The 72,089-nt window shown below is 37.3% G+C and overlaps 2 pseudogenes; one reads left to right on the top strand and one right to left on the bottom strand.

Moving 5' to 3' along the window:
• Nucleotides 1–12,229: 12,229 nt before the first annotated feature.
• On the bottom strand, nt 12,230–12,956 carry LOC149242660 (3-dehydrosphinganine reductase TSC10A-like; annotated as a pseudogene).
• A 5,137-nt stretch (nt 12,957–18,093) lies between these two features.
• On the top strand, nt 18,094–18,659 carry LOC149242661 (uncharacterized; annotated as a pseudogene).
• Nucleotides 18,660–72,089: the final 53,430 nt, after the last annotated feature.

A 72,089-nucleotide genomic window follows, 5' to 3' on the forward strand; every position in this document is an offset into this window, starting at 1 on the left:
AGTCCAATAGGAAGCCAGCTGAAAAATAGGTAATAGACACTCCGACCACAGAGACAAGTTCAGGAGCCCAAGGCACTAGTTTGGAGCAGGAATGGGATCAATTCAATCAAAAATTACAAGTCACCCCCAAAGCTCCAGATACTCAAGAAACAGAGGAATTCAAGACTCCTATGAAAATTCATCAAGATACAGAGCCCAAGTCTGTCAGTGAACGGTCTACATCTATGGATCATGAAGCAACAAAATCCCAGCATGCCGAAATCATCCTTGCTCTTCCCACATCAGAAATTGTTCTCAAAGTGATGGAGATACCTCCACTTGATGTATTCTATAGCCCTCTCCATAAGACTGTAGTTCGAAGGAAAACAAAAAGAAGAAGGGTACATGCACTCGAATTCTCACCTGGAGATGATCCAATGGACATTGTTTGGAAGGACATGCCTTTTAATCCGAACGAGAACTTGACTAGACCGTCACCATTCACATGAGCATATGCGTCAACCACTATGGATAAGGCCACTGAGGTGTCTACTCTGCTAAAGGAAAGGGAGGAAAGAATTGCGCAACTCGAACAAGAGCTCGAAACAGAAAAAGTAAGTGCAAACAAGCATACAGCCGAGAAACTTGCACAATTGCAGTAGGACATGGAAGTCTTGAAAATAAGCCATGAAGCCAACTTATCGGCCAAAAACGTGCAGCTCCAGGAATTACAGCAATCCATGGATAGGTACAAGGATGTTCCCACTGCTGAGGAATTCATCAAAGAGGCTATAGAACTAAATTCTCTTCTAGTCAAGCAACAAGAGTATTTATGCTAGAAGCTGTCACACATCACTCCCTACCTGATTACCAGCGAGTAGCTCACAGACAGAGCCATTGAGTAGAGAATAGAGTTTAATGATTTAAACGCCAAGATCTCCAAATTCATTGAATGGAAGGAATAAGAAGAAGGAAAGAAGGCCAATCTACCCAAGATTGAGGAAACTCACAAAGACATCCTCTTTACTGATTGGGATGCCAGGATAAAACAGCCTGAGTTGGTAGTCGTGAGGGTAGCTGGAGTATCAAAGAACATCATTAAGGCAGTAAATCATACCCTGTTCATTACCAATCTCATGAAGGAGGGTAACTTGAAATAAATGCTTGACTTAACCACCCTGAGTAAAGACTAGCAAGAAAAAGCTTGGAAAAAGAGAGATGCAATTACGAAACTAACTACGACCGACTGGGAGTCGTATTGGCAGTATTTGGTCAAGCCGCGTAGCTAGATCATGAACCTCAATTGTTCCCTCCATGTGACTCAAAGGATGCTGCCACCTCTTGCTGACACGATCTTTACAGGACAACTCAAATCTCATTTCGGGCCACCTCCTCAAATTCAACCGATGATTGATATTTGTGATTTAAAGGACAAGCTAGTAGACAACAAGTCATCCTCTTAGTTTTGTTTAGTTGATCTCTGTTTATTTTTGGAGTTAGATACCTATGAATGAGGAAGGTTGTTTGAAACCTCCTCAAATTTTGTATAATCTATTTTTGCATACTTAGTTAGAATAGTATTTATACCCTTCTCATGCATTTAGAGAAGGGTCCATAATTTTATCAAAAACATTTGCAAAGAATGCACTATTGTAAGTTTGTGAATGCTTTGGTGAAATGATGGAATATGATCTTTTTTTTTTAAATATCAGATCACTTTCCTTTGTTGATGCATTTATGTATTCTTGAGAGATAATTTGATTTGAAGGAAGAATTTGGTCTATGTCATTCGTCAAATGAGCAAGACTTCATACATCTAGTACTATTATCATGCATGCATAATTATGTTAACATTTAATTAGTGACAAAATTTTCTTTTCATGAATTATATGTGAGATTTATTGTTTTTGTGAAGCATTAATTGTACTTATGTATTGATGTCATAACTGAGGTTTTAATTTTCATATATAAATCATTAGACATGCGATATATTTTATAAATTCCTTTCACTAACTATTTAGGAAAATGGATTATCTTTTACGTTATCATCTCCATTTAATTGTGTTCAATCTTTGTTATCACATATTAAAAGGATATATTTGTAGATTGCATACCATGCAATAAAAACCGAGTTTATATTAGAATAAGTTAAGTTAAAGAGATTGTATCATAGAATAAGTCGCTTAGATTATAATTATTCTATTGGAAAACATTCATAAACCACCCACTCTCATCTTAAAACCCACATTGGGAAACTAGTCCCATTATCCCCAGTTGGAGCCACCACTTCAAGCATAAAAGAAGTTGTCTTAAGGTCCGGACTGGGTGGTTATCCCCCATGTTTCAGCTGCAGAATTCTGAAGCCGCAACATTTTGGCGCTATAAGGAGGGAATTCAGCTGCGAATGGCATATAAACCTAAATCTCATTCAGAAAGCATTCACAAGAGTCAAAACCCCTACACCACTTCTATACCTTCCAGATCTCGTTCAAAATCCCCTAACTAGGAATTTGAAGTTGTAGAAACATCTCCCTTGTCTCCTAAAGTAGTAAGGCAACCACCGTCTCTAGAATATATTCCCAAATCTCCCGAAGTTCATTCCTTGATACAGAAACTGGAACAAATATCCATTTCTGTTGAGAAGCTAGAGAGACCCTAATTATCTGAAGAAAGCGTTACCTCGTTATTACATCAAACTAGTGTATTGACTAGAATGCAAAGTGAGAAACTTGGGGTCACTCCTTTTGAGTTCCCTATCCCTCCACGATGTAGGAAAGTCGCTTCATCAGTATCCGAATGAGATACTAGTCAGATCACTTCACCTTTCCACCTATCTATTCCTTCATCCACTTCTACTCAATCCACTACCTCCCAAACATCCACTTCCCTTGTTAGTACTACAATTATCGGTACTAACCCAATTATAGTAAGTTCTTCGCCATCTATACCTACTTCTCGAATGAACTTCCCATTTTCTTAGTCCTTAACTCAAGTTATGGCCAATCAACCTGCTCAACCTTGGACGAATCCTGGTGCTGTCCTTGTTGCAAATCCAAATGCGCTCCCAACAAATCTAGAAAAATGGCTGCCTAAGTATAATTCGGATGATGCTCTCCCAACCGAAGAACATCTAAACAATTTTATGTTAGCCATGAACCTCAATGGGGTTACACATGAAGATGTTGTAATAATATTGTTTCCTTATACCTTCCAAGGATCTGTTGGATCTTGGTATTTTTCTCTTCCAGCGGGTTCAATTAGAGAATGGGATACGTTTCCAGAAGTACTTCTTGCAAAGTTTGGTGATGATAGAACTGTAGCATCCTTGATCAATGATCTTTCTAATTTAAAAGCTAATACAGATGAAAAGATCAAAGATTTCAACTCCAGATTTAACAAATTTCTAAACAAAATCCCAGCTGCCTCTAAACTTGTTGTAGATGTACAAATAGAATGGTATATATCATCTCTTCCTTCTAATATTGCAATCTTTGTAGATAGGGCCAATAAGGCTACCCTTGTAGAAAACATGAAAGAAGCCCTGTCTGTGGAAAGAAGAATCTTAGCTTTAGAAAAAAGATCACAAACAGATGAAAGGAAGACCAAGAAAGTAACTTTTAAAGATGAATCTAAAAATAAAACTTCAAAGGAACCTTTTGATCTGGAAGGCCTTCAGAAAGTGTTAAAAAAAAATTCAAATGAAATGGTATAAATTAAAAAATAGGTAGCAGAATCCTCTGCTCCTAAAATACCTTTCTGATCATTCGAAAAGAACTCCTCTTCTAAATCACAACCTCCAAACATCATTTCAAATGTTGAATCTGACCAAGAATCAGCAGAAGATTCACCAAATGATGAAGAAGTTGAAACAAAAGAAGAAATTGAACTGAATGGGATGTGGTATTTTGTTCTCCCAGCAGAAGAAGAGGCACAAGCAATGCCAGTAACTACTAGAAGAAAAAAATCTCCTAACACGTCTACCACTAATTATAAGTAAAAGGCTGCTACTGCTGTAAAGGAGAAAACAATAAATAAGAAATCTAAAACCAGCCAAACTGACCCTATTCCTCCAGACTCCTCGAATGCCTGAAAAACATTGTAATCTTGGATACAGTCAAATACAATATAGTGGAAGACATGAAAAAGACTAGAGCTAACATTATGTTGCTTGAGCTCACTAAACTCAAACAGAAATAGAAGATCCTGTTAAGAGAATTGAAAGCAGTTCCAGTATCTCCCCTGCCATTTGCTATAGTTACTCAAGCCGCCTACAATATGGGAAAACCTTCTTCATCCTCACAAAAAGTAGATCCTTCAGATCTAGTTTTGATTGGAAATTGATCTATCTCTCATGCCCTCCCTTTCTACTTATGAAATTTTCAATAGGAATGTTCATAACTACCTTGTTGACTCAGGAGCCTCCTCAAACATAATTCCAAGCACTGCGTGTGCTAAATTAAACATTACACCTCAAAAATCTGCAGTACACATAGTTCAGTTAGATAGGACGGAAGTAGAGGTACTTTTAGAAATAGCATCAGTTTCAATTAGAATTTCCTCTAATCCAAACTTCTAACAAATGATTGATATATTGGTGGCTGATATTCCTGAATTTTATGGTTTGATTCTTAACAGGGATTGGTCTAAAAAGTTGCATGGTTATTTTGCAATTGACTTGTCTCACATGTGGTTGCCACATAACAATAAACCAAACCAAATCAGGATAGACCGAGAAAAATTCATGAAGTATACAGTCACAGACCTTGAGGTAAGCAATGAACCTTTTGCCTTCACTAATAACATCATTGGAAATTATTCAGCGGAGTCTTCATTAGGATCTTTTAATGCTCAAAATTCTCCCTTTTTAGATAATGTTGTAGTTTCTCAAATTGAGAATTTCTTGCAAACAAATGCTTCCAAGTGCTTAAATTTAATTGATGAAGTTTATAATGACTCTCCATTCTGGACTCCTTATTTTGATGGTTCTAAATCAAAAGACGATGCAGGTGCATGATGCATTTTGATCAATCTGCAAGGAGAGAAAATTATGTTGGGCTCTAGACTTGAATTTAAGTGTACAAATAATATCTCCAAATATGAAGCACTGATCCAAGGACTGTATAAAGCCATCGGTCTTAATGCCAAATATCTTTGAGTCTATGGTGACTCTGAAATAATTGTGAAACAGGTGAGAAATACAAGTCACTACGTTTCCAGGCATCTTAAACACTATCAATCTTTAGCTTAGAAATTGACTTCTCATTTTTATGCTTTCAACATTTCTTCAATCCCTAGACTCCAGAATGCAAGTGTTGACTTACTTGCCAATGTGGCATCTAGACTTATACCATCAAAATAATTTAGTCCAGACAGGTTTTCAATAGAATTAATATTTAGACCATCTATTCCTGACAACATAACAAATTGGAGAGTGTTCAAGAATGATGCAGATATTGTAAATTTCCTTACATCAGAAGGATCATATGAAGAGCAGATCATAGACGAGCATGAGCATGATATAGAAATAAAAAATAACCTTGATATAAACCCAATTCCTAAGTCTGTGGTCAAGATGGAAGATCTTTATGATTTGAAAGATATGTTCAATAAAATTACTAACTCCAAAACTCAAAGTTCTACTCTGATATTTGAAGTATTAAACCTGGGATCAAATGAGAAACCTCAAAATATCAACCTAGGTCTTGACTTAACATATCAAGAAAAATAATCATTCATCAGGTTATTGAAAAAATATAAAGGTGTCTTCGCTTGGGATTATGCAAATCTCAAAACATATGATACCTCTATAATTCAACATACCATATCCATGACTTCAAATGAAAAACCAGTTCAGTAGAAGCTTCGAAAAATTCACTAGGCCCTTGAAATTCAAATTAAATCTAAATTGAACAAGCTTTTGAAGGCGAAGATAATATTCCCTGTCAGGCATTCTAAATGGGTATCGAATATGGTACTTGTGAGGAAAAAGAACGGTGATATTATGATCTGCATTGATTTTAGAAACCTAAACAAATCTTTCTAAAAGGATAATTTTCCTCTGACTACTATGGAACAGGTACTGCAACCAGTTGCATGTTCCGAATTAATGTCGTTTCTAGATGGATTCTCAGGATATAATCAAATCCTTGTGCATCCAGATGACAGATTAAAGACAACATTCAGGACCAAGTGGTGAACATATGCCTATCAAAAAATGCCTTTTGGACTCATAAATGCTGGTGCCACATTTCAAGGTGCTATGGACATTTCCTTTAGAGGTCTAATAAATAAATCAATTGTTCTTTACTTGGATGATATCACAGTCTATTCCAAGGATAGGAATGATCATTTAAGTGACCTCAAACACATCTTGAAAGATGCATGAAATATGGCATTTCTTTAAACCCCAAAAAATCTTATTTTGCTTTACCAGAAGGAAAATTCCTTGGGTTTATAGTATCTAAGAAATGAATTTACATCGATCCTGATAGAGTCCAAGAAATAGAAAGAATTCGCCTCCTACATAATAAGAAAACCATGCAATCATTCCTAGGCCAAATAAATTTTGTTAAACGATTCATCCTAGATTTTTCACAAATAGTCTTACCCCTTCAAGCCATGATAAGAAAAAATGTAGTTTTTTGATGGAGCAAAGATGAAAGAGAATCATTTTAGTTGATAAAGAAAACCATTATTAATTCCCCTTCGTTAACAACTCCTGACTTTCTCAAACCCTTTGTATTATATACTTTTGCATCTAATACTTCGTATGTTGTAGTTTTGACACATTTGAACGATGAAAGCATCGAAGCACCCATCTCCTTTTTCAGTTCTAACTTACAAGGCACTGAATTAAATTATTCAGCTATAGAAAAGCAAGCATTTTAGGCCTTTTCTTCTTAAAACACATACAAAGATAGTTGTACGCTACCTTGCAGTAAGGAAACTACTGATTCAAAGAGAAGCAGGGGAGAAAAGAGCTAAATGGGTAACTGCACTCCAAGAATATGATTTAGAAATTCGGCCAGCTAAAATTGTCAGGGGCCAAGGTTTTTGCAGGATGTTAACAGGAGTTTCGTAATTGTCAACAGAAGAAGATCAAGGTAATGAATTGCAAATATCATAGGCAAGCCTCAATGATACGCAATCACAATATGCTGATTTGAAATTTTATCTTAAAAATGGATATGCTCTTATGCACCTTAATTATAAAACAAAGAGAGCTTTAAGATTAAAGTCAAATTAGTATGAGCTAGTCAATGATGTATTTTTTAGAAGGAATTATGATTCAATATTGTTAAGATGCTTAGAGAAACTTGAAGTTGAGAGGATCATGCACGAATTACATGATGGACCAGCTGGTACTGGACATTTTGGAGGAAACCGTATTGCTCATAAAATCCTGCATGCAGGATATTACTCACCAACGATATTTAAATATGCACATGAATATGCAAGGAAGTGAAAAACTTGTCAAACTATGGCTGAAAGAGAAAGAAAGCCAACATTCCCTTTACAACTAGTTAACATCCAACAACCATTCGAACAATGGGGATTAGATATAATTGGTGAGATTATTCCTAACTCTTCCAAGCAGCATAGGTACATCCTCACAGATATTGATTACTTTACTAAGTGGGTAGAAGTTGGCCCATTAAAGATATCTAATATGGAAAACATCACAGATTTCATTGATCAATACTTAATTACTCAGTTTGTCTTACCCTCAGCTTTAATGTTTAACAATGCATCTTACATTTATGGGAATTCAATGGTAGAATTCGCTCTTAAGCGAGGTTTCAAGTTAAAATATTCAGCTAATTATTATCCTCAAGGTAATGGATTAGCAGAACAACAAACAAAAACCTCAACATAATTATCAAAAGAACTATTGATCAAAATCATAGGAATTGGCATAAAGCATTGACATTTGCTCTATTGGCGGACAAGTTTAGTCATAAATCCTTTATTGGTTCTTCTCCTTTTGCTTTAGTTTATGGAAAATAAATTGTTCTTCCCACAAATGTAGCAATACCATCTGTTGCCGTAGTACAATTTATCAATGAAAACCCTTCATCTTCTCTCCAGGCTAGACAATTTCAAATCCTCAAACTCAAAGAAGAAATAGAAAAGGCTAAAGCAACCCACTTCCATCACCAACAAATAGTCAAACTTCTTTTGATACAACTTCTGCCAATAAAAAATCCTTTGAAGTAGGTGAATTAGTCTTGAAATGGGACAAGGCACATGAGGAAAAGGGTAGACATACCAAATTCCAAAGGCTATGTCTATGCCCTTTTCAAATTATTGGAAATATTGGACCATCAACGTTTCTTTTACAAGACTTGTCTGGTAGGAAAGATTCTTTGCCCGTAAATGGGAAAATGTTGAAAAATTACTTCTCTTAGGAGATAACCTCTTCCAGTTTTGTAATATATTTTCCTTTTAGGAAAATAATGGTTAAAGTAGTATTTACTCCTGGCTTTTCAAAATAAGTCTTTGATAACATTTCTAATTTTTCACTTTTATAAGAAAGTTTGATTTTAATCGAACAATTAGGACATTTGAGTACTAATTTTCTCTTATGCTCAAGTGAATGAATTTCATCCCGAACCTCCACTAAGAGTTGATGCATTAGCAAAAGTGTTCGGAGAGAAGATAAAGCCACTGTTATCCAATTCAGTTCTATTTTTTGTTGGGAAATCCGCATTCACTCCCATATTTTAACCACCTTCTTAATGGCCCAAAGATTTTCCAGCATACACATCATGGGAGAAGGGGAATATGATATAGGCTTTGCCCAAGTGTTCTGCACCAGTTTTCCAAAATCGGGGTCCTCCAACCACAATCGATTGAATTTAAATGGCATCCCAAACCTAATATCCCCCCGGTGTTAGCTGAGAATAATGAGTTGGTGGTCGGATATGTAATTATCCACAATGTTCGATTGGACCAATCCAAGTCTCTCAACAACATGTTCCTGAAGTAGAAAACGATCTAATCTTTTAGCAACATAATCATTACCTGATCTCCCATTGTCCCAGGTCAGCGCAATCTTGCATGATCAGATGTCAATGAAGTTATAGTCAATGATGATGTCTTTTATCTGGGCACTAATAGGATCTATTATTCATTCCAGCCCCACACCTCATCCAAACCAGTAGTACAGTTCATATCCCCTGCCATGATCAGTGCGGAAATCTCCAACCTTTGTGTTCCCACTAACTTCCACCAAAAAGAGTCTCTATCCCTATATGAGGCATATATGTTCAGTATATGGATACACCCCAGCAAACCTCTAATATATCCAGCTAATAGAATATCGGCAAAACATGAGAATGCCATCATCCTTACCCATCGAGGATCCCATAAAGAAACTAAGCCCCTGAAAGGCCATCAGCATCAGTAGCCGCCATATACCAGTCAGGGAGCATCTTCCTAAAATATTTGATCACCTGGTGTGTTAGATGCATAGTCTCTTGCAGTAGAATGATGAAAGGGTGAGTCGTGAAGAATAAGCTCCTTTAGGGCCAAAAATTTGTGGGACGGCCCCAGTCCTTGAATGTTCATGGACATAATGTAATTCATGAAGGTCCGGGTATAGGATTTTCTGCTCTAAGGGCCTAGGGAGAGGAGGACGAAGCAATGGGGACATTTGTCAAGGAGTGAGGATCGAAAGACTCAAAAGGGATATTCCGGGGGCACCCCCTAAAATGTCGACTATCCCATTTCTTTTTCCAACGGAAAGTAATATTTCCAGCCAATAAAGGGTTAATGATAGGGGACATGGAGCTAGGTGGCTTATGGATAATAAGCGTATGTAATTCCAATGTCTTTCTTTGTATGAGAAATTCCAGGTCGTTGTCTACTGAGTTAGTAGGAGAGACAGCATGTGAAATGGGTGAAATAGGTCAATCTATGGATGGCAGAACTGGGAGAGTGGTGGCGGTGTGTAATAGGAGAAGGGATATATGAAAAATGAGATGTGGAAGGGATGTCAAGAGGTGACATATGAGTTGGCATAGAAATAATAGGGGTCGGTTTGGGGCATGTTAGAAGAGGGATCGTGGCTGACAGAGGCAGGGAAGTCTCCCCAACATCTAAGGTGCCAGAATCCTCGGATGTCCATGAGGAGGATTGAACAAAAATAGGTATGGAATCAACACAGATCAATGGATATGGATCAACAATAGGAGAAGTAGGGTTGAAATGATGATTACATGTAGGACTCATAACCATATTCGAATGATGTGTCCTGCCACGTCCAGTCGTCCAGATATCAAGTGGACCGCTAGTTTTCCCTTTTACATCACATATATGTCAATTGTGAGCCATGCGACGTCCTCCCCTCCTTCGTGGACATTGCGCCATAAGGTGACCAGTATGATGGCAGATAAGGCAGCAAAGTGGAACACGCCAAAAATCCAGACATTGCTGCAATTGTGTGTCCTCCAATTTAAGGCATTAATTCAAGTCTAAGGGCCTTAGCAAGCCCTTTCATGCATATTTAGTTGTAGAATAAATAGAAGCCCCACACTGTGCATATTTCAAAACACATAAAAGAGTGAATCCATTGAAATATATTTATATTGGAATGTGACAATATAATTTCAAGATTGTGAATTTTTGTTTATAAAAATATTTTTTTAATATATAAATAGATTTAACAGAAATAACAATAAACAAACTTTAACCTGAAACTCTGATCACAAAAAATAAAAACCATCTGCAACCCAAAAACCAATTCATGAATCATACCAGACCAACCAAAGAACTGACGAGAACAATAGACATGGGCGGTCGGGCATGGCCTTGGTCTGTGCGATGCTTCATCAAGCGAAGAGCAACATGCAGAGTGTTTACCATCCTTGATAAATTTGTGTTAATCGTCTCATGCAAATCTTTTATGGGAATTTCATCTATAAATCCAATTCTCACCCACCCAACATTGAAAACAACCACATCATTAGGTCTCCATTGAAAATATTGTTGTATTGCATTTGAAAGAGTTTCATATTCACTCACATTGGTTTTCTGCAAAAAGCTAAAACTTAATTGGATTGCCATTAACATAATGTAATTCATGAAGGTCCAGTTATAGGATTTTTTGCTCTAAGGGCCTGGGGAGAGGAGGACGAAGTAATGGGGACATTTTTCAAGGAGTGAGGATCGAAAGACTCAAAAGGGATATTCCGGGGGCACCCCCTAAAATGTCGACTATTCCGTTTATTTTTCCAACGGATAGTAATATTTCCAACCGATAAAGGGCTAATGATAGGGGACATGGAGCCAAGTGGCTTGTGGATAATAAGTGTATCTAATTCCAATGTCTTTATTTGTAAGAGAAATTCCAGGTCATTGTCTACTGAGTTAGTAGGAGAGACAGCGTGTGAAATGGGTGAAATAGGTCGATCTATGGATGGCAGAACTGGGAGAGTGGTGGCAGTGTGTAATAGGAGAAGGGATATATGAAAAATGAGATGTGGAAGGGACGTTAAAAGGTGACATATGAGTTGGAATAGAAATAGTAGGGGTCGGTTTGGGGCATGTTAGAAGAGGGATCATGTTTGACAGAGGCAGGGAAGTCTCCCCAACATCTAAGGTGCTAGAATCCTCGGATGTCCATGAGGAGGATTGAACCAAAATAGGTACGAACTCAACACATATCAATGGATATGAATCAACAACAGGAGAAGTAGGGTTGAAATGAGGATTACATGTAGGACTCATAGCCATATCCGCATGATGTGTCCTGCCACATCCAGTCGTCCAGATATTAGGTGGACCGCTAGTTTTCCCTTTTACATCACATATATGTCACTTGTGAGCCATGAGACGTCCTCCCCTCCTTCGCAGACATTGCACCATAAGGTGACCAGTGTGATGGTAGATAAGGTAGCGAAGTGTAACGCCCCAAAAATCCAGACATTTTTGCAATTGTGTGTCCTCCCATTTAAGGCATTAATTCAAGTCTAAGGGCCTCAACAAGCTATTTCATGCCATATTTAGTTGCAGAATAAATAGAAACCCCATACTGCGCATATTTAAAGACACATAAAAGAGTGAATCCATTGAAATAGATTTTTATTGGAACGTGACAATATAATTTCAAGACTGTGAATTTTTTTTATAAAAATATATTTTTAATATATAAATAGATTTAACAAAATTAACAATAAACAAAATTTAACCTGAAAATCTGATCAGAAAATATAAAAACCGTCTGCAACCCAAAAACTAATTTCATGAATCATACTAGACCAACCAAAGAACTGACGAGAACAACAAACATGGGCGGTTGGGCATGGCCTTGGTCTGTGCGATGCTTCATCAAGCGAAGAGCAACATGCAGAGTGCTTACCACCCCTGATAAATTTGTGTTAATCGTCTCATGCAAATCTTTAATGGGCATTTCATCTATAAATCCAATTCTCACCCACCCAGCATTGCAAACAACCACATCATTAGGTCTCCATTGAAAATATTATTGTATTGCATCTGAAAGAGTTTCATATTCACTCACATCGGTTTTCTGCAAAAAGCTAAAACTTAACTAGATTTTAGATTCTAAAAATATTTGGCTAAGGTACTTCAATAATAATAATAAAAAACAATGAGAAAAACATATCCATGTACCTTTGTGAATATTCTATTAGCACTGATTGTTTTATTATCGACAAAAAGACAATGAGAAAAACATATCCATGTACCTTTGTGAATATTCTATTAGCATTGATAGTTTTATTATCGACGAACTTGTCTATGGCCTTCTCCAGTTTGGCAGAGCTTCTGGCTATTAGAGTAACGAAAGCTCCTTGAGAGAGAGCCTATTTGGGAATAGCAAGGCCAATACCATTGGATCCTCCTGTTATTAGAACATGCTTCCCATGCACAGTTTTTAGACATGGCAAAGGCTTCCAGAGCAATGTTACCCCCAACAAAAATACTAAAAAGAAAACGAGTAATGATGAGTATAGTTGTAGCCAATTCCATCACGAGGAGAGGATCAGGGTTTTGGCAATGCCAATATTTCTTTAAACAAATGCAAGCACCTATGTATTTAGGTTCGAGAAGAGCTGGTCCTAGTTCTATTGAGAATTATATAGAACATTTATTACAGAATTGTTAGAGAATAATAATGTTATATGGTTGGGTTAGTGGGCTTTGTTAAAGAATAATAATGTTGTATGGTTGGGTTAGTGGGCTTTGTTAAAGAATAATAATGTTGTATGATTGGTTCAATGGGCTTTTAGTAAGGCAGATGTGATATCAATGTTGACAGTTGGCCACCAGGTACATTTAGACAAAGTTTCCATCTTGAGGTGTTACTATTCTGGGTAGAGGACATGGGCGGCCATTTCCATCCAACTGGCGTGGCAGCACTACAATGTGAGGTTAGCTGCCATTGGCTCCTCTTATCAATTTAATGCTTATTTTTTAGAGTGTAAAATACAATGTGTCATTTTTCATTGTTTAAATTGTATTTTTTTTAATATAGGACCAAATACAAATTTTAACCATAAAAACTTAATTTGTTTTCTATATATAGATATATATGAAGTTGATATCAAGATAAATTAGTTAACATAGATCTTCAAATAATTTATTTAACTCTCTTGTTGAAATATTTTTTAAAAGTATAAGATTTAAACATCTGATTTACACATTTCTTTTACTTCTAATTACTTTATAACACATTCATTTTTTTAATTATATTTTACATTATTTTTTATTTATAACATAATTTTTAAGTTTATTTTTGGATTGATAGTTGAAGAGATCTAATACAATCCAACCAACAACAAAGGTTTGGTGGAGCAAAATTAGAGTGCCCCAGAACACCATCAATGAGAGACTTTGAATCTCCATATATATGAATGCAGTCCAGAAGCCTCTTCTTGGTGAACCAGAGCAATCCCCATAGTGCCAATATCTCAGCTCTAGTATTTGTACCACTACCACCATGCCAAATTAATTTGTAATGTGTCATATTGTAAATTATGAGCCATGCCCCACAACCATAGAAGCCACCCTGTGCAACTCCATCAACAAAACCTATAGGAAACCATATATGTGGGGGAATAATCCGAACATGTAAATCTTTGATGGTCAGAGTGCAGTCCACTTGTGTGTCCATCCATGTCCCAATGTTGTAGCAGATTATGTGTACATTAATAGGAATACCGTAAAAAATGTAAAAGTTCCTTCTTCACGAGATCTACGAGAATAACAATAAAAGAATTGACTTATGCTGACCCCCATCGAGACCCACCAACAAAGGAATTTTTCAACCGAGAGAAACTGCCTATAAGGAAGGTGATGAAGTTGTAGAACCCATAGCCATACCTGCGAGGTTGTCTTGCATTGTAGGAAGAGATGTAGTTCTATTTCAATTGACTCTCGACATAGTGGGCACCACATAGGACCTTCGAATCCCCTCCTGCAAAGGTTTTCCGAAATCGGTATTTTATTATGCCAAGCCAACCATGTGAAGAGGATTATCTTCATGAGAACCCTCCACTTCCACACTTTCTTAAACCAACATGGGTTAGTTAAAGAAAATTTAGTGCACATAATATACCTGTATATGTTCGTGACCACCATAGCTCCTAGGTAAAGTTTCCTAGCCCATGTGAGAAAGTCCCCCCTCTCGGCTCTGCAAAGACCCGCTTGTCTAAGATCTTATACAAATTAATTCCAATCGACCGCTCAATGACCTTTTAAGATGATTTTTGGTGCCTCTTTCCAGATTGGATATTGCTTGCTCCAATGCCGAATGACATGTTCCAAGAAAATGTAACCCTTGACATGAAGAACATCTATGGTATCCTCTTGTAGTTGTAAAGTTGAATTGACACCCAAAACTTGGTTAATCCTGATTAAAATGTGATTTTCCTTGCAAAATGACCATCTGAGCCTTTGTAAAAACCAACATTTCACTTTGTGAAAACTCAACCAAATGTAAGATCCAGATTTGATGCCTATATTACCCCCTTTGTACTAATCAAATATGCTCTTCCCTTTTAGGTACTTCGCCAAAATGATATCCCTCCATATACCTTCACTGTATAGATCCCTCCATAGAGATTTAATCAGTAGAGCCCACCCAAAGACTCTCATATCCAAGATGCCCCAACCTCCACATTCCTTCGGATGAATGATTGTTTCCCAATTTATCAAATTATATTTTCATGACTCTCCAGTACCCGACCATAGGAAGCGAGAGAGTATAAACTAGATTCTCAGAATAATTGATGACAAAAGTGGAAAAAGATGGGCCCAATATATAGATATTTATTGTAGAATATGTTGTATGAGTGTATATCTCCCTCCTAAGGAAATCCACCTATGAGTCCAATAATTCAATCTATATTGAACTTTTTCTAGAAGCTAAATCCAATATACCGACCTGTAATTGTTTGGATTTAATATGAAGCCTAGGTATGTGAATCAATCGAATAGTGGTTTGGAACCAACACCAAAAATACCTACAATGAAATCTATCTCATTCCTGTCACTATTTTAAGAGAGAAGTAATGACTTACTACCATTGAGCACCAACCCAGATGCCTCCCCATATCACACAAAAATATAATGAAGTTCCATCCATTGTGATCTAGGGACCATCCCAAAGGTATAGTTTGGCACTATTGTAGCACCAAAAATGTTGCAAGAGAACTACATGTCTACCACCCACAAGTAGAATAATATTTCCATCAGATTGCTTGGAACTAATTACGTTTTACCTTGGTTGTTTCTTAATTGGATGTTGGAATGTGAAAGCTAGAATGTGTACAGTTTTGATAGTTGTCACTGAAACAATGATACCATTGTTTATCCAATTATGTGTTAATTATTCTGATTTTTTTTGTAGTTTTCATTGGTTTGAATGTGTTATTCATATTCGTAGTCCAGGGGTTTGTAGATTAAAATAAATAAGAGTAGTTAATAGCCTTTTTCTTGTAGATTAAATACTCTTTTGCTGATCAAATATTTATCACAAATATTTTAAGTGGACACTCCACCCATTATCAATATTATATGATAATAGTCTACTAGGCTCAAATCAACCATGTATTATCAAATTACATCAAGTTTTTTAAGCAACAAAATTAAACCCAACTTATTGTGAAAACATTTAGGGGGTATGGTAGAGCCATAGTTTCCTTTATGTAAGAGTAACCTTTCTCATGATTCATCCATTCCTAAGATTGTACTACTACTACTCTGTTGTGAAAGGATTGGACCTAGGCATTCAACCTACTCAATATCATGATATACTACAGAGTCAAGACTCTTTGCTAACTAGTAGGCGTGTTGTAATTATATATTCCATCCTAGTCTTTGAGCTTGTGTAGGAGTTTCATAGAGAAACATGTCAAGTAAAACCTTTTCAGCTGCAACTGATTGTGAAGTGCATGCAGAAAATAGAGAGACATGGTGTGGCAAGTTAATCCTTGTTGAATCATCAGATGGATACCTATGAGATTTTTTCCACAATAGTAAATCTATCCTAAAATTGATTAACAACCAATCAAACCATTAGCAGAGTCTGAAACCATTCATTTATTTTTCATGAGTAACATTCAAAATTTTTAGCTCTTTATTTTATTGTAATTAATTATTGAATTTAGGAGACTTTTGATTATTTGTCACTCAAACTTCTAGCATTTTATTGTATTGCAATTGAAGTTGGTTGTGTTATTCATATTGGTAATCCAGGTTTGACGTCCTTAAAAATCTGAAGGGACTTTCATATGGATTTTCTCAAGTCAATATATTTATCTTTGTTTGACAATTTTTTGTTCCTGGTAGATATACCCACCTTGGTGTGGCCATTTCCAAGCATTAGAACCTACATGTTATCACTGAAAATTCTAATGCCAAAATTTCAAAACCGCTCACATTAGTTTGATGCGCATAAAGCCTTTTTGTAGTTTCACAGCGCAACATGTTTTAGGCTGCGCTACAAAATTGGGGATTTGTTCGAATCCATAGCAACTGTCATGCAAAATAGCTCTAGGGTGGATGCATTTTACATGAGGCATGCTCTCAAGCTCCTGCGTGTATGCTTGTCATCAGTTCTGAATCTGAAGGGAAATCTCCTAATACTTCTGAGCAGTTAAAAGATTCAGCGTTCAAGGTCAATATGGAGTATTAAACATCCAACTCTTGCTCCTGCTGTAAAGATATACTCTCTTCTTCATGATATACTATCTCCCAAGGCATAGTTAACATTGTGCAGCTACTTCCAGACTGCTGCTAGGAAGAGATCAAAAAGACACATGGCAGAGACAGATGAGTTTGTGACAAATAGAAATGAAGGTGTTTTGATGGATGCATTAACTGTTTCAACAGCATATTTGAAAATGAAGGCATTGTGCATGAATATTTGTAATGAACTACGCACTGATATTGAGATCCACAATCAACATATACTCCCAAGCTCTCTAGATCTTCCAAATATTTGTGCTTCCATATACAGTGTGGATCTTTGCAATCGACTACGGGCTTTTCTTGTTGCATGCCCACCATCAGGCCCTTCTCCGCCTATGGCAGATCTTGTTATTGCAACAGCGGACTTTCAGAGAGATCTAGCTAACTGGAATATCTGTCCGGTAAAGGGAGGGGTTGATGCAAAGGAGTTGTTTCACTTATACATAATCCTATGGATTTAGGGCAAACGGCTTTCATTGCTTGATTCCTGTAAGCTTGATAAGGTCCGTTGGACAGGTGTCACAACACAACATTCAACAACACCATTTGTCGAGAAGATGTATGAACGCATTAAAGAGACTTTAAATGAATATGCAATCATTGTTTGCCGCTGGCCCGAGTATACATTTTCTCTAGAGACTGCAATATCTGAAGGTAAAGAAGAAATGGCATCACATATAATCACAAAATTGAGAGAGACAGTCTAAATTCAAGGAGACCCAATGGAAAGACTTGCAGCTTACATGGTGGAGGGTCTTGCTGCACGAATAGAATCTTCAGGAAACGGAATATACAAAGCTTTGAATTGTAAAGAGCCACCAAGCACTGATACTTTATCTGCCACGCAAATGTTATTTGAAGTTTGCCCATATTTCAAATTTGGTTGCATGGTGGCCAATGGTGAAATTTGTGAAGTTCAAAGATCTCAGAGACCGATTAAAGGGTAGCAGCAGGTTCTTTCCAGGATCAAACAAAGTATTACAGATTGCATTGGGGTCGCACAGCTGCTGATGAAGTCAAGGACGGTATTCATAAAGCTAGTGAGATGTTACATGGTGAATGTGGTCTATTCTTTACCAATCTACCAAAAGAAGAGGTTATGAGAATTTTTGAAACTTTTGAAGAGCGTGATTTTGCAAAGAATGGATCACTTGCAACAGAGCAGCCGTTGAGAAAACGGTTGAGTTGAATGAAGGTCCTTTGGAACAATTCACGCATGAGATGGAACCATTTCTGCGGAAGCAGGGGATGCCAGTTCGATTAAATAAAGGTGTGATAGAATTAGTGGCAGATCATGTAGTTTGCTGAGAAGAAGAGCCAATATCACCCGAAGCATCTCGCATACTACATTTAATGGGTGTTCAATGGCTACATTCCACCTCAACCTTGTATGCCGGTGGAGTCCTGATGAGTTTGAGATTTACAGAGATCATGGTGTGGCAAATCCTTCAGATGGTTCGTAGTGTATGCATTAAGCATCAAATTCTTTTACAAGTTTTTGGTTCACGGTATTATTTTAATGTAATACCTCAAGTTCCTTTTGGCATAAATATTGGCTTATGAATGGGAGAACTTCTGAGAATAGTTTTCTCATTCTAGTGTTACTAGAGTTATTGGTTTGTAATATAGGTAACAAGCTCATGTTGGTGTAGCTCTTTTAAATACAATCGCACCTGCCCAATCATCCCAAAACTCTACGTTGGCACAATCGTAAAATTCTGGGCAGGTAAACCCATGAATAAGGAGCAGAATATCACTATCCGGTCGTCTGGAGGACTGACAGAAGACAAGATACAGAAAATGGTGAGAGAGGCTGAGATGCATGCGCAAAAAGATCAGGAAAAGAAGGCATTAATCGATGCTAGAAATGCTGCGGACAACACGATATACTCAGTAGAAAAGCCCTGCAGAAACTTAGAAATAATTCCTCGTGAGGTTTGTAAGGATCAGTGTGATTCTGTTGATGAAAGCCAAGAAAACTCAAGAAAATGCCATAAACTTTAAATGCTTGAATGGGTTTCAGTCCAAAGGGGAGCTGTCAGTTAAGGCAAACTAAAGACCGGTACACAGGTGGCAGTTTCCTATGTTTCAGGGGATTGGAAAACATGGAACCTTGAAGACCCATCACAGCCACCGCCAGAAGGAGAGCAGATGTCAAAGAACGAGAACCATTGTAATTAAAGCCATCATGCATAACACGGTGTTAGAGTCCTACTTGATTTAGATCTCTTAAAACTCCAGTCAACAGTCAGTTGTATTTATTAGTTAGTTTCAAATGTTAGTAGGTGTCATCATAGGCAGAATCGAATTCCCCTCATGCTGGAGGAGGAATATCGATCAGTTAGAATAAGAGTTCTATATATAGCTGTAACAGAAATGTAATAGGGGTTGGAAATTTTATAACAGAGTACTGTTTTGGCTTATGTAAAGACAGAGTTCAGTAATATAATTTGACTGCTTTTCTTCTCAGGATTCATGAAGGATTTCTATGTTCAGAATGTATGATTTTATCTTTTCCTTAATGTCTTTTACAGTTGCATAGGTGTACAATCACTCAGAATTCACTGATTGTGCTCTGATTTCCTGTGTGCATTTATGAGCTGTGGTTCCATATGTGTTGTGTTTTGAATATTCAAATGCTAAGTGCCCTGACTTCTATGTAAATGCAGTACCATTGTTTACTGAAGTGTGATTGACTCCATAGGCCCAATGGAAACTCATGAAATGTTTGTCCAGCCTTTATATTTGTCATTGTTATGTCACAAGAGTTTGCCATCTTATTCTTAACCAAAATCAATAACCTTTGAGAGAGCCCTCTCAGGCTAAGGAGGCTAAGCCTTAGTCAAAAGATTGGTTTGAAACAGTTACTTGAAGTCTTCCTGGCTTGCAGCCTTCCAGGGTCTGATTTTGAGATAACACTACATATAATAAAATTTCAAAGAAACTTCATGGGGTTGACTCCCTTGCCTTAGCTTATAAGATGGATACCCACACATCATGGTGCAAGCTCATAAATTTTTCCAAAGAATGTGGATTGAACAATGTGAAGTAGAAATTGAAATTTATTTGCTTGAAGCAAAGCATGTACAAAAATTCACACGTACAGTTTTGTTTTTTTTTTTTTTTTTTTTTTTTTCATGTATCAAAAATTATGTTCGGGTAAATTAACGATAATTATGAAATCTATGTATGACACCAATCCTTCTCCTCCATTGGACATTGACATACAATAATACAGAAATCAACACATTCAAAATTAAATTATGTGCATGTAGAATGTAAAATACTGCAAGCTTTTGAACAAGTGAGACTGTTCAATATTGAAAAATGATCAAAAACGACTAGGAGAGGAGAAAGAAATATGCACCAAAACAGTGTGGAAGGAAACAATTTTAGCATCAAGTGTACACTTTGTAGCCTTTTTCCACTTTTTGGGAATAAATTCTAATTTCTAAGGCATAAAAATCCTTTTTCGTTTATTTATATTCTCTTTCCTCATCAAATACATAACCATGTCTCACATAATATCATGTTGAATAAAGGAAAGCTCGTGGCTTCTACAATAAGAGTTCACCATGGTACCTCTGAATAATGAATTAAAGTTGTTATGTTAGCTAGAAGAATTATTTAATCAATGCTCAACAAAATATTCACTTCTCTTCTATCAAACAATGTAAAGTTGCCATGTGAGTGATTGGCATTATTGATATATCTATTTCGTAGATCCGCTTTAAACTAGTTCATCTAATGGTAAGTTTTGAATTTGTCATTTTGGAAAAATCTTTGAATAAACCTCCTATGCCACAAATGAGTCCAAATGCCGAAAATAATTTAAGCAAGGACAAGCAAAGCCAAATCCAATCACCCTAAGAGAAAGTGGTAAAAGACTATAAGCTTTTGATCAAGTGAGACAGTTCAATATTGAAAAAAATGCATCTTTTTGATCAAATATTTTCTACTAGAACTTGAAAGAGCATCTTTGAAGATTGCGAGGCAATTTATGTTGGAAAGGGTATAGAGTCTGCAAATTTAGCATAATTTAAGCGATTCATCTTTATCTTCTAGCTTTGAATGGAATTTTGTTCACTAATTTTTATATTCATTAATCAAATATGTCACGATTCTTCTCAATTTTATGCCTTATTACGCTTCCTTTACAACTATTGTTTTTAAAAGCTATGTTTGCATAGGCATTGAAATCAAGGCCTTGCTCTTTAATTGCTCAAAGCAAGACTTTACCAATCAATAAAACTTAAATTTATGGAATTTTAAACCTTAACACTAATTTGAATTCAACATTTTTATTGTAATTTAGCCATATTTAAACTATGGGGTGGGACTAGATTAGTTTAGCTTCACTGGGGTATGGATAAGAAGTAACGAGTTCAGTTTCTTTACCATTTTAGGGAGCTAAGCAAGTAGACCAATTAAGTGGAATGATAAGTAATTTACCAAGTGAGAATGTGAAATCAGAGTTCTAATGTAGGATTATGGTGTTTAGGGTTACCATAAGCAATAAGTTTTCAATTAAGTGCTTCTATCCAAGGGTTTAGCATTTTTATCCACATTCCATTTTTTATGGAGGATGATTTGGTTGAATTTTTGAATGGCTCATTGGAAGACCAACATATTTAGTTCAATCTAATGGATATACATAGTTTCCTTAACCCACTCCCATACTCATGTCCAATGGTAGGGACCAAATCAATGGAGGTAGAAAAAAATGAACTTTTATATGAGTTAGAAATGGTTTAGATCAGATGTCATGATACCAATATTTCCTCCTTAAGAGAAGAAACGAAAACTATAGTTGCATCACATTGGCTAGAGTATCAAGCTCCCAACTGGAAGGTTTTTAGATCGTGTACCTTAGGTAATCTGTTAAGTCAAGGAATCATTGCATACAAATCTATTAAGGGACATAACTTTATCACAATAAGTTACTCCCCACGCATTTGGTTCAACTGGATGAACACCTTTGTATTTGATATTTGGTGAATTTGGCTCTAGGTATGCTGGAGAATGTTTTGATGAATGCCATAATCAGGCTCAAGGTTTTGTTGGTAATGGATTAACAAGTAGCCTTGTAAAGGCATTTATTCCATTGATCCCATTGCCTCAACTCAAAAAGGAATGGGATAGGGAGGACTAGGGAATCCCCAAAACCACATAAAGTGTATCAAACATAAGGCAAATGTCAAGAGACACAAGTTTTACCATGAAAAATCCAATCTAATTAGGATGTTACCATCAACACATTTACACTCTTACCATCAATCTTACCTCTTTCTTAGTTATAAATTTTGATGCCATGAATAGTTAAAATGAGAACTCCCATTTTTTCCAAGTATGTTGATAGAAACTTAACACAATTAGACCATTGACATCTACCTAGCCCCTTTGTTAACTAGAAATTTTGATGCCATAGAAAGTGAAAATGAGAACATCCATTTCCTTTGCATATTATGAAGCTTTGTCAATGCATTTTTACATATACCTTGGAATAGAAAGGAGTAATACATTAACTACTTTCTTGTAAGAAAAAGTATAGATCTATAGTGAAATATAATGGATAGCTCTACTATTCTCATTTTTTTTCCATTGGAAAAAAGTAGTAATTTTCATTAATGAGGAAATCACATTTTGCAGATGCCCATGGCATATACTGTACTTTGGGCTAGAAAGCCTATCCTATTTGAGAAATCAAAATTTGAGGTGTACTCCACGCAGGGAGACACTACTCTGTTACTGGGATTTTCAATATAAACTATTTACTTACTCTACGCAGAGAATATAAAAAATAATTGTCATGTATAAGTCTGCTTGATGATGCATATATATAAGATTATATAAAGACAGATAAACAAAAAATATGTTCAAGCTCCTTTAGAGCTAGCTATTTTGATAAGTCTATAAAAGGTCAATGATAATACTGATGGAAGGTTCCATCCTTTTGCTCCAATATGCTCCATGTTCCTATAGGCTTGTGCGCTACTTCCTTGGATAGTAGATTGGCAACTGTGTTCCACTCCTTATGTATATGTTGACAATTAAATGTGTCAAATACGTTTATGAGTCTATGGATTTATTCCATGATGTGTCTCAGAGAAAAAGCATTACAATTTGAATTTTTGTTTATCCAATTGCTTACTATTTTTGAATCTCCCAAAAGTTGTAAGTTTCTGCATTGTTTTTCCAATATAATATGTATGGTGTATTTTTCCGTTGAAATCTCAGCAAAATCGTTCGTCCCTCTGCCCAGTCCCATTTGAATTTTGAAATAATGAGTATATTTAAGATGTAGGACAGCGCCCTCCCCACATCCTATGCCTTGAGCTGAGCTGTCAAAATATGCCCAGGGGTGAGATTGGCTAATGGTCTCAGGTATGATATGCCTAGGGTTGGGATTTGGTTCCTCATCTGGGATTAGTTGATAGTCAGCTAATACTTGAGCAATGATGTCTGACCAGTGGGGGAGGGGGATCTGAAAAATAAATCTATTCCGGGAAATCCATATGGCCCAACAAGTAAGTAAGGGGAGGTTCTTAGCTTTTGCTGAGGGTACAGTAGACCACCATTCCTCCCAGGATTCTCGAACAGTAGCACCCTGCCAATGTGGGAGAGAGGGTATATGTAAGTGTATAGCAGTCCATAACTCTTTTATGGATGGGCATGTAAGGAAGAGATGATCTGCTGATTCATTGTGTGTTGTGGGGAAAAATGCCTATGCAGGACGATCCTATCCACCTAAGGTGTGATAGTGCCTTAGCAACAAATAGAGACAACTATTCTGGTTTCTTCCTTTATGAAATGTGAAAGAAGAGAGATCAATAGACTTACCGGTGTCTTCCGTTTGTCCCTCGATCCGGTCTCTCTTCTCTTTGGGAGTTCACAGCTACTTGTCTTCTTGCTCGCCCAGCTTCAACGGGTTCCTGCAAGATCACAAGAGAACAGCTACTTGCGACAAGAGAAGAACACTACACAAAGACATATATTCACATTCATAACTAGTTTAGGATTAGAAATAAACTAAACATACTAATTCATTCATACATCAAAAATACATCAGCATATAGGAGAAACCAAGATAGATTTATTGATGAATAACAAGGTTCAGGAAGAGATACAACCCAAAGGGATCCAATCCAGCATCTCCTTCCCAGCAAATGGAATTCCTATCTTCACCCCTTTCAAAGCATTAAGCACCCAATGATTCCAATCTCAAACCAACAACAATTCTTTGCAATAACAAAATTCCAACCTCTAGATCTCATGGAGGAGAGATCCATATATAGATGTTTGGAGAGAGGATGAGTCAGCTTGAGATCTGATTAGTGTCCTCTCCCTCTATCAGTTCTTGAGTCCACTTGGAGGTTCTTGCTTCCACTTGGAGATTTGGAACCTCTTACTCATCACCAGTCGAATTCCCTGAGGCAAGTGTCATTTTGGAAGCTTCCTGGGTTTTGACACCTTGAGAAATGAGCCTGCCACATGTCCACTCTCGTTCAGCGCAGGTAGCCAGTGTTCCATTTGACATTCAACGCAGGTAGCCAGTGTTGGCTTTGACATTCAGCGCAAACAGCTAGTGTAGCCACTGAGATGATCCTGAATTGACTTGTTTTTGAGCAGTTTCTGGTGGAGAACTTCTGTGAATTGCTGTGGTTTGTTAGCCTTGTTCCTCTAGGGGTAGGAACAACATGTTTAGGGAGTTTGGATCCCTTAGATTATGGACATTTCATGCTCAATGCTGTAAGGCACAAAAATGTCTATAACAGTTGCCCCCTAAAGTATGAGGCTGTTTATCGGGCGAAATGCTTTATCAGGGGGATCCGAAGTTCATCCAATGCTGGGAGGAGACCTGTAATAAGATACAATACAATAAATTATTTTTCATACTGCTTTCATGATCTAGCTAAGGTGGGCATTCCCATGCTCAACTTTATAAATTCATTTTTCTGTAGATAGAACAGACAATCGTCTGATGGTAGACTGATAATTTTGATGAAATTATCATCCTTTGAGTAGGATGATTATCTGCTGCAATGATGTACATGTCAATGTCTTTATCTTTCCTGAATATATATCGCAGCCCGGATGGATGAAACTAGATCCAGGGTCTTCAAACTCGTTCGATCTTCACTCTAAGTACAAGTCGATCCATGTGAGAAATGTTCTGAAGTTGAACATGGAAAGACATCGCTTGATTACCGGTCAATGATGTAAATCGTTAACAAGCGCGAGAGGAATCACTGATAATGATAATGACCCTCAAGGTACTGCAGTACAATTCACGTGGTGTGAATAAAGGACTTGGCGTCGAACACCACGCAAAATCTTTCGGTCGAAGGTCATTGATGTATACCTGTCGCTGGAAGTGAGAAACTTTCCATTGAGGCATGCAAGCTTCAAAGTACTGAAGGGGTTGTTCCTAGATCAACTTCTTGGATAATGAGCTGATGTCAACAAGAAGCGATCTGTCAAAGGAGGGCCTTGATGCATCCCACATCAGTGACACGGAACGGAGCTAATGATTTTAATGGAGGTGAAAACGATCAGTGACATATGATTCAGTGTGGCGGTCATGAAAGGATGAAGGATAATGTACGGCAGTGGATGGGACACGGTTGACTTTTCTGAACGACTTTTCTTGAACATATGGCGACACTGATGCAATGGATCGGTAGCATTACCCCAAATATGGATGGTATGGCGAGACCATGGATGTGATCGGTGAATGAAACAACCCACCCGATTGTGGTACGGAGGAAAAGTGTCATGTTCAAGAGTGACTTGCTACCATCAAAGTTTTCTTTAGTTTCTCCCAATTTTTCCCCAGTCATTGTTGACCAGTACCTATTTATTTTTGTCAAGCTTGAGGAGGATAACATATGCTTGTTCTATAACCTGCCCTTCGGGCAAGCCCATCACTATGTTTTAACAAGCCTAGCGATAGTGAAACTTGTTCTTGTCTAAAGACAAGTTTGTCGCTATTTAATGATTTTAACGAGTCTAACGACAAGGATAACTCGGTCCTTTTCATTTTTAGAGAGTCTGAAAAGGTACATAAAGTTAACTCCAAAATTCCTTTTTCGTTATCTAATCCCTTAAGTCCGAAAAAGTATAAAATAATACAGAAGGGATGAGTTTTCGATATTTTTAACGAGCCGAATAAAACAAGCGCTCAATCTTTTCGTGCAATAATCCTTCAGGTCCAAAAAGATTAAAATCTAGAGGAGGGATAGCTCTTCCTGTCCCTTTAACGAGCTGGAAGGCCAAGAACTCGGCAATCTTTTCATATTTTATGAGTCAGTTGAAAAGAGCTTAAAGAAGACTCGTCTTTTGAGGAACGAGTGATAAACATGTTTAGCAGCTGATTCCAGGTACAGGTTGGAATTTTCCAATCACGGCAGTGTCACAAGGATGGATAGGTGTAATCACTCTTCGCAGCTATTCCTCAAAAATGGGTAAACAATCATATGGAGGTGAACGATCAGCCAATGGAAAAGTGGAGGTGACGGTGCAAACACAACCAAGGCTTTAATGGCTGATGATATTACATTCACAGTGGTTATTTACCGGGATAGTTCATTTTTTAACGAGCTTAAACGCAGGTGGAAACATTTGCTCGATTTTACGTTTATTTTTTAACGAGCATGAATTACGTGCTAAAACTGCTCGGATCTTGCGTTTATTTTTTAACGAGCATGAAATTTGTGCTAAAACTTCTCGAAATACCAGTCATATGATAAGTGTGTCTCATTGAGATTCTATTTTTTTTATGGAGCTTCATCTCACAAAGCTATGCCCCACACCTTTCTTTATGCAAGTTAGGAAACGGCTAACCCAAAAAACAGATAAATAACCGCTCTTTAATTGCACTCCAAAAGGTTTGCATGCCCCTAGGTATAAAGTACGATTTCAAGGTTACCTCTACTTCTTTTCCTTCAAAACAATTGTTTTAAAGAGAGAGGCTTACCTCTTTCAGGTTACCCAAAGATTGTCTCGTTAATCTTTCAAACAAAACACTTCCTCGGCAATGTCTACCGAAATAGAAAAAGGTGAGTGACAATGAGTGCCAAACACATAACTTTGACAAAAGAATTTTATTCTAGAACAACCCCTCTTCCTCTACGGATGGGGTAAGGACTAGTCATATTCTCCCGCGGAAACCTACCCTATACCCAGAGTTTCCCTGCCGAAGCAGGCCAGGATGCATGCCCCCTGGGTTCCAGTCATATCCTCCCGGATTACTCGCGCTCATCAGGAGGACGGACCGTGGGTTGAGACACTTCTTGCGTGAATAGACCATTTAGGGATGGTGCATGACTATTTGCGATGCGTGATCCGGGAAATGAAAGTTGGTCCACAAGCTTGACCACTCTTCCTTCATGCGGAAAACACATTACTCTAAAGAGTGAGGAGACTATAGCTCCCATGCAATATATATAGTCTCGTCCAAGGAGTAAGTTATAATCCAAGGGTCCTTGAACGACCATCACGTTCATTTGAACGGTCTTCCCTTTCAATGTTATAGGCACATTGGGGAGGATCCCTAAAGGTCGACTAGTTCCTTTATCAAAGCCTGATAGATTTCTCATTTCAGGCAAAAGCGCTGGCGAACCAAGCGCTTTCCAAGCAATAGAGGAAAGGATACTCACAGATGCCCCCTCATCAATGATAGTGCCAGCCATTACCATTCTGTATATTTGAACGATAATTCTGAATGGTATGCTTGCTGGCAACCGGGGTCTGCCTAGTTGGTTCCAATCAAAGGACACAACCAGGTTGCTTGGTGGTGGGACCGAATAGACGGCCGGATATCTCTCGGACGAACTTCCTTCCTGCGATAAAGGAATGGGGGCATTGCCCCATTGTTCATCAGAGTCAGTGTTGATGAAGAGAATTTGGACGGTGTCGTCTTTATTCTCCTCTGTGATGGTATCATTCGAAGATAGAGCCTCTGAAGGCAAAACCGGGTCAACTGCCGTCTCAACCTTTTGACTTTCGTCAGGCATGGATCCAGACGGTTCATCTTCAATGATAGGTGCTTCGGTTGACCACCTGGGCGGGCCGGCCAGGTTTTCGACTAGTGAAGGACTTGGCAGGAGTTTTTGATATCCAGGAGGAATTTGTGCTCGTAAAATCGGGCGATCTTCCAGAACTCTTTTAGCCTCGTCTAAGAAGGGACAACGGTGGATGGCGTGATCACCTTCACACAGTTTGCAGGGAAATCTAGTTTTCCCTCTCCGTCCTGGGACTTCACTTTCACTAGTCGACGGTGAGCTGTCAACATGGCTATCAGAGGTCGACGCTACCGAATTGTGCAAACGGGGAGACCAGTCCCTTAGTATCCGAGGGATGCAGGGACAATCTCTGTGGAAGTGGTCTCCCTTGCATATGACACATGGCGATTTAGGCCTGGTCAGTGCTGTGTGTGGATTTTTGTCAGACGACACTTGTTTGCCCCCAATCGCCTTTGGCTCCTTCTTCTTCTTCTCTCTCTTCTTCTTTTCCTTCTTCTCCTTAGGAACTTGGTTTTTGTTTTACTAGTTTCGTCAAGCGAAGATGAAGGAGGAGAGGAAGAGTTAGATGAGGTAGAAGGCTGGTTGGAAATTCTGGTCTGGTCTAACTGTTGACTCGACTGTTCAGGAATGGTGGTGTTCTAAATGACATTGGTTGAAAAGAGCCAAACTGGCAGGCCAATTGTCAGTCCTGGAAGCGACAATGTGGCCATGTAGGGCACACCAACATCTCCCCAAGAGGAGAAGGGACTAGGATTTCCACCAAGGGGAATTCCTTGGTTGGTGTGCTCCATTTTTTCAACCTAAAGATCAACACAGGAATAAATGGTGATTGTTCCGTTTAAAATAAATTTTAACGACGCTTAGACACAACTTGCTTTTTCAGTTTTAAAGAGTCGAGAAAAAGCTAAAGATGACTCTAGTCTCCTTCGATGTTTTAACGAGCCCGAAGTGACAAATGCTCGGATGGACTTTTTCCGTTATAGAGTCTGAAAAAGGCCAAAAGGAACTGCTCTGGAGTTCTAGGCAGAGGGTGTGCCAAAATTTTCGCAAAACCGCAGAATACTTTTTAGGGTACGGGCGGTCGATCTTCCTGAATGCTGTGTTCAGTGCATTGCGATCAGTAGGGCGGCCGACACGGTTTCCTAAGGATAAAGGTTTTATGCCTATAGGGGTCTCCCAATATATACGCGACGGTACGTGGGAGCACAATCCGTACTGGCGCTATCGTCCCTCAGGAGGAATCACCCACCATCCACGACATCGATAGTCACCAGGCTTAACGACGCCGGAACACGTCTCTAGCGTAGACCTCTATGTTGTGTGTTATGTTGCAAAGCATTGTTAAGTTCATTCAATTTATTTTAGGTTGATCTTTTTAGAATTTTGCCTTTCAAGGTTCACCACGAGATGTATGATACAATTCCTAAATGCAGTCTAAAGATGATAAGCAAGCTTTATATCTTTTCAACTTTGAAAATCCTAACTACTAAGGGAAAAGAAAGACACCATCTTTTCTCAAAGAGAAATCAGCACACTCTAATGCACTTTTCCTAAATCAGTCATGCAAACTATCAAATGAAAATGCACAATGCAGGTGTTTGTTTTTCGCTTTCTTAGTATTGATGCCTACAAAGAAAGCTTTTTGTACAACTTTGAATTTGCTTTTAAATGACAAATACAAAGAAGTTTACTTTTTCGAAATCAGAGAAGATAGAAGAGATTACAACACTTAACGATTTTCGAAATAAAGACTTGTTTCGACACTTAAAAGAGACAAACTCAAACCAATAAGTAAGAGTAAATGTATAATCAACTGCAAACAACCAATGAACTCTCTTCTAAGATCACAATCAACATATCTGAATCAAGGGCTACAAGATGACTATTTTACTCATGCAAAGGAAAACTGTAAATGACGCCACAAACACATAAAAGAAATCACAGTCTTTTTGTACAAAAGGAGGTGGAATCTAAGCAGAGAAAAGGAGTTATCAGACTGGTACCTATGCTGGTTACAGGCTACAAAAATCAGAGATCAAAACAAGGCAAAACAGAGCAGAGAACCCCAGCTGCACAAGGAAAAACGGGTTCAGCGCAACCTCAACACAAGGGTTTTGACATTCAGCGCAGGTAACCTTCATGGGACCTGCGTTGAAATGCAGAATCCCTTCACTGGGTCTACGCTGAAGGAGAAACTCTTGTTTCCCTCAGTTTCTGGGTCACATATTGCTATTTAATTCACTGTTTTAGGCCAAATAAAAGCAACAAGCAAGGTATAATCAAAGGGATGCTTTGAGGGGGTACTAAGATCTATCACAAAGGATCATCAAATCATTTGTGAGTCCATTGTTTAGATCATAGACAAGTCCAGTGATTGGATCAAAGCAGCAACTGTCTACTTTGCATCCGGGAAAAGCAGATGCAGTTCGATTGTTGCTGTCAAGTCTATGAAACAAACAATGATAGAAACACAAATAAAATGACTAAACAGATCTCCCCAGTGGAGTCGCCAATTTGTTGTGGGGAAAAATGCCTATGCAGGACGATCCTATCCACCTAAGGTGTGATAGTGCCTTAGCAACAAACAGAGACAGCTATTTTGGTTTCTTCCTTTATGAAATGTGAAAGAAGAGAGATCAATAGACTTACCGGTGTCTTCCGTTTGTCCCTCGATCCGGTCTCTCTTCTCTTTGGGAGTTCACAACTACTTGTCTTCTCGCTCGCCCAGCTTCAACGGGTTCCTGCAAGATCACAAGAGAACAGCTACTTGCGACAAGAGAAGAACACTACACAAAGACAGATATTCACATTCATAACTAGTTTAGGATTAGAAATAAACTAAACATACTAATGCATTCATACATCAAAAATACATCAGCATATAGGAGAAACCAAGATAGCTTTATTGATGAATAACAAGGTTCAGGAAGAGATACAACCCAGAGGGCTCCAATCCAGCATCTCCTTCCCAACAAATGGAATTCCTATCTTCACCCCTTTCAAAGCATTAAGCACCCAATGATTCCAATCTCAAACCAACAACAATTCTTTGCAATAACAAAATTCCAGCCTCTAGATCTCATGGAGGAGAGATCCATATATAGATGTTTGGAGAGAGGATGAGTCAGCTTGAGATCTGATTAGTGTCCTCTCCCTCTATCAGTTCAACTTGGATGTTCTTGCTTCCACTTGGAGATTTGGAACCTCTTACTCATCACCAGTCGAATTCCCTGAGGCAAGTGTCATTTTGGAAGCTTCCTGGGTTTTGACACCTTGAGAAATGAACCTACCACATGTACACTCTCGTTCAACGCAGGTAGCCAGTGTTGGCTTTGACATTCAGCGCAAACAGCTAGTGTAGCCACTGAAACGATCCTGAATTGACTTGTTTTTGAGCAGTTTCTGGTGGAGAACTTCTGTGAATTGCTGTGGTTTGTTAGCCTTATTCCTCTAGGGGTAGGAACAACATGTTTAGGGACTTTGGATCCCTTAGATTATGGACATTTCATGCTCAATGCTGTAAGGCACAAAAATGTCTATAACATTGTGGGATTTGCAAAGGCTGCACCAAAAGGGTCCATGAAAAGATCTTTTGATAAGATTTTCTCCTGTTGGGATTTTATATCTCAGAATGGTCCACATGAGGAGCCTCGTTCTGGGAGGTGCTTTTAGTTTCCATAAGCTTCGCCACCAAGGTTCCCACAATGGAGGTTTCATAAGAGTTATATAACCCACTTTTGGTGTATATTTCCCATGCTTCGCATGTGCCCAGATTAACTCATCCTCCCCTTCCTGTATCCTGATATGAGATTCCGTGAGGGCCTCTGTGTATTATTTCTAGTGTTGTTGCCATGGTTGAGGGATCTGCAATGCCCTCCCAGATTTCTAGGCTTGTTGCAAAAAGGTAGAGTGTTAATTATCCGCTATATGAATAAGATGTGATATCCCTCTGGTAGTGAGGTGAGTTCTAAGCTCCTGTGGGAGTTTGTGAGTGTTCCCACATCCAATCTAGGGATCAATCCCTATTCTGACCACATCTCATGACTTTATTATGTAAGTGAGACCTTCCCTGATAAGGGGCATTGCTTGTAGGACTACTTTCCATATGTTTGATCTTCCGGCTTGTATCCATTGGGGTTGTCGAAGCCAATCCATGAGGTTTAAATGAGCTATGTATTTAGTGATGGCCACCTTAGTCCACAGGCTGTGTGATGCGACTAGCTACCACCCTAGTTTTGCCGCTAGGGCTGTGGAGATAGTGCCAAGGCTTTTGATTCCCCATCCTCCCCATTTCTTTGGGAGTGCCAAGGATTCCCAATTCGTCCAAGCAAATATCCTTCCCGACTATTTCCCCTTCCACAAGAATTTGCAGTATAGGTTTTTTATTCTGGCCATTATTCCCCTTGGTATCCAATCTAAAGACATCTAGTATACTAGGGTTGCTTCCAGAACTGCTTTTATGAGGATTAGCCTTCCTTCTCTTGATAAGTATTTGTCGAACCATATGTTTATCCTTTTTTCCATTTTGGTTATAAGCCAGATCCAATCAAGGTTCTTATATCCAAGGGGCTTCAATCTATAGCCCAAGTATTTGAGTCCCTCATGCAGGTGCTGGAGGGTATATGGGAATCTTCGCAGGGCATACTGAATCTCGTATGATGAGCATCCTATAGCTGTTATAGTGGACTTTGTATCATTAACCAACATGCCAGTAGCTACTAGAAAGATAATGAAAGAGTTGAGTAGAGCAGTCACGTCACCAATACTCCCATTTAGGAAGAGCAACACATCATCAACAAAGAGAACAATGTGCATCCTTCTGTGATGTGGATCCCCCTTAGCCTACCTCGTCTGTGTTCTTCCTTTAATATACGACTGATTCCTTCCATGATGAGTAAGAAAAGTAGCGGGGACAACAGACATTCTTGCCTGAGACCTCTTTTAGAATGGAAGAAAGGAGAGGGTGCAACATTTATAAGAACACTGAATGTTACATTAATAATACAAAACATAATCCATATTATGAATTCATATGGAAATCCCAAGTGTGTTAATATCATTCTAATGTATATCAAATTTACTCTGTCAAAGGCTTTCGAGAGGTCAACTTTTAGGACCATACCTTTGAGCTTTTGGGTGTGAATAGAATGTAGAATTTCTTGAGTAGTTCTGATCGCTTCATGGATTTGTCTATTCTGAAGGAAGGCAAATTGTTTGGCTGAGATTTGGTCTGATAAGATCGGCCGAAGGCGATTGGCTATGATCTTGGTGATGATATTGTAGATATAGTTAAACAAGTAAAGGGGCCAGAAGTCATTGAAGGAGGTGGGGTTGTCTGATTTGGGTATGAAGGTGATAAAGGTTGTGTTGTAGGCCTCATACATTCTTCCAGAGGATCTGCATTCTTCTATAACTTGTAGGAGATCCCCACTCAAAGTATCAAAGAAAGCCAGATAGAATCCCACATTCTAGCCATCTGGGCTTGGGCTTTCGTCTCGCTTAAACCATTTAAGGGTGGATTCCAGTTTTCCCAAGGAGACCTCCTTTGCCAATTCCAAGGCTTTCTCTTGGTCAACAAACCTTGGAAACAATTGAGCAGTTCTCATGATTTCTGCCAGGGTGGCATTTGGGGGAGCCCTATAGATGTTCCTGAAGTGGGTTGTGGCCATAGCTGCTAATCGAGGGAAGGTGTTCACCAGTTCTCCTTGTTCATCTGCTAGCTGCCAAATAGTATTTATATCTTTGCGCCCATTCGCAGATTTATGATAGAACTTGGTGTTATCATCTCCTTCCTTGAACCAGATGGCTCTGCTTCTCAATCTATAGCTCTCCTCCCTATCCTTAAGAATCTGGCTTCTCTTAGCCAGAAAAGAGGTTATCTCTTCTTTGTGTTCTAGGAAGAGAATATCCCCCCAAATTCATTCTCATAATCATGTATGGCTTCTTTAATCAATTTGAGTATATGGTCTTCATGTGTTCTCTTCTTATGTGCCCATTTTTTGGATATATTTTTTAGTTCTCTGAGGTTTTTTGCAAATCCTTCCGAGATAGTCCTTTCTACCACAGGGGGATGAGCCTTCCAGAAATCAGTTACTAGACGGATATAATTTGCATCTATCAAACATGCAGTGCTGAATTTGAAGGGACCTTTTGGTTTGTTCATACCCCCTCTAATTTCCAGATAGATCGGCCTATGGTCCGATAATCCCCCTGAGCCCACCCACTGTCTAATTCCCTACCCCAAGTTTAGCAATTGCTCCTTGATGAGGAATCTATCTAGTCTTCTGGAGAGACTGTTCACCCCTGATCTGTTATTCCTCCAAGTAGGTAGGATTTTTGAGGAGGGGATATCAATGAGATTATGATCCTCCAAAATGGTCTCAAAAAAATCTGAGAGGTTATCTCTTTGTGCATTGTGCCCCCATGATTCCGCAAAGCCAATGGAGAAATTTAGGTCCCCCCCAAAATGAGCTTGTCCTTTTGAAGGATGTGTGATTCTAACAGTCTGCTCCAAAAATCTTCCCTATTGTGACAAGAGCCATATATGTTGATAACCCTAAGCTCGGAATCGAGTTCAGAGGAGTATATGTTTGCTCCTAGGTGACCTACTCTCCCCCAAGTATTACAAATTATGATGGAACGGTTGTTTACACCCAGGGCAAGGCCCCCAGAATGCTCTGTTGCATCAAGGGTGTAAAAAGTCCAACCAGGTAGCCATGATTTAAGAAGGTGAGTAATAAAAAAACCTTGACCTAGTGTTTCTTGAAGAAAAAGGATATCAAAGGGTTCAGATAAGAGAAATCTGCTCATGGCTAGCTTTTTGTCAGGGCTAGCCAACCCTCTACTGTTGAAGGAGAGAAATTTCATGGAGGAGGGTGCTCGTGGGTATTCATTGCTCTAAGTACCCAATTGATGGAATGTTGTTTGCCCGTAGCAATCTCTTCCCCAGCTTGTATCTTAGCTTTGGATAGGGAGGAGGGTCTGCCTCTAGTCAACTTTAGTGGAGGGGGAGAGGTAATAAGGCTGATACCCAGGGTGTCAGGGGTCTGTGATCGAAGCTGAGAGTGGGTGGGGTATCTGAAGGATGCAGAGCTGGGATGAGGGAGAGGAGCATGGATGAGGGGGCTGGGAAGAGGTTCTTCAGGAAAGGATGGTGGAATGCAGGATATAATGGGTGAGGAGGGCTTGATAGGGAGATCCACAATTATGGGAGGGTTGAAGGTGTGAGAAAGGGAATGAACAGAACCTGTATTAATGCAGTGTGGAGAAACAATAGAGTAAGCAGAGGAAGAGATTGTATTCGACATACCCGTAGAGAATGCAGCCTTAGCATCTGCCCTTGCTCTGGTTAGAGGAGGAGAGGGTGCATCTATAGGTGCCTTACCCCACTACTTTCTGATCTCCTTAGTAGGTGTGGGTACTGCATCTGAATGTGCCAAATTTACACCCTCTTCCGCCACTGTAGGGCTACCCTGTGATTGTGAAATTTTCTGTGGCATTTCCTTCCCCTTAACTCCCTCCTTCGCCTTCTTATTTAGAGGATAGTCTTTGAACAAGTGTCCCACCTTGTGGCAACATCTGCAATGGAAAGGGACTCCTTCGTAATCTATAATTTGCTGATGGGATAAGGTTTTCCACTGTAAGGTGATATGCTCCTGAAGGCCGCCCCGAGTATCCATATGAACAAGTATCCTAGCATATTCCTATTGGAAATAATACTGAGAGGGGGTGGGGTGGATCAGTATTATCAAATCAAACACTTTTTCATTTCCATACTCAGATTCATATACGCTACTTCAGTGAAGGGAACCTGCGTGTACACGCAACTGTGTCTAATGAAACTAGCGTATATCTAGTAAACTTATGATTCAGTTAATCCATTAAATGTTGATCTTTAGTTAGTGCATCAAAACTTTTATTAACCATAGTAAACAGGTGCAGTAAAACATAACAAATCATCACACAGAAGAAGCACACATGAACACCATGATGTAAGGTGGAAACCCAATGTGGGTGAAAACCACCTGTTGCAAGTCATCTCTATCTTCTTTTAATAAGAAACTTCTTTTTACAATATTTCTATACTGGTGTATTCTTATACCAGTACATAGGCTTCTACCTGCAGAAGGCTACAACCTTCTCTCATCTCCAGCTTCTCCTGGAAGGGAGTTACAACCCCCTTAGCTCTTGTACTAGCCGATGTACTAGTATGTAGGTGCCATCCTACTGAATGCTCCAACCTTCACTCGTTTTCCAGCTGCTACTGGAAGGGAGCTGCCACCCCCTTAGCTCTTGTACTAGTACGTAGGTGCCAACCTAGAAAAGGCTACAACCTTCTCTTTCATCCTCCAGGTACCACTTTTCATAAATTTTCAGACTGGATACTCCTGAAGCACAACACCATAATCTGAAAGGCCATGTTTCATCCAATTTTCATACTAGACCCATCAATATCATTGAAGCACAAAATCAATCAACACTAGCATCATCAATCTCTGAATCACTCAATACTGAATCACTGAAACCCTGTCACCAAACTGTAATAACCAGAACACAAATCAAAACACAGAACTCTACAACAATATTCAGAACCAACTGTATCATCAGAAATCATGCATACGCTACTTGGAAGAGCCGAACCAATGTGTATACACAACTTCACCAAAGTGAACCAGCGTATATGTCAACAATTACTTCCTGATAACTTCGTTGCACTTCTTGACTTCACACATACCCAGATCATTACATATACAAGGATAATACATATTTTAGCAACCAGACCTAGTCCATCATATCACATAAAGATAAGTCATTATGATCCTGATCCATTATAGATCACATCCATCAAAACTGAAGCTAAACATAATCAACCAATCTGAATATGCAGAATACTAACACCAGTAAACAGTCACTAGAAATCAGACTTTTCATCAACAACCAGAACCACCTGTAACTTCAAACATCATAGTTCATATTGTATACGCTACTTAGATGTATCTAACCTGCGTATGTACGTGATTTTATCAAAGTCAACCAACATATACATCTGTAAATCTTCATTCATGTTTTGTAGCTATTTCAATCTTAAGTTATACCTAGATCAGAACATTACATGCGTTAGTATACAGATCTAGAACAAGCGTGATCAAACCATATAGAGATGATTCATTCCAAACCATTTGATCCCGATCTATCCTTAGATCTTGTTCTCCATCAACTGCTGAGATTCCTTCTTAGCTCAGATCAAGCAAAGCATCATGAACCCATAACCTGCATACTAGATCTCATACATCATCAAATATTCAAGATTTTCTCAATGCATTTTCCTAATGATCTTTCTCCTTTTATAGTTTTAGGCCTTACTCAATACCATGGTCCAAAACCATTGAGAACCAATACTAGGGACCCAATACCTGGGTTCAACAACTCGGATGCAATACCAAGGACCAAAACTATAGGTCTAAATACCATGGACCCAAAAATAAGCTTTCCCACATGTACATACTTTTCCGTGCGTGAAAGTGTGTGCATGCACATACGCGACTTTTGATCAGAAATCCCGCCTGTATACACTCATTTGTATATAGTGAACCTGCAAGTATACCCTACTTGATATATAGCAAACTTGCGTATATACGCGACTTGGTACATAGTTAACCTGCGTATAACCTACATATGTACGTGACTTGGTATATAGTGAACCTGCGTATATACTCTTCTTTCTTCATCCTTTGTAGTCTGATCATCAACTCTTTGCTACTGACTTGCTGCACTATGATCTGTCATCTGTGTGAGTTTCCATCAAGGAAAACACTTGTATCATAATGCCAACAATCTCCCCCTTTGGACTTGATGGCAAGGCTAAATTGTCGTACTAAGAACTTGTCATCTGATTCCTTTGAGCTGTCCTGCATCCCATGTATTCTGTCACATCTGATATCTCTTCTATAGACTCATCTAGTTATATATAAGTGAGTTGTTCTTCTACGAGTGGGTTGCCATCAAGTACAACACATGCATCATAATGCCAATAATCTACCCCTTTGGACTTGATGGCAACAACACCAAATCACTCTCCCCCTTTGACATCAAGGGAAAAGCGCGGACCAAGATATTCCTTTCCTTGATAAACATTCCACTGTCCATACTCCCCTTGAGTGCCTGTTGAAATCTCTAAATGAGATCCCCCTTTGTATATGCCAAGGTGTACCAATCTGACCATGCTCCCTCTAAGTACATGTTGAAGTCTCTGCTCTGCTGAAGTGTGATGTTCATGCTCCCCCTGACTGTAAGCAAGGTCTGCAAAAAGATGTTCTACAAGAAGAACATGACTCTATCATAAATGACGTTCCTATCACCAAGGACTCATACATACATCCATCTCCCAACCCAATGGGGATATACCAATATTGACTCATCCACCCAACCAAGTGGGGATATGCCAGATACCCAATGTTTATACATGACTGAACTATTACATCATCCTTCCCATGCATAGTGGGGGTACAAATTTCATTATATGACCAAAAGGGATTCATCAAATGACTACAATAGATAGAGACAAACTATTACATCATGAGTCTTGATATGACCTTTACATGACATTTATAACAAAGACCAAACATCTAAATAAGATCATGATAGTCATCAACAACTATCATACACAATGTATGATCTGCTCCATAATCATATGACAACAGCATCTCGACCGGCAACACGGTATGTCTGCATCAACTCATCCTTTTGAACATAATTCTGCATATGACATACATAATCATTCACATTATATCATATGTGAAAAACACCATAGCCATCTCATCAACATCAAGATCTGCATGATCCAAGTATCATCACATGGCAACATTTGCATCAATCAACATATGTAAGTCTCAACCTATCATCATATAGGTAAGAACTTATCATCATCATGTCTCCAACAATGCAACTTTGAGTAAACATTCATGTATCCAGCACTATGTATCTTGAGCTCAAGATCATTTGTCAAGACTTCTTGATATCATCAATAGCAACAATCCTCATCCACATGAACGCCAAGAATTATAGGAATCCTGCATCATAACTATATTATATGATCTTTATGCATATGACGACAGCAACATATGAGTGACTCATCATCAAGTAATGAGGTTGTGTATACAAGCTTTGTACTTCTGCTTATCCTTATGAAGATCACCATGTAAGCACAATATATGCATCATCAAAGAATCAACCACAAATCTAATCTGAACATCAACTATGTAACCCCAAGAATCATATGAGATTTTTTCATGGACAACACATAACCATATCATAGCAAGATATATCATTTAGCCATACAAGCATCATCACCAAGGACTACTAACCATAATGCCAACAATGCATTATTAAAAGCATATGCTCCCCTGAACCTGTGCCATCTTGCTTACTGTCAGATCTGATCATGCATATATCAGCAAGAAGTATCAAGGCATCATCATCATTAATTTAGGATCAAAACACTTTTAAACATCTTACAAGTGTCAAGACATTTCCACACATCATCAACAGATTGTAGCCATTATCAAATAGAGCAAAGAATGGACTGAATCATATCAGACCCTTTTTCCTGAGCCTGCCCCTACTGCTTTTCCTCAAACTAACATATACGCGACTGTGCAATAACTAACTCACATATATATGCAACTTCCCTTTATGAAACTTGCGTATGAGATTTAGGACACTGAATTTTTAAACTTTCAACTCCCTATGAGTCTGTTATGTCTTTATATTGTACTGTGCCACATCTTTCTAATTGTACTTCCATCTTCTTCCATATCTTCAAGTGTGATGATGTTTTCTATTTTTGGTATGGTGCCCGTACTTTGTTCCTGCATTCATTTGTTGTATGTCCAAGCTTGTTACATGCATAACATCTTATATTTTTCATATTCCTTCTGTAGCAATCAACAACTTTGTGACCAAACATATTGCAAGAAAAACAATGTACCTTAAAGTACCTGGAACGAGATGATCTTTCTGTGTGATTGCCTTGAACCATTCTACTTCTGCATCTGGATACAACATGTCCAAGATTATGACATACATAACATTCAACATTATTCATCGGAGGAGTAAAAGATTTTCTTTGAAGAATTTCTTTCCTTGGTTGTTGATGGGATTGACCTCTTATCTCCTTGTTGAGTATTTCAGATTGTGCATTTTGTGAACTAGATTCACCTTCAACAGATTCATGAAAACCAAGACCAGTTTTGATAGCAAGAGACCTTTGACTACTAAGAATATCATCCAAGATCTTAGTACTATCTTGAAATCGTAAGAGCTTATCCTTCTCTTCTAAGTTATCTTTTAGAATATTTACCTCAACCTGAAGTTTCTCTTCCTTTTCACGATACTGCTTCTTCATGTTTTCTTCAGCTTTTCTTCCTTCTTCCAACTGGTGTCTTAATTCAAGAACTTCATTTTCTTGTTTTTCAAGAGCTTGGAGTAGATCTTTATTATGCTTATTTGATTCTTTAAGATCTTCTTTTAGCGAGAGGATTGTGGCTTAAAGACTTTCATAGTAACTAGATCTTTCTCTGAGTTTCTTGATTGTTGTGCTCCTTTCATTTACTTCATTTCTTAATGATGTCACTTCATCCTGCAACTTTTGACATTTTCCCTTGAATAACTTCCTTACCTTGTTTCCTTCCTCTAGTTGAGCTTTTAGTTTGGTAACTTCTTTGGAGATACATTCCCTTTTGTGCAATAAATCTTGTTGATCTCTCAGTTTGTTTGTAAACCTTTTAAATTCTGCCTCTATTTGATATCTTTCATTTTCACCCATAAGAGAAAATTCAATTTTTCCACTATCACTTTCATCATCTTAAAATGGATGGATAAATGTGTCACTAAAGGATAACAAATTCATACCTGATAGTTCTTTTTCTTGTTCATCTTCATTCTGAAGTGATTCTGAATCTGAAGTGCTTCTTCCACATATTCCCTAATCAATTCTCCCAGTGTCATAGTTCTTCTGAGATGTCTTCTCCTTCTTGGGCGCTTTCTTCTTAAGCTTCTTTCCCATTGTTCTACGGATCTCCTTCAATCGATTAAGCTTCAACCAAAGGACCTGCTCTGATACAAATTTTTGGAAATAATATTGAGAGGGGGGGGTGAATCAGTATTATCAAACCAAATACTTTTTCATTTCCATACTCAGATTCATACACGCTACTTCAGTGAAGGGAACCTGCATGTACACGCAACTGTGTCTAATGCAATTAGCGTATATCCAGTAAACTTATGATTCAGTTAATCCATTAAATGTTGATCTTTAGTTAGCGCATCAGAAATTTTATTAACCATAGTAAATAGGTGCAGTAAAACAGAAAAAAATCATCACACGCAAGAAACACACATGAACACCATGGTGTAAGGTGGAAACACAGTGTGGGTGAAAACCACCTGCTGCAAGTCGTCTCTATCTTCTTTTAATAAGAAACTTATTTTTACAATATTTCTGTACTGGTGCAGTCTTATACCAGTACACAGGCTTCTACCTACAGAAGGCTACAACCTTCTCTCATTCTCCAGCTTCTCCTAGAAGGGAGCTGCAACCCCCTTAGCTCTTGTACTAGCCGATGTACTAGTACGTAGGTGCCAGCCTACTGAATGCTCCAACCTTCACTCGTTTTCCAGCTGCTACTGGAAGGGAGCTGCCACCCCCTTAGCTCTTGTACTAGCTGATGTACTAGTACGTAGGTGCCGACCTACAAAAAGCTACAACCTTCTCTTTCATCCTCCAAGTACCACATTTCATAAATTTTCAGACAGGATTCTCCTGAAGCACAACACCATAATCTGAAAGGCCACGTTTCATCCAACCTTCATACTAGACCCATCAATATCATTGAAGAAGAAAATCAATCAACACTAGCATCATCAATCTCTGAATCACTCAATATTGAATCACTGAAACACTGTCAACAAACTGTAATCACCAGAACACAGAGTAGAACATAGAACTCTACAACAATATTCAGAACCAATTGTATCATCAGAAATCATGCATAGGCTACTTGGAAGAGCCGAACTAGCATGTATACACAACTTCGCCAAAGTGAACCAACGTATATGTCAACAATTACTTCCTGATAACTTCGCTACACTTCCTGACTTCACACATACCCAGATCATTACATATACAAGGATAATACATATGTTAGCAACCAGATCTAGTCCATCAGATCACATAAAGATAAGTCATTATGATCCTGATCCATTATAGATCTCATCCATCAAAACTGAAGCTAAACATAATCAACCAATCTGTATATGCAGAATACTGACACCAGTAAACAGTCACTAGAAAACAAACTTTGCATCAACAACCAGAACAACCTGTAACTTCAAACATCATAGTTCATATTGTATATGCTACTTAGATGTATCTAACCTACGTATGTACGTGATTTTATCAAAGTCAACGAGTATATACATCTGTAAATATTCATTCATGTTTTGCAGCTATTTCAATCTTAAGTTATACCCAGATCAGAACATTACATGCGTTAGTATATAGATCTAGAACAAGCATGATCAAACCATATAAAGATGATTCATTCGAAACCATTTGATCCCGATCTATCCTTAAATCTTGTTCTCCATCAACTGCTGAGATTCCTTCTTAGCTCAGATCAAGCAAAGCATCATGAACCCATAACCTGCATACTAGATCTCATACATCATCAGATATTCAATATTTTCTCAATGCATTTGCCTAATGATCTTATTCTCCTTTTATAGTCTTAGGCCTTACTCAATACCATGGTCCAAAACCATTGAGAACCAATACTAGGGACCCCATACCTGGGTTCAACACTTCGGACGCAATACCAAGGACCAAAACTATAGGTCTAAATACCATGGACCCAAAAATAAGCTTTCCCACATGTACGCACTTTTCCATGCATGAAAGTGCATGCATATGTATACGCGACTTTTGATCAGAAACCCCGCCTGTATACGCTCCTTTGTATATAGTGAACTTGCGTGTATAGCCTACTTGATATATAGCGAACCTGCATATATACGCGACTTGGTACATAGTTAACATGCGGATAACCTGCATATGTACATGACATGGTATATAGTGAACCTGCGTATATACTCTTCTTTCTTCATTCTTTGTAGTCTGATCATCAACTCTTTGCTACTGACTTGGTGCATTATGATCTGTCATCTGTGTGAGTTGCCATCAAGGACAACACTTGTATCATAATTCCAACAATATCCCCCTTTGGACTTGATGGCAAGGCTAACTTGTCGTACTAAGAACTTGTCATCTGATTCCTTTGAGCTGTCCTGCATCCCATGTATTATGTCACATCTGATATCTCTTCTGTAGATTCATCTAGTTATATATAAGTGAGTTGTTCTTCTACGAATGGGTTGCCATCAAGTACAACACATGCATCATAATGCCAACAATCTCCCCCTTTGGACTTGATGGCAACAACACCAAATCGCTCTCCCCCTTTGACATCAAGGGCAAAGGGCAGACCAAGATATTCTCTTTCCTTGATAAACATTCGCTTGTCCATACTCCCCCTGAGTACCTACTGGAATCTCTGAATGAGCTCCCCCTTTGTATATGCCAATGTGTACCAATCTGACCATGCTCCCTCTGAGTACATGCTGAAGTCTCTGCTCTGCTGAAGTGTGCTGTTCATGCTCCCCCTGACTGTAAGCAAGGTATGCAAAAAGAGGTTCTAAAAGAAGAACATGACTCTATCATAAATGACATTCCTATCACCAAGGACTCATACATACATCCATCTCCCAACCCAATGGGGATAATACCAATATTGACTCATCCACCCAACCAAGTGGGGATATGCCAGATACCAAATGTTTATACATGACTGAACTATTACATCATCCTTCCCATGCATAGTGGGGGTACAAATTTCATCATATGACCAAACGGGATTCATCAAATGACTACAATAGTTAGAGACAAACTATTACATCATGAGTCTTGATATGACCTTTACATTACATTTATAACAGATACTGTTGAGCCTCGAACCTGCACCTTCCTATACACCCTCTCAGCCTTCTTTTTCGACTCATTTCATCCACCAAGTTGATTAAATCATTGTATTTTAGTTTAAAAAAGAGCTTTTGACATGGTTTTCTAACTACGCTGATGATTGTTGTTTGGTTTAGAATTTTGTTTAGACGGCTGCGGAAGCTTCTCAGTTTCCACAGCCGACACAGGTTTCCACAGCCGACCCAGGTTTTTGCAGCCAGCACAGGATTCCGCAGCCGTTTTGTCAAACACCATGCTACAGGTGTCCTCTGAAGAAACGAGCCACATGGGCAAGTTACAGGAGTCAAGGACATGGAACGTGTCCCTCCAGATCATCCAACACGCCCATAAAAGCCACAGTCAAACAAGGGGCAAAGGATAGTCAACGAAAGTGTTCAGTGGTGGCACGGCTCTGCGTAGCTCTGTTTTTGAGCACGTGAAGCTACGTGGCACAGTCCTTAGCCACGAAGACATCCTGGTAGCGTGAATCCAACAGCCATACCTCTCAGGTTTAATAAACATGATGACAGTTACCTACATCCGGGCTGAAGAGGACTTACGTGTCTCTAGCAGCATGGTTAATAGCGTAGATTTAGTTAAGTTTTTGTAGCTTTCTTTCCTTATAAATAACGCGTCCATGAACGCTGTAAAAGTTAATCTCTTGTAATGTAATTCAAAGTTGTTGTATTTCCCCACTGCACTTTTACGTTGCTGTTTAATATATGAGAAGACTGGTTTAAACTTAAGCTTGTAGCTGTTCATTGAATTGACGGAAGTGGCAGAGGGCCCCTGCTCACTAAAGCCTTGTACAGTTGTCCTTTAACTCTTGCATTACCTTTTTTTCCTGTTCATGTATATTAGCTGTACAGTTGTCATTTAAATGTTGCATTTTATTTCATCATGTATATTAGCTGTACATAACAAAGCTTTTTGATTTCTGTTGATTTACATTTTCATTGCTGCTCTTTTATGGTTACAACTGATCAGTGTTTTCTGCAGGTTTTCTTAGGCAGCCCGGGGCAATTTTTCACCTTTTCTTTTTATAACTATTGGCATACGAGATCATCTTGTCTTTGTCGCTGACTCTTGTTTTCTGAAGTTTGATTTCCAGTACTGTCATTTCCTTAAGTTGTACATTTATTTTCTGCTGTTAGATATCATGCTATTCATTTGTTAACGGTTTCTTTCTATAATCAAATAACTTTATTAGGAACCAGAATATCACTCATTATAGGTTGATTTAGTTTGCTTTAGATCTCACATTGCTTGACTTGTTCATGATTGTTTCTCACAGGGTAAATTAAGTTGAAAGGAAAAAGGTCAAGAGAGTTAAAGTAGTGTGATTAGTTTCTTTTATGCAGTTTAACTTTTTTTAGATTTCACATTGCTTAACATTTCATGATATCTTTTTACAAGGAAGATTGAGTTGAAGAGTTGAAATAGTGTGGATTAGTTGTTCTTACTTTTAATTGAATTTAGTGTAGATTTCACTTTCATTTTCATTCAGCAACAAAGATACTGGGCCGATGTCATTAGTTCATTGTTTGATGTCTTTATTTCTTTTTAAGAACTGATTTCATTGCAGTTATTTTAAAGCTTTCTTTCTTTTAAGTTTTGAAAAACCACTTAGAGATCACCATAATCATCCATATTTCACTGCTTTATGACCTTTTCATCATCTCACATTAGGGAAAGATAAATCCAAAGACAAACTTAAAAAAACTAAAAACGACAAAAGACTAAGGTACATATAGTACATTTCACTTCGTCAGTTTACGAACCCCGGGTTGACATTTTAAAGTAGCAATTTAGACCTCACTAAATTGACCAAACATTTTGGTGCCGTTGTCGGGGAAGTGAAATTAGGTAGCCAATTTCTAAAAAAAAAAACAAGAAAATTTCAAGGAAGGAAAATTGATAACCTCTCAAAGTATGCTCTCCTCTTGCACTTAGTGTGATCTGGAGGATCAGAAAAGAGAAAGTTATTGGTTTAATAGTTTCTTGAGTATGCTCTCTTCTTGCACATAGAGTGACCTAGAAGATTAGAAAAGGAATTATTACCCCGACTTGAAGAAAAAAAAAATGACATGCATAGAGCAAGAGATTCTAGGGGAAGGTTTTTAGCTAGGGCTAAGAGTTCGATTTTTACAAGTCCATCCACTTCAAGGGATAGACAAGAGACATCTTCATCATCTCCAACCCACACTCCTAGTCCTAGGGTCCTTGGAATTCAAGAAGCAGTAGTTGACTCACCCACACCATCTATCGAGTCTGAATTAGGAAGAGACCCTTTCCTTCCTTCCACAGGAGGACAAATTGTAATTGAAGAATTAGAATCACCTGAGGAAGAAGAGGGAGGAATTCCTCCTCGTTCACCATTAATAGAAGAGCCAGAGGACTTTGAAGTCTCTAGGGAAACTATCATGACAGAGGAACGAGTAAACGGATTTGGTAGAGGTAGAGGAGGTGGAGGAGGAAATAATGGAGAAGGTAGAGGTAACATTGGGGGAAATACAGATGGAGATAACTCATTTGGGTTTCCTATAGTTGATGAAGGCTCTCGAGCAACCATGAAAAACATCTCACCATCTGTCCTCCAAAACTTTCATGGGATAAGGAATGAGGACCCTGAAACATTTCTATTTGAGTTTGAAGTCGTGTGTCGAACTTATGATTATCTGGAAGACTCTCAAAAACTCAAACTGTTTCCTTCAACATTGAAAGGAGCAGCCTTCAAATGGTTCATGGGGTTACTCCCTCAATCCATTAGGTCTTGGAATGACATGAAACAAACATTTTTGGATAGGTACCTGGACTATTGTATGCCCACCAATCACAAGAATGAGGTATTCAAAATGGTGCAAAGAGAAGATGAAAACTTGGAGGATTTACTTGAAAGATTTCAATACAACCTGAAAAGAGAAAAAATGAGTAACTTAGATGAGGAGACCTTGAAAGCCATTCTATTAAAAGCCATTAGAGATGAATGGATAGATATTTTGAACATGATGGGAAAAGGAGACATATCTCAACTTCCACTTCATGATATAGCAGAGCTATGTGTCCATCTCTCAAGGGGGAAATCTAAAACTCAAAAAGGGCCTATAGATCCTTCTCTCATCAGAGCAAACAAATCTGCAACTGGATCAGTAAGTAGGGCTGAGATTGGCAACATGCTTGATGAATTCAAAACTGACATCTTAGGGAGTCTTAGTGAGCAACTAGACACCCTTAAGATTCACAATAAGCAGAAAGCAGAAGCTGAGGCTTTGGCCATCTTTTGCCCAAAGTGTAGGAAAAAACATGCTCTAAGGGAATGTCCCTTGGATGAAAAAGTTGTAGAAACATGTGTAATTTGTTCAGAGAATCATGAGACCAAGGATTGTCCTTCAATTCCTGGGCTCAAAGCTGTCTTTCAAGAAGATCCAAATACAATCGAATCTCTCTATTTTGTTGCAAGGAGTCCTTGGCAGGGGCAACAAAATCAAGGGTTTAACAACTCTATGAACTTTCAAAACCCACCAAATTGGAATCCTTGGCAATCTTGGTCCCAATCTCAAGATCCTTTTCAATCATGGGTACAAGGTATGCAAAATCCTTATGGGAGATTTGCTCAATTTTATCAATATCCCCCATCTTTTCCAAATCAACAAGCTTTACAATTTCCAAATCAAAATCCACAATTATCGTTACCATTTCAACAACAACAACCTTCTCAACAGAATCCAAATTCTCAACTCTTGCTTCCATTCCAACAGAAGTCAAATCAACTTCCTTCCCAGCCATTGCCAAACCCCAATAATAAAAACCCTCAAAATGCTTATATGGTAGAAGGACAACAATTTCCTACCTATATGATTGTTCCTCTCAATGATGTACAACTCAGATCTGGTAGAATTTTAGATAAGCCTTCTATAGATGCCCAAAAACAAGACATTTTTGAGGAAGAGTCTCTTGAAGCCAATAAAGGTTCTGAAGCATCTCTTCAAAACCCAAACTCTCAAAAAGAAAAATAAAAAGAGTTAACCCCCACAACTCCCATAGTTGAGCAACCTGCATCTTTATCCACACCTCCTTTTCCTGAAAGATTACAAATTGACAAAGGAGTGGAAAAAAAAATTTGGTTGCCAAACTATAATTTTCTAGATGAATTGAAGAATGTCTATATCAAGATTCCCTTGTTACAAGCCATTAAAGAGATTCCTATTCTAGCAAAAACAATAAAGGAGTTGAGCCTTAAAAGACCAGGAAAGAAACCAAGAGACACAAGAAGAATCCACCTGGTAGGAAAAATTGCAGATATCATGATGGGTAAAATTACCATGCAGAAGTATATAGATCTCGGTAGTCCAATTGTCAAAACACATATAAATGGAATTGAAATTCCAAATACTCTGATTGATTTAGGGGCTGCTATCAACATTATGAGTAGACAGACTATGGAACAACTAAAACTTCCTAATCTTCTCTTTACACCTACTTTACTGCAACTTGCCGATCGATCAATTATCAAACCAGATGGTGTATTAGAAGACATTCCAGTCTCCTTAGACTCTTGGGAATATCCAGTCGATTTCATGATTTTAACTCCCAAGAGTAATCTAGGAGGACATCCTCTTATTTTAGGAAGACCTTGGCTAGCGACAGCTGATGATTTTATCAGTTGTAGGTCTGGGGATATGTATACTTCAGATGGTAATTCAACAAAGAAGTTCAATCTGTATCCTCCAGCAAATGCAATAACAGAAATAGAAGAAGATGAGTGGGTCGATGATGAATATACTATACAACCTGTCCTTACCATTTCTGAGATTAGTGAAGATAGTCAAATTCTAAACACACTAGAAAACTTTGGAACACTTTCAGAATATGACTACACACAATTTCAGTTGGATGCCAACATTGAGTATCTATCCTTTAGACAAATGTCTCTTTTCTCTATGGAAGAGTTTGGTAGTTCCACCATTGAGATCCTTCCAGGGAAAACATTGAATATCAACAGAAACTTGGAAAGATCACAACAAGAAAAGTTAACCAAACTCTTGCAAAAGCATTCTACTGCATTTGCATGGGAGTATACCGATATGAAAGGTATCGACCCTAAGACTTGCATTCATCACATCTACATCGAAGAAAACAGTAGACCAATTAGACAACCTTAGAGAAGAATGAATCCAAACCTTAGGGAGATAGTGAAAGAAGAGCTCCAAAAACTACTCAAGGTAAACTTAATTTATCCAATTTCAGATAGCCGATGGGTTTCTCCCTTAGTTATAGTACCTAAAAAGAATGGTAAATGGAGGGTTTGCATTGATTACAGTGAATTTAACAAAGCAACTTTGAAGGATCACTATCCTCTACCCTTTATTGATCAGGTATTAGATACTTTAGCAGGCAAAAAGTATTTCTCATTTTTGGATTGTTTTAGTGGCTATAATCAAATTCAAGTAGCACCTGAAGATCAGGACAAGACCGCATTTACCTGTCCATGGGGAACTTTTGCCTACCGAGTACTTCCTTTTGGATTATGTAATGCACCTGCCACATTCAAAGGGCAGTACTAGGAATTTTTTCCGATCTAATCCATGATTGTGTAGAGGTCTATATGGATGATTTTACAGTTTATGGTAATTCATTTGAAGAGGCATTAGAAAATTTGGAAAAAGTCCTTATAATATGTAAAGGAACAAATCTTTCATTAAGTCATGAAAAATGTTTTATGATGTTTATTGAAGGGATAGTTTTAGGACATCATATTTCGGGAGATGGGATTAAAGTTGATAGATCAAAAGTTGAAGTCATCTCCAAGTTACCTATTCCAAATTGTCAAAGAGATGTTAGAAGTTTTCTTGGATTTACTGGATATTATAGAAGATTTATTGAAAACTTCACCAAGATAGCATCTCCGCTCTTCAAATTACTTACAAAAGACTGTGAATTCAATTGGGATCCTGACTGTCAATCTGCATTTGAAACTTTGAAAACAAGAATATCTGGAGCACCCATTTTGAGAGGACCAAATTGGAAACTTCCTTTCCATATTTCTACAGATGCTTCAAATACAGCTCTAGGAGCTGTATTGGGACAAAAGGATTTAGTTCCTTATGCCATTTACTACACCAGTAAAAATCTGACTCCCACTGAGTTAAATTATACTGTGACTGAGAAAGAGTTCTTAGTTGTTGTTCATGCAATCAATAAATTTAGATACTATATAACTGGCTGTGAAACTTTTGTCCATACTGATCATTCTGCAATTAGATATCTAATGAAAAAACCTGTTACTAATGGAAGAGTTACCAGATGGCTCTTACTTTTACAAGAATTCAATATTACCGTGTCGGATAGACCAGGGAAACAAAATATGGTAGCTGATTTCTTGTCTAGAATCCAAAATACTAACGAAGATTCTCCTGTAGAGGATAATTTTCCAGATGAATATTTGTTTGCAGTAACTACTAAAACTCCTTGGTATGTAGATATTGCTAATTATTTGGTTACAGGGAAACTACCTCCACATTTATTTCCTAATGAAAGGAGAAGAATTATTCAGGAGAGTTCGAGTTATTCATGGATTTCTAATGAATTGTTCAAAACAGGGCTAGATTGTGTGATCAGAAGATGTGTTCGGGAATATGAAATGCCTGACATCCTCAAGGCATGTCATGATGAGCCATGCGGTGGGCACTTCGCTGACAAGAGGACAACTTATAAAATCCTTTCTTTAGGATATTATTGGCCTTCTCTCTTCAAGGATGCAAAACAATATGTCAGGAGGTGTGACAGCTGCCAAAGAGTTGGGAGACCAATTCTTTCAAATGAAACGCCATTACGGCCACAGGTACTCATCGAACCCTTTGAAAAATGGGCTTTAGATTTCATTGGACCTATTAATCCACCATCTAAACAAAATAAGTATATATTGGTTTGCACTGATTATGTTACTAAATGGATAGAAGCCAAGGCATTGCCTTCTGCTACTGAAAATTCAGTTGTTCAATTTATTTTTGAGGATATTTTTACTCGTTTTGGTGTCCAAAGAGAAATTGTAACAGATCAGGGAAGTCAATTCACATCTAATTTGATGGAGAAACTGATGGAATAATACAAAATCAAGCATAGAAAATCTACTCCGTACCATCCGCAAGCAAATGGCCAAGTGGAGTCTACAAACAAAGTCCTTGAGGACATCATCACCAAAACTGTTCATCTACATAGAAGAGATTGGGCAGAAAGGCTTCCTGAAGCCTTATGGGCCTATAGAACTACATGGAGGAATACAACAGGACATTCTCCCTATGAACTTGTTTATGGGAAAGAAGTCCTGCTCCCCATTGAGTTTCAAGTCAAGACTTTCAAGATGGCAGTTCAGTTGGGGATGAATCTATCAGAAGCCCAAAAGCACATAATGGAGTAGCTGAATGAGCTAGATGAAATAAGACAAGATGCAATTTTAAGGACTGATCTAGTTCAGCACCAAAGAACTAAGTGGCATGACAGATATATCAAAGAGAAAAAGTTTCAAAAGGGAGATTGGGCGTTACTGTTTGATTCCAAGTTTAAAGACTTCAAAGGAAAATTTCAGACTCATTGGCTTGGACCATATGAGATTGACGAAGTCTTTAGCAATGGAGCAGTTCGAGTCAAGACCATTGATGAGTTTCAAACTCCTATCATTGTGAATGGCCACCGATTGAAAATTTATCATAAGCCACTCTCAAAAGAGGAATTTTTCAAAATGTTTCAAGAAAATTCTGCAATGAGGCTGGTGGAGAGGAATCCTTCTCCTCCATCAGCCTAGTCTTTGTTTCTTTCAGTTGAAAAAAAAAAAATAAAAAATAAAAAAATCTTTTGTATAAGCCTGAAAACCAATCATAGATTGGCAGTCTTATACAGAAAATGTAGAGTGAAAATCAGGGGCACCTGACACTCTATATTTTCCAAAAAAAAAGAAATCTCTCTCTCTTTCCATCTTCACTCCACCTCATTTGCCATTTCAGTTCATCCATCTCATTTTCATCTCCATCTTCACTCCACTTCATTTCCATCTCATTCCACTCATTTCATTTCATTCCATCAATAAAAGTCCCTCTCAGGACTATTTTATTTAGTTAGTTCTTCTCTAACTATCTTTGTGCAGTTAAAGGGGTGTTGTCTTAGTTTCCGTAGCTGGAAACGTTTCCGTAGCCAGAACCAGTTTCCGCAGCCAGAAATGATTTCCGTAGCCAGCATCACTCTGTCTTTACAGCCGGCATCACTATGTTTTCAAAAAAATCACAGTCAAAGGTTAGTGTCATCATCACCAAGTGCAGTAAAGACATGGGGCATCTTCAAGATCAAAGAACAACAATGGGTCAGAAGCCTTAATCAAGAAATGATAAACTTCCAAAGGTATGATCAAAAATCTCTACCAAATAACAATTCAATGTCATTATTATGCATAGTTATTAAACCATGGCAAGTTCCACTAAATGCAATGATTTGATACGGCAAGCCCCATACCACTCCTCTTCCACGATGTCATTCCACACACCTTATTCATTTCTAACGGTCCCATGATCATTCTAAATTTAAACTCGAGATGGACTGCTCTCCAATTTATTGGCCGTACTTTTGAGATGTGACCTACTGTACTACGGCTCTCCTTCACCATAATTTCCGCAGCCGTCTGCTGAGACGTGTGCGCAAGTCATCTGATCCAAAAGGACTCAGCCGTTATTCTGCCCATTTATCACTTCACTCCTGCATGCATTCGATGCTGAACTCGTTACTGTTGCTTACCCTTTACTCCCTCGGTACTCATACCATTCCCTGTTCTCCATTTCCGCTGCATCCACTACAGCTTGCTCCAAACCCTGGCTACAGTCACCACATACATCCTGAACTTCGATTACGGCCACTCCAGTTACCCTAAGAATCCCGTAATCAACCCATTTTTTTCCTGAACCTTCATACGCAGTAGAATTTTCAATCGGAATTTAAAGCCGAGAATGGGAAAACTACTAAGAGCTGAACCGGAAGGACCAAAATACCTGGAGGGTTATCCTCAAACGAAGGAGTCATTGAAGAAAGCAAGGTGGCTGAGATTCATTCAAAAGTTCAGGGGCTGTAACAAAGAAGTGACTAAAGCCTTTGCACGGTCCTTTAATGGACACGCAGTGGAGATATGAGACTTAAAATTTATAGTGACTGAGGCCACAATAGCAGTTGCAACAAGTCTCCCAAAAGAAGGTGAAAGGTGGTTCAAAAACAAAAGTGTGGACGATCAAGGATGGAGAATCATGCTCCAAAACCCAGGTATGGATACCTCTGTATTTACAAAAGGAATCCCTGTGCATGCAATAAAAGAAGAATGGTCCACTCTGTTATTACTTATCCAGAAATTTATCACATGCGAGGGTCGTTTTGGTTCCATGTACATGTATCATGTCAGGCTAATGATGAATTTTATGGAAGGTTATACCCTTAATTTGCCTTATTTTCTATTATCAAGCTTGAAGAAAATGAGCTCTACTATTCAAAAACACGTAGGCAATATTGAACCCCATCTTTACCATCACGGGTTCATAAAAATCCTTATTGAAGATCAGTTGAAAAACACTAAGGATACTTGGGAAAAGTTTTTGAAAAGAAACCACTTCCAAGAACTGACTGAAGCCTCTGGAAGCAGTTCCCCAAAAATTCCAAAGAGAAGTAGGAGGAAAGAAAAGAATATTACAGCCCAAGACTCTCCTACAATAGACATTCAGGAAACTATTTAGAAAGAAGAAGAAGAGGGAGCTAAAAACAAGAAACAGAAGAAGGAAAAAGGCAAAATAACCATTCAAGAAACCTATCCATCCCCTGAACCATCCAAAGAGGAAGATTCTCAAACTTTGGTAGAAAGATTAGTACATTTTCAAGCTGCTGCCATAACAAAGAAACAAAAAGGAAAACAGAGTGCACATGAAAAGAGCACTAGTCCACACGTGAGGAGGAGCAGTAGGCTAAAAGGAAAGAAGAGTGTAACCCAAGAAAAACAATCACACTTTATTGATTTAGGTGAAGAAACACTTGAAAAAGCTCCAGCTTAGCCAGACATTAAGTCAAGTCCTCCACATGATGAAATCCCTTTTCGGCCAAAAATAGAGGACAATCTTCCTCCTCCACTAGATTTTGATTTTGAGCCTAGCCCAAGAAAGGCACCTGAAGTAGATCCTGATAAGCAAGAGGTATATAACTACCTATAGTCCTTGGAACAATCAGCTGCAGGACCAAGCACCACCTTGCCACTTGATGCACAAGTACAGTCTTTAAAACAAGAAGTGTTTGAATTGGAAGTCCTAAATAGGCACATCAAACGGGAAAACGAAGCACTCAAAGAGCAGAGTAAGGTAGACAAGATTGTCCATGATAACACTATGCTCCATTTAGGGCTGTGGCAAAAGAAGAACATGAAGCTGAAGAAAAAGTGTAAAAAGTTGAGCAGGGCATTGATTAATCTTAAGTTCAAATGTCTAGTCAGGAAACCAAGGACCATTTTAGCATCAAAGAGAAAGAGAAGAGGGCTAGATGTTCTTGCAGAAGCCTCAGAGCATATGGATTAAGGGAAAACAGCTAAGTTTTGGTTGCATGAGGACATGCAACACCTTCACAGTGGGGGTATATTGAGCCTCGAACATGCACCTTCCTATACACCCTCTCAGCCTTCTTTTTCCACTCATTTCATCCACCAAGTTGATTAAATCATTGTATTTTAGTTTAAAAAAGAGCTTTTGACATGGTTTTCTAACTACGCTGATGACTGTTGTTTGGTTTAGAATTTTGTTTAGACAGCTGCAGAAGCTTCTCTGTTTCCACAGCCGACACAGGTTTCCGTAGCCGACCCAGGTTTCTGCAGCCAGCACAAGATTCCGCAGCCGTTTTGTCAAAAACCATGCTACAGGTGTCCTCTGAAGAAATGTGCCACATGGACAAGTTACAGGAGTCAAGGACATGGAACGTGTCCCTCCAGATCATCCAGCACGCCCATAAAAGCCGCGGTCAAACAAGGGACAAAGGATAGTCAACGGAAGTGTTCAGCGGTGGCACGACTCTACGTAGCTCTGTTTTTGAGCACGTGAAGCTACGTGGCACAGTCCTTAGCCACGAAGACACCTGGTAGCGTGAATCCAACAGCCATACCTCTTAGATTTAATAAACATGATGACAGTTACCTAGATCCGGGCTGAAGAGGATTTACGTGTCTCCCGCAGCGTGGTTAATAGTGTAGATTTAGTTAATTTGTTTAGCTTTCTTTCCTTATAAATAATGCGTCCATGAACACTGTAAAAGTTAATCTCTTGCAATGTAATTCAAAGTTGTTGTATTTCCCCACTGCACTTTTACGTTGCTGTTTAATATATGAGAAGACTGGTTTAAACTTAAGCTTGTAGCTGTTCGTTGAATCGGCGGAAGTGGCAGAGGGACCCTGCTCACTAAAACCTTGTACAGTTGTCCTTTAACTCTTGCATTACTTTTTTTTCCTGTTCATGTATATTAGCTGTATAGTTGTCATATAAATGCTGCGTTTTATTTCATCATGTATATTAGCTGTACATAACAAAGCTTTTTGATTTCCGTTGATTTACATTTTCATTGCTGCTCTTTTATGGTTACAACTGATCAGTGTTTTCTGCAGGTTTTCTTAGGCAGCCCGGCGCAATTTTTCACCTTTTCTTTTTATAACTATTGGCATACGAGATCATCTTGTCTTTGTCGCTAACTCTTGTTTTCTGAAGTTTGATTTCCAGTACTGTCATTTCCTTAAGTTGTACATTTATTTTCTGCTCTTAGATATCATGCTATTCATCTGTTAACGGTTTCTTTCTATAATCAAATAACTTTATTAGGAACCAGAATATCACTCATTATAGGTTGATTTAGTTTGCTTTAGATCTCACATTGCTTGACTTGTTCATGATTGTTTCTCACAGGGTAAATTAAGCTGAAAGGCAAAAGGTCAAGAGAGTTAAAGTAGTGTGATTAGTTTCTTTTATGCAGTTTAACTTCTTTTAGATTTCACATTGCTTAACATTTCATGATATCTTTTCACAAGGAAGATTGAGTTGAAGAGTTGAAATAGTGTGGATTAGTTGTTCTTACTTTTAATTGAATTTAGTGTAGATTTCACCTTCATTTTCATTCAACAACAAAGATACTGGGCCGATGTCATTAGTTCATTGTTTGATGTCTTTATTTCTTTTTAAGAATTGATTTCATTGCAGTTATTTTAAAGCTTTCTTTCTTTTAAGTTTTGAAAAACCACTTAGAGATCACCATAATCATCCATATTTCACTGCTTTATCACCTTTTCATCATCTCACATTAGGGAAAGATAAATCCAAAAACAAACTTAAAAAAACTAAAAACGACAAAAGACTAAGGAAATGGTTATCTAGTACATATAGTACACTTCACTTCGACAGTTTACGAACCCCGGGTTGACATTTTAAAGTAGCAATTTAGACCTCACTAAATTGACCAAACAGAGACCAGACATCTAAATAAGATCATGATGGTCATCAACAACTATCATACACAATGTATGATCTGCTCCATAATCATCTGACAACAGCATCTAGACCAACAACATGGTATGTCTGCATAAACTCATTCTTTTGAACAGAATTCTGCATATGACATACAGAATCATTCACATTATATCATATGTGAAAAACACCATAGCCATCTCATCAACATCAAGATCTGCATGATCCAAGTATCATCACATGGAAACATTTGCATCAATCAACATATGTAAGTATCAACCTATCATCATATAGGTAAGAACTTATCATCATCATGTCTCCAACAATGCAACTTTGAGTAAACATTCATGTATCCAGCACTATGTATCTTGAGCTCAAGATCATTTGTCAAGACTTCTTGATATCATCAATAGCAACAATCCTCATCCACATGAGTGCCAAGAACTATAGGAATCCTGCATCATAACTGTATTATATGATCTTTATGCATATGACGCCAGTATCATATGAGTGACTCATCATCAAGTAATGAAGTTGTGTATTCAAGCTTTGTACTTCTCCTTATCCTTATGAAGATCACCATGTAAGCACCATATATGAATCATCAGAGAATCAGCCACAAATCTGATCTGAACATCAACTATGTAACCCCAAGAATCATATGAGATTTTGTCATGGACAACTCATAACCATATCATAGCAAGATATATCATTTAGCCATACAAGCATCATCACCGGGGACTACTAACCATAATGCAACAATGCTTTATTAAAAGCATATGCTCCCCCTGAACTTGTGCCATCTTGCTTACTGTCAGATCTGATCATGCATATATCAGCAAGAAGTATCAAGGCATCATCATCACTAATTTAGGATCAAAGCACTTTTAAACATCTTACAAGTTTCAAGACATTTCCACACATCATCAGCAGATTGTAACCATTATCAAATAGAGAAAAGAATGGACTGAATCATATCAGACCCTTTTTCCTAAGCCTGCCCCTACCACTTTTCCTCAAACTAACATATACGCGACTGTGCAGTAACTAAATCGCCTATATACGCGACTTCCCTTTATGAAACTTGCGTATGAGATTTAGGACACTGAGTTTTACACTTTCAGCTCTCTCTGAGTCTATTATGTCTGTATATTGTGTTGTGTCATATCTTTCTGACTGTACTTCCTTCTTCTTCCATATCTTCAAGTGTGATGATGTTTTCTCTTTTTGGTATGGTGCCCATACTTTGTTCTTGCATTCCTTTGTTGTATGTCCAAGCTTGTTACATGCATAACATCTTACACTTTTCATATTCCTTCTATAGCAATCAACAACTTTGTGACCAAACATATTGCAAGAAAAACAATGTCCCTTAAAGTACCTGGAATGAGATGATATTTCTATGTGATGGTCTTGAACCATTCTACTTCTGGATCTGGCTGCAACATGTCCAAGATTATGACATACATAACATTCAAGATTATTCATTGGAGGAGTAACTGATTTTATTTGAAGAATTTCTTTCCTTGGTTGTTGATGGGATTGACCTCTTATCTCCTTGCTGAGTATTTCATATTGGGAATTTAGTGAACTAGATTTACCTTCAACAGATTCATGAAAACCAAGACCAGTTTTGATAGCAGGAGACCTTTGACTATTAAGAATATCATCCAAGATCTTATTACTATCTTGAAATCGTAAGAGCTTATCCTTCTCTTCTAAGTTATCTTTTAGAATATTTACCTCAACCTGAAGCTTCTCTTCCTTTTCACGATACTGCTTCTTCATGTTTACTTCAGCTTTTCTTCCTTCTTCCAACTGGTGTCTTAATTCAAGAACTTCATTTTCTTGTTTTTCAAGAGCTTGGAGTAGATGTTTATTTTGCTTATTTGATTCTTCAAGATCTTCTTTTAGCGAGAGGATTGTGGCTTCAAGTCTTTCATAGTAACTAGATCTTTCTCTGAGTTTCTTGATTGTTGTGCTCCTTTCATTTACTTCATTTCTTAATGGTGTCACCTCATCCTGCAACTTTTGACATTTTTCCTTGAATAACATCCTTACCTTGTTTCCTTTCTCTAGTTGAGCTTTTAGTTTGGTAACTTCTTCTTTGGAGATACATTCCCTTTTGTGCAATAGATCATGTTGATATCTAATTTTTTCTGTAGGCCTTTTAAATTCTGCCTCTATTTGATATCTTTCATTTTCACCCATAAGAGCAAATTCAGTTGTTTCACTATCACTTTCATCATCTTCAAATGGATGGATAAATGTGTCACTAGAGGATAACAAATTCATACCTGATAGTTCTTTTTCTTGTTCATCTTCATTCTGAAGTGATTCTGAATCTGAAATGATTCTTCCACATATTCCCCAATCGATTCTCCCACAATCATAGTTCTTCTGAGATGTCTTCTTCTTCTTGGGCACTTCCTTCTTAAGCTTCTTTCCCGTTGTTCTACGGATCTCCTTCAAGCGATCAAGCTTCAACCAAAGGACCTGCTCTGATACCAATTGTTGGAAATAATACTGAGAGGGGGGGTGAATCAATATTATCAAATCAAACACTTTTTTATTTCCATACTCAGATTCATATACGCTACTTCAGTGAAGGGAACCTGCGTGTACATGCAACTGTATCGAATGCAACTAGCATATATCTAGTAAACTTATGATTCAGTTAATCCATTAAATTTTGATCTTTAGTTAGTGCATCAAAACTTTTATTAACCATAGTAAACAGGTGTAGTAAAACGGAACAAATCATCACCCACAAGAAGAACACATGAACACCATGATGTAAGGTGGGAATCCAATGTGGGTGAAAACCACCTGTTGCAAGTCGTTTCTATCTTCTTTTAATAAGAAACTTATTTTTACAATATTTCTGTACTGGTGCGGTCTTATACCAGTACACAGGCTTCTACCTGTAGAAGGCTATAACCTTCTCTCATTCTCCAGCTTCTCCTGGAAGGGAGCTGCAACCCCCTTAGCTCTTGTACTAGCCGATGTACTAGTACGTAGGTGCCAGCCTACTGAATGCTCCAATATTCACTCGTATTCCAGCTGCTACTGGAAGGGAGCTACCACCCCCTTAGCTCTTGTACTCGCTGATGTACTAGTGCGTAGGTGCCAACATAAAAAAGGCTACAACCTTCTCTTTCATCCTTCAGGTACCATGTTTCATAAATTTTCAGACTGGATACTCCTGAAGCACAACACCATAATCTGAAAGGCCACGTTTCATCCAATTTTTATACTGGACCCATCAATATCATTGAAGCACAAAATCAATCGACACTAACATCATCAATCTTTGAATCCCTCAATACTGAATCACTGAAACCCTGTCAACAAACTGTAATCAACAAAACATGGAGCAGAACATAGAACTTTGCAACAATATTTAGAACCAACTATATCATCAGAAATCATGCATACGCTACTTGGAAGAGCTAAATCAACGTGTATACACAACTTCGCCAAAGTGAATTAGCATATATGTCAACAATTACTTCCTGATAACTTCGCTGCACTTCCTGACTTCAGACATACCCAGATCATTACATATACAAGGATAATACATATGTTAGCAACCAGATCACATAAAGATAAGTCATTATGATCCTGATCCATTATAGATCTCATCCATCAAAACTGAAGCTAAACATAATCAACCAATCTGAATATGCAGAATACTGACACCAGTAAACAGTCACCAGAACTCAGACTTTGCATCAACAACCAGAACCACCTGTAACTTCAAACATCATAGTTCATATTGTATACGCTACTTAGATGTATCTAACCTACATATGTACGTGCTTTTATCAAAGTCAACCAGTGTATACATCTGTAAATATTCATTCATGTTTTGCAGCTATTTCAATCTTAAGTTATACCCAGATCAAAACATTACATGTGCTAGTATACAGATCTAGAACAAGCATGATCAAACCATATAGAGATGATTCATTCCAAACCATTTGATCCCGATCTATCCTTAGATCTTGTTCTCCATCAACTGCTGAGATTCCTTCTTAGCTCAGATCAAGCAAAGCATCATGAACCCATAACCTGCATACTAGATCTCATACATCATCAAATATTCAAGATTTTCTCAATGCATTTTCCTAATGATCTTCTTCTCCTTTTATAGTTTTAGGCCTTACTCAATACCATGGTCCAAAACCATTGAGAACCAATACTAGGGACTCAATACCTGGGTTCAACAACTCGGATGCAATACCAAGGACCAAAACTATAGGTCTAAATACCATGGACCCAAAAATAAACTTTCCCACATGTACGTACTTTTCCGTGCATGAAAGTGCGTGCATGCGCATACGCGACTTTTGATCAGAAATCTCGCCTGTATACGCTCCTTTGATATAGTGAACCTGTGTGTATAAATTTCGTGTATACCCTACTTGATATATAGCGAACCTGTGTATATACGCGACTTGGTACATAGTTAACCTGCGTATAACCTGCATATGTACGCGACTTGGTATATAGTGAGCCTGCGTATATACTCTTATTTCTTCATTCTTTGTAGTCTGATCATCAACTCTTTGCTACTGACCTGCTGCACTATGATCTATCATCTGTGTGAGTTGCCATCAAGGACAACACTTGTATCATAATGCCAACAATGCCATCATGCTAGTAGCCAGATATTATCTATCATGCTCTAGGTAGGTTTCTAAAGTGTTGTTGATGCGTTGGAATATATCCTCTGACCAAAATTGAAGGGGTAGTCCTGGTAGCCGAACCCAAATAGGCCCAACTCCTATCTGTTCTTTTTCCAGATCAAAAAGAGGTTTCCAACACCAGAGAAGAACTGGAGCATGCTCAAAATTATAGAAAGAAGACAAGACCCAATTTGTGTGCTTGGCTCTGGTAAAGCGCAGAGCAAACCAACCCCTAACAAAGGCTTGAACAAAATGGAGATCCGCCAGGTGCTGACCCCATACCTTAGAGGTCCATAGCTTGAGCCTAGCCACTGTGTAACTTCAGCCGCGAATCCTTCCAACCAACACTCGATCCGTCGTGTCCATGTTGTTGCCCCACTATATATCCTCCCCGAGTTTGAGAATAATGTCTTCACCTGTAGCTTTGAAACACTTCCTCTTTTTGCCCAGTCGACTTGGTTCTTTAGGGGCGTCTGATCGATCCTCTAGTTGGTTAGGGTTTGTAGTAGGGTTATCAGGGAAAAGATGGTCAGTTGCTGGAATTGGTTCCGAAAGCAGGGGTACCGCCATGTAGCTACCAGATGGAGGCGCCTCAGGTACAACAACTTGTAGGTTACCCTGAGCTGAGTTGAGGTGCCCCGAGGGGTTGCTTGCATATCCAACTGGGTGGGATGAGAGTGGGGTTTATGAGTTTGCAGCCTTAGGGTTTGGGTGGAAGCAGGTTGATGCAAAATTTGCAGCTGAGGGTGACTGAGGTAGCAAGGGAGGAATCAACCAGATTGGAGGAGGCTCAGAGAAAGTGACGGTGGAGTAGGGAGGTCCCTAGAACGAGGGTAGACCCATGATGGTAGCCGATAGATTGCAGCAGAAGGGTAGGAGGTCATCCGCAATGGAGCGAGGAGTTTACCAGGTATTTACATTCTCCAACGGGTCGTTCGTATAGTCTACTAGGTCAAGCTCCATACCTGTTCCGATATGTTCTCCACCAATTGCCTCTAGGACCATCGTAACCGTCGCCGTGTTGTGAATGTTTGGATGTCGGCGAGTAATGCAGTAATTGAGGAGGAGGACGGGGTAACTACGTTATTACGGAAGGCTTCGATGGGATACAGGAGCCGTCGCGGTTGAGGTAGCCGGAGGTAAGCAAACAATGACAGCTGGGGTAGGTAGGTTGGGTAGGGTGCAGTTGTGTCGCTCGGTTGCAAAAAGCCCTAACCCTTTTCAGACAGGCTCTGTAGCTCCACGGCCCCCCTTCTGGCTCACCATTACTGTTCTCATGTATAGAATGTGGTTGCATTTATCTATGCATAAAGTGAGCCTATTAATAATTTGAGAGTAAAAGTGTGAATGATAGAGAGGTGATCAAGAACAAAACAGCTATAGTAATAACAAGCTAACACAACACCCTTCCTTTTACTTAAATGTGTAACAAGTACATTATTAATAGTCTCAAATAACGTAATTTTGATAAATGAATAAGTGTATTACAATGCCTTATGTTACATGTAATTATAAGAGTCTATAACATATCACATCACTCTTCATCTATGCTCTTTTTTCATATGCTATCGACTTACGATGTTTCCTTTGCAACATTTGGTACAGTTGCTAATATATTAAAATATGAACACTTTATATCACATCAATAATTTACAAGAATTTAATGTGTCAAAGTGACCCATTTTTCGTTAGATCAGAACATCTTTCAGAATAGCATATGTGACAACAATAACAACAAGAATACAAAAGTAGTGTTTGACCGAAACATTTGAAAAAGCTTTAACTTCTTAAAAAAAATACTTTTTTCATTAATTTCTCTATCAACTCCCTTTTAAAGTAATTAATATGAGTCCTATTTCATATTTTGTGACAAACATTCAAATGAGTAAATTACCAGAAAAATATGACCAAGAGGATGACTGTCATACAGTGAGAATTTATCACTCCTACTTTTATCCAAAGCTTTAGGTCTAACACTTATGCCATTACATTACCTTACCAGAAAGTCAAACAACTTTAGTTGTCCTATATGTGAGGGCACGTCTAGCAACTTCAAACTAAATGGTAGTGAGACAACTAAACATTCTGAAAGGTACATACAAAACCAGTTCTGTGAAAGCCCTCCCAACTGAATCAGCAGGTATAAATCCATGTGATAATGTTAATAGCATGAACCCAGTAATATGATATGTAACCATAAAGGTTCCATTCTTAGTTGCATCCAATATATAGTTGGCAACCTTTTCTGATGTCTCTACTTGGCTACGGTTGTACAAGCCAAATACCTTTGACATCTTCAATATCTCTCTGTGAATCTCTATACCACCTACATTGTATTATTGTCACAGTTAGAATCTACCTATATCATGTATGTACAGATTCTAATTACCAATTTCCTTATATACAATAAAATATAATTATACATATAATATTAAAAACAATATATATATATATATATATATATATATATATATTAAAAAATTAACAATATATTAGAAATAAGAGATTTCTGAAAATAATAACATTTAGATAATTTAAAGGTATTAAGGTCTTTTAAAAGCTCCATTTCATCATTTGTAAGTCAACGACTATCATTAAATTCAAAGTATATTTTTTAAAAGCTCAATTGCGTCAGTGGTAAGTCATGTATGTTGAGGAAAGATGACTATAAATATGATAGGGATATGGGCCTCGGTAAGCGAATATAAAATTGTGTGGAAAGTTGAATGGTGAACATGTAAGTTAGTAGAAATAAATTCAAATGAGAAAATTTTTAAATATATCTTATTTGATTAATAACTAGGGTAGTTATTTAATAAAGAGCTACCTTATCTAATTAGGGTAGTTATTTAATAGGGTAGCTCAATTTCGTGGTTGACTATGTTGAGGAAAGATGACTATATAAAGATGATAGGGATATAAGTTTTGGTAAGTGAATATAAAATTGTGTGGAAAGTTGAATTGTGATTATGTAAATTAGTAAAAATAAATTTAAATGATAAAAGTTTTAAATGTATTTTATTTGGTTAATAATTAAGGTAATTATTTAATTATAGTTAGTAAATTTTGATAAACATCAAAACATACATTTAGTTATAATTTTATTTTAATTTATTATCGTTATTATTAATAATTAAAAAAAGAATTAACATATAAAATTTATTCACATTTAAAAAAAACACTTAACAACATTTTTAATTTTGTAACAATATTTTATTAAGGATATTTTTAATTTGTAAATAGGGTTTATTACAATATTATGAGCTAATATCATGGCTTATTAATAACATATACTAACAAGTGTAACTCATTTCATATGAAACTTGTCCACGCTTTATTTAAGTAATCCATTAAATTTAAAAGGTAAAAAGAATATAACTATTTTGGAGATGAATCTCAACTTTTGGTTTGTCTATATTACCAATAATATTCTAAAATATTATGTAGATGTTAAATCTCTACCATCCACCTAATAATTATTGATAATTAAGCTTTATTCTAAAACAAACATGCCTATTGGTATAATAATCATGATGTAAGTGATCATTATTTGAATTACATTCAAGGTGTATTTGAAATTTTAAGTAAAGGTAAAATTAAATATATATTTAATTGATGATGGAAAACGAAGTCAATGGAAATGTTGTTTTTGTGGTAAGGATGATGAAGAAGTTAATTTGTTATTAGTTTATTGGTGAAGATAATGCATGTTTGTTAAGTTATTGATTATTTTATAATGTGTGGAAGGTAGCTAAGTGTTGGGTGTACTTTCTCCAAATACCAGTTTTAGGTAATTTGGTTATAATTATCTTTGATATATGGGAATTTTTTTGGTATCTGGTAATTCTATACTAGGCATTATTTAAAATTTAAAAAAATAGATGTACTTTTAGAAGAGTTTATATATATATATATATATATTTTCTTTTTTCCATAGGGTAAATTTTATGGAGTTCATGAAAATTTGTTCTTATATTACCAATTTTTACTTTCTCCTTTTATAGTAGTCACCAAAGAAAGACGCTTTTGATTTTTGAGATTTGAGGTAATAATATTTTTAATGATGATGATAATGATTAACGTCCACTAAGACCAATGTGGACGTTAAAATCAATAAAGAAGCACCATAATGACATCATGTTGGTAAAATCAACAAAAAAAACACCATAATGGCATCATGCTTTCGATGAAGGAATAAATTTGTTGGAGCATAAAATTTGGATCAGTCAATCTTATGACTTAAAAATAAAGATTCTCCAAGGCAACTACTTGTCCAAGTAACCGAGGCTGCTTAATGTCATCCATTCTAGCTTTTTACACAAATTAAATTACATATATCAACTTAATAGAAATTAAAAATTAAAAATGTATTATTTTATTTTATTTTATTTGATATAATTTTTGTTTTTTTAATTATGTATTTATAAAATAAGATACAATTGTGCCACGTGGCTCCTTACTATCAATTTTTAAGGGATTTGAGATTTTCCAATTAAAATAAGTTCCTCCATGTTGATATTATTTCAATTCCAATAAGTTTCTCACTATTATTTATAACATTCATTTATATATAAGCAAATTTTATTTAGCAAAATGGTCCATTACTTTAATAAATTTAAGAAACTATATTCGTGCCAAGTGGCTCCCCACCTACCAATTTCCTAGGGATTTGATATTATTCCAATTCTAATAAGTTCCACCATGTTGAGATTATTCCAATTCCAATAAGTTCCTCATTATTATTTATAACATTCATTTATATATAAACAAATTTTATTTAACAAAATACTCCATTACTTTTAATAAATTAAAAAAATTAGATTCATGTCAAGTGGCTCCCCACCCACAAATTTCCTAGGGACTTGAGATTTATTATTTATAACATTCATTTATATATAAGCAAATTTTATTTAGCAAAATGATCCATTACTTTTAATAAATTTAAAAAATTAGATTCATGCCACGTGGATCGCCACCCACCAATTCCCTAGGGATTTGAGATTATTTAAATTCTAATAAGTTCCTCCATGTTGAGATTATTCCAATTCTAATAAGTTCCTCATTATTATTTATAACATTTATTTATATATAAGAAAATTTTATTTAGCAAAATGGTCCATTACTTTTAATAAATTAAAAAATATATATTAGTGCCACTTGGCTCCCTACCCACCAATTTCCTAGAGATTTGAGATTATTCCAATTCTAATAAGTTCCTCATTATTATTTATAACATTCACACACACACACACACACACACACACACACACACACACACACACACACACACACACACACACACACACACACACATATATATATATATAATCAAATATAACAAGGTATTTTCCTACGTCTTCACTATGATGCAAATAAATTCCATCAATTCTGGCGTTAAGATGTCCCTCAACGTGTTTGAAGATCATATTTTCTATTCCAACAAGTTGTGAATGCTAATGTGGTCTACAAGCTATAAATGCTAGGTCTTCTTCTATTAATAACAATGTTTTCCATATCATATATAACAAGGTATTTTCCTATAATCATGGAAATAACTTCCTTCCATGTATTTTCCTATAATCATGGCAACGACTTACTTCCCTATCTGCTTGACTAGTATCTCAACATACATATATTTGTAAGCTACCACAAGTGTCTTATATTGGCAAATTTAATGTGGACAACCTCTATGAGAAGTTTGGGCATTTGATATTGGATCAAGAGGTCGACTTACTAGACCTTGACTCTCCAGAGGAATACCTGTTACAACACAAATGAGGAGTACAAGGTTTGACCTGCTTAGGCCACTAATATTGCTTTACTTTTCAAATACAAATGTATAAAAGTAGCCCAGCTATGAATTTGGTCTGTCCTAGGTTTCCAGTGTAGGATTAGTGTAGAATTAGGTAAGGTAGATTGAATGAAATTGTCCTCTGAAATTAATTGGCAATCATTCAATAACAATTTTTCAAATGGAAAGTTGATCTTATTAGTTTTTTGCTTTAAAGATCGATATTGATCTATTTTAATCACAAATCTAAGAAGTGTTTAGAGTGATATAATTTCTTCTTGTGTAATTTTTTTTAAATGCAAAATTTGGAAAAAATGTTTTCGTCACAAAGATAAAATTGACAAAAAAAAATATAGCCCAAATATAAAATAACATGACTAGAAATGCTTAAAAATGTCTTAACCATGAAAATTTATTTTTTTTCATTTACATATTAGTTGACATTGAAATGTTTTACTTAAGATGAAATTAAAATCTTTTACTTATGAAGTATATTGTTTATATTAATAAGTTCCATGATAGGTTCCTCCATGATTAATAAATTTAGAAATCATAGCTGATGTTTTGAAATGTATTTTTATTTTTAAAATTTAAAATGCATTATATTGTAAATTGATTACAAGTAAAATAAATGAAGTAAAAATATAAAATTGGGTTTTTAATAGTAATAATATAATGTTAATTATTATTAATATGGTTCTTATATTTATATTAATATTATTGATAATAATATTAATAACATTAATTCTTAATATTATTGAGAATTGGTATATGTACTTGATATGGGCTTATCGTGGTTTATCAACCAGATTTATTAATGTGGTTGTACTAGTTAATATCTGTGTGAGTTGAAGGTTGGATGGTGAAGATTAAAAAGAGAACAACGATTAAACGTAAAATAGGATACAATTTTTATTTTTGTAAATTATGGTTTGAATTATGTGTGAGTTTTTTTCAAAGCTAGTACAAAAAGATTCTATTAATATATAAACAATTTTACATAGATAGTACGAGAATTCAAGATGTTGGTTATCAAAACCAGAGTCCCAATATTAACATCAGTTACATCCATACTCTATGAGTAGAGCCAAGAAACCTATAACCAGGAGATGATAATGAAGGACCAGGGAAGCTCCAATGCCACGAAGAGACTGTGCCACCAGAAACAGATGAGGGACACTATCCTATACGAGATATAACATAATTACAAGATCGTTCCAACATAAGAGAAATTCGTTGCAAACAAAGCTATTTATAGATGCCATTAGAAATCCCAAAAGTTGGACTATATGCTATTTGTAATAGAATAAAGCACAACACATACCATATCAACCATATTACCTCCATCTACAACATTGGGTGAGAAGAGAGATATAATAGTAATGACCTTCAAGAAAATTGTAACAACATTTTCTAGAAAGACAAGGCTTACTTAAATTGATAAAAGTAGGCACTAGAAATCCACTTCAGTATGATATGATCACTGGCAAAAGATGATATGTAGCAGATGGAGGAGAAGTCATAGTTGGTTGTGTACTGATGAAAGCAACAGGCCCTGTGAGTTCCTCAGATTCCGATTATGAAATGACATATTTCTCCATTCTGCACATACATGAAACTATATCATCAAGGCAAAAATGAACATTCTTCAGCATTCTCTTCATATCTTCTTGACTTGCAAATTTTTTGTAGTTATCCACCTTCTTATCTCGCAAGACCAAGCGAAAGAGTGTATCCAATTGTTGGTGGATTGCAGGTGAGTGTAAGAAATGCAATCTCTTCTTCCTAAATTTCCCTAGATCAAGAATCCATTTGAGATCTATGACACCCACTTTGAAATTAGAGAAGTGAATCTTATCACCAAACTCTCTTGACTCAAGATGTTGAATTTCCTTTCATACCTCCAAAGGGATCGAGTTGAAATAAGATGCTACTGAATTCCATTCAAATAGTTGTCGACGATGAGAAACTAAACCACTTGCCCCCCCCCATTGACTTTCCATTCTCTGTTGAGGAGGAATTATCACAAAGGGGAGCAAAGAAACAACACGAACTCAACCACTATAATGACGAACAAGACAATACCCCAAAAAGTGGGCCGTTAGCCTAAACCACCATGTTGGCGGTTGGATGGATGGTGAGCATTTAAGGTTGAATGGTGAATATTAAAAAGGAGGACAAGGATTGAGCATATCTCCACTGCTCAATCTAGAATCTCTCATCCAATTCCTATATAAGAAAACTATTATTTTATTCTTTTACATTACTTATTTTTCTTATGTGATTATAAATATATAAAATAGGATATAATTTTTATTTTTCTAAATGATAATTTGTATTACTGTGTGAGCTTAAAGTTGGATGGTGAAGATTGAAAAGAAAGACAAGGATTCTGCTTCTTCATGGTTCAATATGGAAAATCTCATCCAATTCTTAGCTCTCATACAATTTATATCTATGGCATTTGAATATTTATATCTACAATTAACAAAAAAATACTGATAGTCTAAATATATAATTGAATTTTTTTTTTTCTTCCTTACCTATATTTTTTATTTTCCTATGAAAAATTGAAAACATCACCAAATGTCAAATTTTCTATAGAGGGAGGCACTTTTGATTTGTTTGATATTATGATGCTAGCAAACCAACCTTTATTTGATATTCTACATAGTTTTTTTTTTTTAACTCAGTTTCTTTTATCTAATTGTATGAAAAATTGGAAACATCACCAAAAGGCAAAGTTTTTATAGAGGGAGGTACTTTTTGATTTTTTTGATATTATGATGCAATCAAATCAACCATTATTTGATATTCTAAGCAGTGGAAATTTATTTGATATGCTGCCCATATTAATTTGGGTTTGGCCAATGTTTAGCATTGCGAATTGAAATTTATTATTTTTGTTGGGTGTGGAACTTGGTTATCTTCTTTATTCAGAGGTATTGCTATGTTGGACCTCATTTCCTAGTTGGGCGGAAACCTCGTTCGTTTAATCACCATCTGAAGCTAAAAATAGATGTAAAATTTCCTTATAAAATATTGTAATTTGGTAGTCAATTTGGGCCATTCATTAGGCAGATGATCTGACAGTAGAAGTTATGTTTAATTTAGGGTTTTTTTCCTAGAAGGAAACCCTAGGTTTATATGAGGGAATTTAATTGTGGCTGTGTATTATTATTCTGAGCAAGAAAGGGAGATGAGACTATGTGGAAGCAAAGAGGTAATTACAATGAATCTGTTGTAGGTTGTATCTCTTCATTTTGCGGATAATATAAATGAAGGACTGGTTGTTTCTCTGTAGATCAAATTAGGTGAACCACATATATTTGTGTCTCTCTTGTTTTATGCGTTTTCTGAGTTTGTGTTTCTGTAATATTTTATGTGTTCCATTGCTCTGTAATATATAATTTTCCAACAACTGGTATCAGAGTCGAAGGTCTATTTTGCTGAGAAACGCGCAGGAAAGAAGGGTTCCTGGTTCGAGTGGGAGCAATGGCGGAGGATGGTAGGTTGAGGGTTGAAAAATTTAATGGCCAAAACTCTCAGTTGCGGAAAATGTAGATGGAAGACTATATGTGTCAGAAAGATATGTAGCTACCATTGAGCAGAAAAACAAAGAAGCTGACGAGTATGATAGACACAGGATGGGAGATTCTCGATAGAAAATAACTTGGAACAGTACGAATGTGCCTGGCAGCTTCGGTAGCCTTTAATATTTGAAAGGAAATGACAACAGATGGTTTAATGACTGCATTTTCCAAACTATATGAAAAACCCTTGGCCTCAAATACATTATTCGTTAGGAAGTGTTTGTTTAATATGAATATGTCAAAAGGTGGATCTATTGTCGATCATTTAAATGAATTTAATACGATTACTAGTCAGTTATGTTATGTAGGAGTAAATTTTTATGATGGAATTAGGTCTCTGTTAATTATGTGCTCATTGCCAGAAAGTTGGAATGGTTTAGATATGGCTATTAGTAACTCTGTCTCTGGATCTAGTACTTTAAAGTTTGATGACGTTGTTGGTGCTATCCTTAGTGAGGAAATGCGACGAAAAAGCTCCGGTGAGACATCAGGTAATGCTTTGACTGCAGAGACTAGGGGAAGAAAAATAGAAAGAGGAAAGAGCCTAGGATATAATAGTAAGTCAAGGAAAGGAAAATCTAAGTCTAGGTCAGGGATAGTGTGCTGGAAATGTGGGAAGAAAGGACACCTGAAGAAAGACCGTAAGTTTCAGAAGGGAAAAGAAGGAGACACACAACAAGAAAACAATCATAAAGCGAATGTGACAGGTGATGTGTTGCAAGATGATTTGATTCTTCCATTAGAAAATATTATTGATGTCTGGGTGGTAGATTCAGGGGCCTCATTGCATGCCACACTTGATAAGAAACATTTTCATGATTATTTTCAAGCATATTTTGGATAGGTTCGTTTGGGTGATGGTAAACCCTACAAAAACATTGGAATTAGTAAAGTTTTCATTAAAAAATAGAATGGAAAACAATGGATTTTGAAGGAGGTAATGCATGTTCCAGATCTGAAGAAAAATTTAATTTCAACGGGGAAGTTGGGAGGTGAAGGTTGTGTAACTACTTTTACAGATAAAACCTGGAACGTCACTAAAGGAGCCCTGATAATAGTAAAAGGAGAAAAGGTTGGTACATTGTATTTATGCAATGAAATTTCTAATTATGTTAATGCTTTAACCTCCACAAGAGAAGATACAACATTGTGGCATCATAGGCTCGGGCACATGAGTGAGAAGGGGCTGCAAATTATTCACTCAAGAAATTTG

Source organism: Pinus tabuliformis, chromosome 8 (genome assembly GCF_031772625.1).
Source record: "Pinus tabuliformis cultivar Carrire ecotype Pingquan chromosome 8, CPIR1, whole genome shotgun sequence".
NCBI lineage: Eukaryota > Viridiplantae > Streptophyta > Pinopsida > Pinales > Pinaceae > Pinus > Pinus tabuliformis.